Source organism: Castanea sativa, chromosome 1 (genome assembly GCF_040712315.1).
Source record: "Castanea sativa cultivar Marrone di Chiusa Pesio chromosome 1, ASM4071231v1".
Classification (NCBI taxonomy): Eukaryota; Viridiplantae; Streptophyta; class Magnoliopsida; order Fagales; family Fagaceae; genus Castanea; species Castanea sativa.
Window position 1 is genome coordinate 3,154,357 of NC_134013.1, and position 72,089 is coordinate 3,226,445.

At 34.8% G+C, this 72,089-nt stretch overlaps 3 protein-coding genes and 1 pseudogene across 4 annotated transcripts in view; all 4 read left to right on the plus strand.

Moving 5' to 3' along the window:
* Positions 1-8,465, plus strand: part of LOC142642007 (protein MRG2-like) — an 11,622-nt gene extending 3,157 nt beyond the window's left edge. The window contains exons 4-10 of one of the 2 annotated variants that reach the window (XM_075816364.1): positions 769-914; positions 2,895-2,935; positions 3,166-3,270; positions 4,136-4,215; positions 5,321-5,487; positions 7,556-7,640; positions 8,060-8,465. In XM_075816364.1, the coding sequence (XP_075672479.1) occupies positions 769-914; positions 2,895-2,935; positions 3,166-3,270; positions 4,136-4,215; positions 5,321-5,487; positions 7,556-7,640; positions 8,060-8,141 (706 nt within the window). In that variant the 3' untranslated portion in view covers positions 8,142-8,465. Of the gene's footprint in view, positions 1-751; positions 915-2,894; positions 2,936-3,165; positions 3,271-4,135; positions 4,216-5,320; positions 5,488-7,555; positions 7,641-8,059 lie in introns of both variants that reach the window. The other variant, XM_075816357.1, reaches the window with a different exon arrangement.
* Positions 8,336-10,557, plus strand: LOC142621809 (putative receptor protein kinase ZmPK1; annotated as a pseudogene).
* Positions 10,558-17,436: 6,879 nt separating this feature from the next.
* On the plus strand, positions 17,437-20,388 carry LOC142621819 (protein MRG2-like). The gene is made up of 4 exons (XM_075795183.1): positions 17,437-17,480; positions 17,571-17,740; positions 19,817-19,883; positions 20,307-20,388. Exons 1-4 carry the CDS (start codon positions 17,437-17,439, stop codon positions 20,386-20,388), a joined length of 363 nt encoding a protein of 120 aa, XP_075651298.1.
* A 21,361-nt stretch (positions 20,389-41,749) lies between these two features.
* LOC142608965 (putative receptor protein kinase ZmPK1) lies at positions 41,750-44,390 on the plus strand. The gene has a single exon (XM_075780616.1). The coding sequence runs from the start codon at positions 41,856-41,858 to the stop codon at positions 44,247-44,249; it is 2,394 nt and encodes a 797-aa protein (XP_075636731.1). The 5' UTR covers positions 41,750-41,855; the 3' UTR covers positions 44,250-44,390.
* Positions 44,391-72,089: the final 27,699 nt, after the last annotated feature.

Genomic DNA, 72,089 nt, shown 5'->3' on the forward strand with positions numbered 1-72,089 from the left:
TGTCAACCACCCCCCCCCCCCCTTTTTTTCCTGGTTTTTTATTTTTAATATTTTTCTAACATAACATTGCACATTTTTTACCTCCAAATAATTTTTCTAATAAGTATTATACCTCACAAATAATGGATCTAGCACTTCTGCATTTTTCATTTTGGGTGCAATGGTCTTTATCTCCAATCACAATATGCAACTATCCATATGTTTTTGTTGATTCTTTTAGAAATTTTCATTCTTTTTTATCTGTTCAATGTTTAAGTAGCCAGACAGAGGGTTGCAAAATTTCCATCCGCAATTTTTTTTTGTGTTAAATAAGACTATCTTGAAAGCCTTACCAGGAAACCAAGCATTTAAATGAGATGTGTATATTTGTGCATTCAAATGATGAAATTTTTTTGTATAATCCGAAAGTTTTGCATTTGTACGCTTTGTTGCAGCACATCGGTCATTCAAAGTTTGCTTCTAAGATTTGTGAGACCTCAAAATGTTTTTGTGACTTTCATTTGAATCACATTGAGGCCATGTTCTTGAATTTTTATGGTGATCTTGATTTCTTTTATTGTTTGGCATATGTATTAGACCATGGAATATATTATTACTAGAGCTTTTGAATATGTTTACTTTAGAAATATACTATATTTAGAGGGAGAGAGGACAGAGGTTTTATGAGAGATGGAAAATGTACTCAAGCTTCTCCAAATTTTTGTGGCTTACCTTGTGCTTATGAACTCCTGGGAAGTCTTAATTTTTTTAGGCTTTGTTTTTCAACAGCTGGGATGAATGGGTAGGCTTGGATCGTTTGTTGAAGTTCACTGAGGAAAATGTGCAGAAGCAGCAGGCCCTTAACCAGAAGCAGAGCATAGACAAGAATACAAAGCAAGTGCGAGCGTTACAGATTATACCAAAAAGCCCCAATGGTTAGATTTACTCTCTTGCTCATTGCTTACTATTTTAACTCGAATATCGATATTTTTTGTTCTTCCCTTTAGGTCTCCACATTGATTGTGGCCTCTGGCATGGAGCTCAAGTGGTAATGGAAAGAAAATTTTTATATATTGGATTATGTTGGGATTGGAAACTTATAATTATGGAAGTGCTATAAGAATTTCTGTGACTCTTTCATATTAAGACAACTTTAGTGGAGCGGGAAAGGCAAAGAGTTGTTAGAATTGCTAAGTATTAAATGTTTTTTGTTGGATGTGACGATTTTCCCCCAAGTGAAACATGATGAATTAATATACTGTGGCTTTAAGGGGATTAGCCAATATCAATTAAAAGCAATGAGCTGTACTTCAAATGGCACCTTCTCGCTCCATAAGAAAGAGTGGAGGGTAAGGTTGAGGGTTTGAAGCCCATTGGGTGCTTGGACTGAGAAGCGGGTTCCATGTTAAGGGGATTGTAACATGAGAAAAGCAAGGAGATTTTCTTAGGGTCATCCTTTTGGCGATGGATGCTCTATTACACTCATAGTTTGTGTGTAAACTTGTAAAAAAAATTCATACAAATCAATGGATCAGGCAGGGGTGGGCTCCCATCTTGTCTCCTTTAATCTTGGATAATGTGCTTTCCATTTGTCACCTTCCAGTTTTTTGTATATCTGATAGTACACATAAGCAAGTTTATTATCTTAGGCATGCATGTAGGCATGAATATACATGTGCCTAGGTACTTTTTTTGTAGGAAGAAACCTGATGATTGGGGGAAGAATGAGTATTTCAAAATAACAACCTCGTAATATAATCATTTTCTGAAGAAAAGAACATGAACAGAATCCACTGCCTTTTGACAATAATTTGCAGCTTGCCAGGCTTGGCCGCTGGTGTTTAACATAGGATACTGTCATTCTGATCATCTGATATATGGCATTGACTATTGATTTTTCTTAAGAGCCTTCATTGATATTCAGAACATATATAGAAGCCCGTCTGTACACAAATTATTATTATTTTGCAATTTTTAATTTGTGAATGACACTGAAGGCATATCAGTCAACAGGTACATCTGGTCTTATCTTTGACAGAAAGGAAAAAAATGAAAAATAAAAAAACCCCTTTTTGACTGCAATTTCCAAATATCTGTCTTTTTTTTTTGATAGGTAAGAAAAAGTACATTCAAAAAATTGCTAGATGCAAATTAGCACCAGCATAACAAAAGTACAAGAAAGAAAAAAAAGTGAAAACATAGAAAAACATTAATTACAAAGAAGAAGAGAGCTAAGGAATAGAGGAAGAGAGTCACTAGATGTGAGTCCCCAAGCCCTAGCCCAATCAAAAAGGGAATCAGAAAAGAGAGCAATCAGTTGGTCCTCAGATTTATCCAAATCCTCAAACGTCCGCCGATTGTGTTCCCTCCAAATACACCACATCAAACACAACGGAACTAGGTTCCAAATGTAAGATGAATGCTTCCCTAACCAGTTCCACCAACTAAATAGAAAATCTGACACCGTACATGAGGGAACCCATAAAATCCCAAAAATCCTAAAGACAAAACACCACAGTTGATAAGCTTTTCCACAATGTAACAACAAATGATCCACTGTTTCACTACAGCACCGACACATAATGCACCAGTCAACGAAGTCAAAGCCCCTAAGCCTGAAGTTGTCTCCAGTGAGGATCCTATCTCATGTAGCTGTCCAAACAAAGAAAGAGACACGCCGAGATGCCTTAACCTTCAAATACCTTTCTAGGGAAACACAACGGAAGAAAAGCCATGTAACTTATGATAATATGAACGGATAGTAAAATCCCTGGTTTTTGTTAACTTCTATCTCAACTGATCACCATCATTCACTGAATAGGTTTTTTTATTTTTATTTATATTTATTTATTTATTTTTAAAAGAGATATTGTTCTTTGCTTTTTTTCTAAGCTACTCTGGGAAATTGTATGCAGCAGCTAGAGTTAAGAAGCGAAAGAATGACTCTGCTAGTAAGGTATAGCCTAAAACACTTCCATTTTGCCCATGCATGATTATGTGCTTTTTGCATAAATCCTGATTAATTAAGATGCATCAGTTTGATAGTTCATTATCAGCCAGATGATTTTCTTTACTTCATTCAAGATCTTGTTAGCTTTTCCATTGTTAGTTTGGTTTCTTTTTCCCTTGATAATTAATTGTTAGTTTGCTATCTTTTTATTGAGTCAATTGTTTATGAACTGTTAGGAGAAAGGCATGATACCACTGGACAAGCTTGCGAATATCCAAATTCCACCACCACTAAAGAAGCAATTAGTTGATGATTGTGACTTTATTACTCATTTAGGCAAGGTACCATATCCTCTATGTTTTACTGTACATTTGAGATTTCTAGTCTTCAGATGATGCCTAATTTGGTGTTGGAACGTGGTTGCTGTAAAATGCTTCAGTAGACTTGCTTGAGTTAGTGAATTGATTCTTTTTTTTTTCTTTTTTCTTCCCTTTTCCCATGGTTTAATCAACCTCTATATCTTAGCCACTGACCTAATTTTGTGGGATTTTTATTTACAGCTAGGAACATGCCTCAGCATGCATTCAGTGCATTTGTTAATTCTTACTTTGAATATTAAAGAAACTCATGTACATAGTTGTTCCCTTTTTTATCATTGATAACCAACTACCTGGTACCTAATGTAACTACCTGTTAGACACAACTATTGGAATTCTAACTAGGATATAAATGAGTCACAGGACTGATTTTCATTGTCATTGTTCTAGCCATACTCTGCTTTATCAACCAAAGTTTTTTCTTAATAATCTTTCTTGGTTCTTACATGGTTACATCACTGCTATAGGGGATTTATGGAAGAAAACTTTGTTACATGGTTTGAGCATATTTTGCATTATCAAGCGCATTTCATTCTTAATTGTGTTACATGTTTGTTGTGTGGTTTCATGACTAAGGACTTATGGATGAACATTCTATTTTTTTTATAAGTATGGAAGAACATTTTATAATATGAAATACCATATGTATGCAATGAGTTTCTAATATCAATCATTAATTAAGCAACTAAATATGTTGCAAATGACTAACTAAGCATTACCAGTTAATCATTATTTTAATTTCTAGTTTATTTTTGTATATTTTGGTTTTTTATTTTTTTTAATGTATTTATCACTTGTAAAAGATTTTGGTTTATGTTCTCTCTTGCAGCTTGTTAAACTTCCACGTGCCCCAAATGTTGATGAAATATTGAAGAAGTATCTTGGTTACAGGTTAAAGAAGGATAACTCGTAAGTTCATTCCCTGTTTTTTTGGCCACTTCTCAGTCTTTTACTTTTTGGCTTGCTAAATTTCAAGTCTTTATTGTATAGTGGACCATAATTTACAGAATTTATTTTGTTGTAATGTTTACCTGGCACCTATTTCTTTACCTGTAATATACTACACTAGTTTTTTTTGTGCTGGATTTTCACAAAATGCATCATCAACTGACTTATTCTTTAAAATAAGTGGTTTTTGATTTTTGTATGGCTTCTTTTTATAGAACTAGCTTTTGAAGACTCAACCCAACTAAGCCTTAATTTAAATCAAATTGGGGTTGGCTATGAACCTCTTCAACTAATCGGGGTGTTGACCCCATGTATTGTTTTCTGCCATACTGTAGATTCTTTGTCACCTCCCGGTTTAATAGTATTTCTTCACTATTTATACCCATTTTATCCTCCCTCTACTTAATTTTCACTCCATCAAAATGAATTAAACATTCTCTTTAACATGTGCGTTAATCAGTCTCATGCACATGGCCAAACCATTGTTATCTACTATTTTGCATATTAATCATTTTTACATTTGAATGGATGGCATCATTCTTTATCTTATATTTCCTAGTATTTCTGCCTATCCATCTTAGCATTCTAATTTCAACTACACTCATGTATGAATATATTGCTTTTTAAGTGTCCAACAATTTGTAGCATAGACCATAGTGAGTTTTATAGCAATCTTCTAACCAATTTAATCTTATAAGAAAATTTTAAAATAAAACACAATAATGGTTCATTTAGCAATCATTTAGATTAGAGTGTTTAAAAAGAGGTTGTGCATTGATATAGTCTGCATTACTGTATCTAGTCCTGAAGGCCAGAGAAATGTGAAAAAGAGCACCTTGGTGTAAATGCCCTCAAGTGTTAAACTTACTGTTGATGCATCTTGCAACTTCTGTATTTAGACATTACTTTCCTATGCAATTTTTTGTTGTGTGTGAAGTTCTTTTAAATCATGATTTTGGAATTGATGCATTCGTGTCTTGGTTATTACCTATTGTTAGTGTTCTGGTGTTCACGTTTTTGTGTGTTGTCATTGTTCTTTCTCTGTAACTTAATTAAATGGATATAGGATAGCTGATTCAGTGGGAGAAATTCTGAAAGGATTACGATGTTACTTTGACAAAGCATTGCCAGCAATGCTTCTATATAAAAGTGAGCGTAGGCAATATAATGAAGCAATTTCAGTTGGTCCTCCTTCAACTGTATATGGTGCTGAACATCTATTGCGCCTCTTTGGTATGTTTATCCTTTTATGCTAGAAGTCAATTATTTGCTTAGGAAAATTTGTTGCTTTTTCTGTGTTTTAAATAGCAATAAGCATGATTTATTATATTTTAACTAAATTAATCAACAGATGTTGCGTCTCTTTTGTGAAGTTTGATTTGTGGGATGATTCTAGTTTTTTTACCTTAAATATATTAATGCTTATTGTTTTCATAACCAGCTGTATCATAATTATGTAGAATGTGGAAGTTTCGACATTTATTAAACATGTTGAGGGCAATAGGGCTGGCTAAATGAGTAATTCTTCCTGCCATGTTCCTATCAAAATTGACTGGCTGGCAGAGTTCTACTTCTACCAGGATAAGTTTTTAGACAACTGTCTGGTCTGTATATCTTCTACTAAAGCTAAACTTTATATATATCAGGGGTTCTGTATAAATAAAATGATGCAGCACAAAATTCTTATAGGGAACTGAGAATAAACAAATGAATAGAAAAATAAAAATAAGGATAAATTACACACACCATCCCTGTGGTATACCCTTAAAACAGGAAACTATATTATTTTTACCTATCAATTGTTTTTTAATTTTTAAAAAACATGAAACTATTCTATGGTTTATTTTGTAACACTTACCTCCCTTCTGGTTTGCTTTATGAGGTATTTCTGCTAATTTTAATGAAATTTGATGATATTGCTAGTGCCAACAACACCCATTGGAAAATGAACTTAGGAATCAGCACCATGCCATTGGAAAATTGCAATAGAAATTTTAATTCAACTTGTTTCCATTGGAGTACAATAGCTACTTATATAGACTACTGGGATTCAACCTTAATTCTTAACTGACTTGGGCCAAAGCCCAATTATTGAATTCATAAATAACCTTTACTCTAGGAAATTAAGTAAAATGCCAATAACTTAATGAACTAATATGACCTAAAATAAAATCCAATGGACCAATAGTAAAAATAAAATTGACTTCTAAAACTAAATAAGACTACATTAAATAAAATTGTTTTTGTGCTCCCTGCATCATAAAATATGCTAGGAGACCGTGAGTTATGGAAAATGGAAATGACTGTTTACATATGTTAATCTATGCTAGTACATTTTCTGGTAGTCGATGGTAGCACTTGTCCAATAATCATCAATTGCATTGAGCTGATCTTGAAACAGTCCCAAAAATTCTTCCTCTTGCCCTTTTGTGACCGATTTTTATCAAAATTTTTGAATTCATTTAGTTTTGAGTGGTTTATGTGCAGTTTGGTTTCTGTTCTCAGTTTAAAACTATTTTTGTATCTAATGCTAAAACAAGGAAGATGCGTGAATGTTTGGTAGATTTACCCTTATTAGCTTAATTATGAGTTTGTGTAGTGAATTGCATCATTTGATATCTTAAAAGATCTTATATTACCGAAGTCCTAGCTGATCAATGTTTCTATGCAAGTTTTTGAATATTCTTAAATGTTACAATGGAAATTATTTTAAACTACATTTTTATTAATTAATATTTATCACTAGTTTAATTTGGTAATTTGACGAAGTAGCCTTTTTTAATAAATTTTTTCTTACTTACCAAAAAGAAGAAGATATGGTGCCAGCTATATCTAGGATATTCAGTTTTGGACTTGTCTATTACTACTTACAAAAACTTGTCTATTGCTGATTTTAAATGTGTAGCTTGAGATATAAAAGATGTCAACTCATATGATATCAAATTGATTTTTTCTTTCTCAAAAGTTAGTTAAAAATGGAAAAGGAATTATTGGCTGATGATTGATCTCCGAGATATATGTGTATGTTTTATACTGATTTTGGACAACTAAGACATTTTGAATATTTATCATATTGCCTAACAAATATTGTGGTGCTTGTTGGATTTGCAGAGTAATTGATGACTGTAAATGTGGATTGCTACTGTTGCTGGACATGTGCTGTTGTTTTTAATTGTGAATATTCCTAGACTAGAACTGCTTGATGTAGCATCTTTTGGCATATGTGTTTCCTTTTGGTGTTATAAAAAGTGCTAGTCATCTTTACTTCATTTTTATAATGTTTTTCTTTTGGGATTTGCAGTTAAGTTCCCTGAGTTATTGTACTATGCCAAAATCGAAGAGGAGACATTGATGGAGCTGCAGCAAGAATTAGTCGAGTTTCTTAAGTATAACTTCTTATTACCACGTTTCTAACATGTATCTGTGAGAAAAACACAATTCAGAGTATAAGCATACAATCTTTATAATTGCATATGATGATTTATACTACTTATAAAATAAAAAAAACATAAAAAACTGTGATGAATGGTGACATTTAAACAACTTGCACACTTAATGTTGCTTACATTTTTTCTTGGAAGTTTGTGATGATTTGGTTGTCTGGAGCACTAAAAAGGGTTTATTTACATGAATTTAAAGTGTCTTTAGAGTGAAGTGTGTTGCCTTATTTATACTTCCAAGTCTTTGTTTAGGGGAAAAAAGTTTAGATAACTTGCCTCAAACATGTCATTTTATTGAAATTTTCAAGAATGCCATTCCATCATCAATATACTCATCCTGAGAGATTATGCATCTTGTGATTCAGGTTCTTACAGAAGCATCGAAGTGCATTTTTCCTCTCAACTTACCATGCACCAGAAGATATTGAAACCAGCACCGACAAGTAAGATGTCTAGGTCAAAGATGTATTGGCAACAAATTGTGTACAGAATACCATAGAACTAGAGCTTTAGGTTGATGTATAATCACCTTTTAGATTTGATATTTTCCTGGATTCCAAAAAATTTGAGAAACCAGATGTCTGTGTTTCATGTCATTAGTTTTGAAATGTCTTTGTAAACGAGGGTACATACATTGCCGTATGCCAGACACATTGCCCTGTAAAGGTCTGTACCCCAGATATATGTCAGTATCTAACAGCCTTGGATAGCAACAGCACGAACAATTGTTCATGATGGAAATTTGGTGAATGGAAATGAGACTACCTGACAGGACTGTGTATTAGAAAGTTGCATGTGATATAAGTTTTGTTTACAAATTGACTGTTATTGTTCGAACTCTGTTTAACATTATTTCACCTTTGCAAGAAAAAACGATTTTTATTCTTGTAAAATTCTAGTTAATCAAATTATAATAAGTTTTTTTTAATAAAAAAAAATAAATTATAATAATTAATTACAGGAGTACAATTCAATTGATTACTTCTATTCAAAGGCCGCTTGACAAATAACAAAAAATTATTTATTATTATTATTTATTGGCCTGAGCCGTGGCTTTTAAGCTGGGAGGCTGGAAGGACCACGTATAACAATAGTACAATTGCAGTGCTGAATTCCTTAGGAAGCTTTAGTTCATCCGATGATTTTACTTTTTTGTCGAATGACTATGGAGCAGTGCTTCATAGAAGATTGACGCTTGATTATGATGGTAATATTCGATTGTATAGTTGGGAAAAAGAGAGGCAAACTTGGGTTCTTTCATGGCAAGCCATTCAGAAAACTTGCAGGATTAATGGTGTTTGTGGGGCCAGCAGTCTGTGCAAGTATGTTGTTGGTTTTGGGAGGAAATGCTCTTGCCTTCCAGGATACAAGATTAAAAATGGTTCTGACTGGTCCTATGGGTGTGAACCCAAATTTGATCTCCCTCACAACAAACACGAGTCTGTCTTTCTCCTGCTATTTAATGTTGAATTCTACGGGTATGATGTTGATTACTTCACCAATTACACCTTAGATCACTGTACAAATTCATGCTTGCAATTGCACAATTGCAAAGCAGTCCAATACGTATTTGAAAAAGGCGATTGTTTCCTTAAGTCACTATTGTTGAATGGATATCATTCCCCAGATTTCCAAAAAGATATCTATTTGAGACTCCCAAAAAACTATAGCTTTTCGTACAGCAGTTTTGTAGAAGAATGCAATTTAGATTGCTCGAGGGATGGTACAATACAATTGGAAAGAACGTATGTAAAAAGCCGTGAAAATGGGATTGTGAAATTCATGCTTTGGTTTGCCTATGGTGTGGGAGGACTTGAAGTCATATGTATTTTTGTGGTGTGGTGTCTTTTGATCAAAACCCGAAAAAGTTCAGGTGCAGGCAATCAAGGGTATGCTCTTGCTGCCATTGGATTTAGAAAATTTACCTATGCTGAGCTAAAAAAGGCCACAAAGGGTTTTATTGAAGAGATCGGAATAGATGCATGGGGATGGGGTGTTGTATATAAAGGGGTATTGTCTAACAATAGAGTCGCAGCAATCAAGCGTCTCAATGAAGCCAACCAAGGAGAGGACGTAGTCCTAGCAGAAGTAAGCATTATTGGGAGGCTTAACCACATGAACTTGATAGACATGTGGGGTTATTGTGTTGAAGGAAAGCACAGGCTTTTGGTGTATGAGTACTTGGAGCACGGTTCTTTGGCTAAAAACCTCTCTCCTAACGTACTCGATTGGAGGAAAATGTTTGAAATTGCTTTGGGTACTGCAAAAGGTCTAGCGTATCTACATGAAGAGTGCTTGGAGTGGGTTTTACATTGCGACGTGAAGCCTCAAAACATACTTCTTGACTCTAATTATCATCCAAAGGTAGCAGATTTTGGTTTATCCAAATTACAGAATAGAGGTGATCTCAACAATTCAAGTTTTTCAAGAATGAGAGGAACTCCAGGTTACATGGCTCTAGAATGGGTGTTCAATCTACCCATCACCTCCTAAGTAGATGTTTATAGCTACGAGATTGTTGTGTTAGAGATGGTGACTAGAAAGAGCACAATAATGGGTGTCCACACTATAGGTGTTGGAGTTGAAGCTGAACATACAAGATTGGTTAATTGGGTTAGGGAGGCAAAGAACAGAGAGGCAACTACAACAACTACTACTTCCTGGATTGAAGATATAATAGACCCCACAATGGAAGGCATATGGGATATGGGTAAGGTAAAAATCTTGGTTGAAGTGGCTCTGAAGTGTGTAGAAGAAGACAAAGATGCAAGACCTACCATGAGCCAAGTAGCCAAGATGCTTGTTCATTGTGAAAATGGATCTACTTAAAATAAAAAGGATCCTAATACCAGTATACCACCAACATGGCATGATGGCTCTTATATTTGGCTTTGTTTTGATTTTTCTCATTAGTTTGTTCTCATATTTTTTGCGTTTGAAATAAAATTCCAAATATATAATTGTTTGTTACTTTTTTATTAATTAATTGCATGTTTCCCCTAATAAATTCGCAAAAAAAAAAAAAATCCTCTTAGAAAATGGTGACTTCAATTCACTGTTTTCAGTTGCTTTATGTGTGTGTGTAAAACTCATGATGCTTTGTCCAATTAAACATCCATATTACCATTTTGGGTTGGACTTAGGCCACTATGGGCTCCCCATTTAGGCCAAGCCCAGCCCAATCCCTAATAGTTAAAATTTGAATCTAACATTTTCCCAAAATTTATAATTTACTCTTTTGACTTTAATAACCTCAAACAAGACTCGGAGATATTTTTTGATAATGCAAAGATAGCTTAGAAACTTCTTACACTTATCCAAACCTTATAAGTTATAACCTACTCTTTTGATTTATTCACCTCAAACAAGGCTTGGAGATACTTTAGTATCTTAGGTTTAGATAATTCAAAGATAGTTTGGAAAAGTCTTACATATAATGTAACAAAAGAAACACACTGACGGTTGTTGGTACGAGAAAATATGGAAATTATTAGAATAAAAGTTAAGTTATTCAAAGTTCAAATGCCTAAAACAATTTTACTTAAAACTTTTTTATTTCTTTTGATTGACTAGGAATGATCCAAAAAACCTTCGATAGATGAAAGACAAAAAATTTTAACTCAGAAAAGAGGAAACCTACATTTAAATTCTAGAATTTAGGGGTTAAACAAATTAAACCCCAAAGTTTCAAAATTGACAAATCAAACATATCACTATATTGAATTTAATTGTCCTTAAAAAAATAACAATGTTTATGCTACGTTGGTCTATACAACTAAATATTTGAATTTAATTAGAAAACATAAGCTCTAATATCTAAAGAAATATAGTTGATTTTTATCTTGTTCCATGATTAGCTACATATGAGTATGGCGTAAATGCACTTTTAGTCCATACATTTTGACGTTTTTCCATTTTAGTCCATACATTTTATTTTTACCAATTTTAGTCCCTGAACCAATTAACGTGTGTTATTTTCGTTCTTTCCATCAGTCAACTGACAGAAATAGCTGAGATGGCAGCTAGAGGAATTAAAATATTATTAAAAATGCCACATCAGCATCTATTTTTAAAAAAAAGTAATTTGTCAATTTTAACTAAAAAAAAAAATTAAAAACAATAAAATCAAATGCCTATGAACACAAATTAAAAATAATAAAATCAAATGCCTATGAACACAAGAACACAAACTCAGAAAATCAAACCTAAGAACACGAATCAAATGCTGAGGAAATTAAAAAAATCAAGAACATGCTAACATGGAACACGTAAAATCAATGGGCATAGATCTACAAAACACAAAAATCTTCAAAGATTCAAAACACAAAGAACACAAACCCAAACCCAACCCTCAATCTCTTGCAAACCCAGAACACCACATGAAAAATCAAACCCTCCATACAAACATTAAACCTAGAACCAAACCCATAAATTTCAAACCCAGAAAAATTCGAGAAACTAACCCACAAATTCAAGAAACCTAGAAACAAACCTATAAATTTCAAACCTAGAAAAATTCGAGAAACTAACCCACAAATTCGAGAAATCATCACAACCACCACAACCCACCATCCCAACCGCCACAACCAAACCCAACTCGGTCTTAACCCCAGCCACCCCGATCTTTACCCACCCCAGCCGACTCATAACCCACCCACCCCAACCTAACCTTGACCCCAACCACCCCGACTTAAGCCACCCCAGCCGGTCTCAACCCCCCCCCCCCAGCAGCCTGACCTAAACCCAAGCCGACCTCTACCCACCCCAGCTGGCTCATAACCTATCCACCTTAACCCAAGCTCAAACTCAGCCACCTCGAGCGCAACCCCAGCCACCCTAGTTGGTCTCAACCCACCCACCCCAGACCAACCTCAACCCACCCCACCCTAATCTCAACCTATCCATCCCACCCCGATCTCAACCCACCCCACCCCGATCTCAACCCCAGACCAACCTCAACCCACCCTACCCCAATCTTAACCCATCCACCCTGATCTCAACTCACCACAGCCACCATGAGCCACTGGACCACCAGTTATCATGAGAGAGAGAGAGAGAGAGAGAGAGAGAGAGAGAAGAAAAGCTAATTTTATTTCCCAAAGAAAATAATTTGAACCCAGTTTGTGATGTTTTCCCAGAGAGAGTCACAATACTTTTTAGATCTTAATTTTAGTGATTTTTGGTTTTATTTCTATTTTTTATTTAATTAAAATTAATAAATTAATTTTTTAAATTTATATACTGACGTGGCATTATATACCGTGCAATTATATTATTTTTTTTATTCCACCGGCTGCCACCTCAGCTATTTCTATTGGTTGATTGACGGAAATGATGAAAATAACACGCGTTAATTGGTTTAGGGACTAAAAGTGATAAAAATAAAATGTAGGTACTAAAATGAAAAACCGTCAAAATATAGAGACTAAAAGGACATTTACGTCTATGAGTATAGTGTAATGTAGGCTACTCTCCTCTCCCAAAGCAATGAATTATCAATAATGATGTTTGAGAAAGTATTTAGTATTATAATGATATATCAAATCTCTCTCACAAAATAATAGGCCCACAATATTTGCGGTTGACATAAATTAAAAATTGCACAATGTTCAGCGTAAGAATAAGACCATTCGGACTTCAGAGTGAACCACACCTAAACCATGGTCTGAAAGCCTACCATAGAAATAATCTGAAATTGGTGGAGAGATGTGTAGCGTGCAACGTGTGGATAATCCCATATCTTAAACGCCAGGTCAAACGGAACATTTTACCTTGTTGGGTTGGGCCCACTAAGGGCCCAGTTTGGGCTAAGCCCAGCCTTTTCCTCACTTGTAAAATTCGAATCAACGGGCCGAGCCTAACTAGCACGAAGTGTTTAACTTGGTTGAGTTGCACCTGAGGTCTCATATCTCATACGTCATTCTATATTATTTTACTATTGCTTCCTTTTTTTTTTTTTTAATGAAAATTTTACTATTATTTTTTAGATTTTTTTTGAGATAAAAGAAAATTTTACTAGTACTATTGCTTCCTCACTTTGTGTGGGGTGAGGTCCATTAATATTGTCAAAGCACTTGCTGCGTAATAGCTACTACTTAAATTATTTTTCTATTATGGTGTGCTTCTCTAACTGATAATTGCAAGTATTTCCTAGACAATAATTTGGATAAAAGAGGACTTGCATTAATTAAAAAGAAATAATTTGTATAAAATAACCACTGACCTAATTTTGTAGGATTTTTATTTACAGCTAGGAACATGCCTCAGCATGCATTCAGTGCATTTGTTAATTCTTACTTTGAATATTAAAGAAACTCAAGTACATAGTTGTTCCCTTTTTTATGTAACTACCTGTTAGAATGACACAACTATTGGAATTCTAACTAGGATATAAATGAGTTACAGGACTGATTTTCATTGTCATTGTTCTAGCCATACTCTGCTTTATCAACCAAAGTTTTTTCTTAATAATCTTTCTTGGTTCTTACATGGTTACATCACTGCTATAGGGGATTTAAGGAAGAAAACTTTATTACATGGTTTGAGCATATTTTGCATTATCAAGCGCATTTCATATATTCTTAATTGTGTTACATGTTTGTTGTTTGGTATCATGACTAAGGATTTATGGATGAACATTTTATTTTTTTGATAAGTATGGAAGAGCATTTTATTTTTTTGATAAATAACGTAAGAATATTATTAATAATAAAAAAGAAAATGCCAAGGCGAGTACATTGGGGATGTACTAAGGGAACAAAAATCAAGAAACAAAAGAACAACGGTCAAGAAAAATAGAAAATGAAGAACAAGAAAAATGAGAAAAAACCACACTCCATTCAAAGAGTGTGTGTAAGAAAAAAGACTTAATCTCCAGCAAAGATCGTTCACAGCCCTCAAAACTTCTAGCATTCCTTTCTCGCCAAATGCACCAAATCAAGCAGTGAGGTACTAATCTCCAAACATCAATGTGACGATGTCGCGCAAACTTTCCTTGCCAAGCCTCAAACACCTCAATAACAGTACGAGGCATAACCCACTGAATGCCAAACAAACAGAAAACCAAAGACCACAACTCCCAAGCTATGGTGCAATGAAGTAGAAGATGATCCACCGACTCCCCACACCTCTTACACATAGAGCACCAGTCAAGAACTATCACTCGTCTTTTACGAAGGTTGTCTGTTGTTAAGATCTTACCTAAGGAAGCAGACCAAGAAAAGAAGGCTACCCTTGGAGGCGCCTTCGATTGCCATATCATTTTCCAAGGAAAGGAAACAAGATTATGAGGGTAGAAGGAACTGTAATAACTTCTAACCTCAAATCTTGTATTCCTTGCAGACTTCCAACAAACCTTATCTGGACCAAACCCTCTCACTGACGAGGAATAGACTAGCCCCATAAACCGGTCAGAAGAGCATTTTATAAAATGAAATACCATATGTACGCAATGAGTTTCTAATATCAATCATTAATTAAGCAACTAAATATATTGCAAATGACTAACTAAGCATTACCAGTTAATCATTATTTTAATTTCTAGTTTGTTTTTGTATATTTTGATTTTTTGTTCTTTTAATGTATTTATCACTTGAAAAGATTTTGGTTTATGTTCTCTCTTGCTGCTTGTTAAACTTCCACGTGTCCCAAATGTTGATGAAATATTGAAGAAGTATCTTGGTTATAGGATGAAGAAGGATAACTCGTAAGTTCATTCCCTGTTTTTTTGGCCACTTCTCAGTCTTTTACTTTTTGTCTTGCTAAATTTCAAGTCTTTCTTGTATAGTGGACCATAATCTACAGAATTGATTTTGTTGTAATGTTTCCTGGCACCTATTTCTTTACCTGTAATATACTACACTAGTTTTTTTTTTTTTTTTTTGCTGGTTTTTCACAAAATGCATCATCAACTGACTTATTCTTTAAAATAAGTGGTTTTTGATTTTTGTATGGCTTCTTTTTATAGAACTAGCTTTTGAAGACTCAACCCAACTAAGCCTTAATTTAAATCAAATTGGGGTTGGCTATGAACCCCTTCAACTAATTGGGGTGTTGAGTATTGTTTTCTGCCATACTGTAGATTCAGTCACCTCCCGGTTTAATAGTATTTCTTCACTATTTATACCCATGCTGTTTTATTCTCCCTCTACTTAATTTTCACTCCATCAAAATGAATTAAACATTCTTTTTAACATGTGCATTAATCAGTCTTATGCACATGGCCAAACCATTGTTATATACTATTTTGCGTATTAGTCATCTTTAAATTTGAATGGATGGCATCATTCTTTATCTTATATTTCCTAGTATTTCTGCTTATCCATCTTAGCTATCTAATTTCAACTACACTCATGTATGAATATTGTAAAATTTAGACCTCTTAACACAATATATTTAACCTAATATTAAGCCAAGTTGATTAACAAGTTTGTTAATTAAACCTAGGTTAAACCAATATGTGTAAAATAAATATAATGCAGAAAAATAAAGAACACAAGGATTTGATGACCTAGGAAAACTAAACTGGTAAAAAACCTGGGGAGGATTTAACCTAGTTATCCTCAAGGTAAAACAAATCTACTATGAAAGAATTGAAGTTTGTATAATAGAACTTAGACCACTAACATTCTATCACTATCTCGAGTAGAAAACTTACTACCACGACCACGTGATAGTTCCGAGTCCACAGACTACTTCTTTCCTTTGATCCACTGCAACCACAAGTTTTCCTACTTGTGACTTTGAGACTCCATTCAAAGATTTCAGATCTTCGTTAAATTCTTTTTATAGCAACTGAAGCGATCACAAAGCTCTTGACATCAATCTTGATTTTGATAACCTTAAGTGTGTATGAAGGTAAACACCTCTAGATTTTGATAACCTTAAGTGTGTATGAAGGTAAACACCTCTAGATCTCATAAGAGATTCAAATACACAACATATCAAAAGCCTCTAAAACGTAGCTAGCGTTTTTCTTTTTATATGAGAAGTAAAACATAAAACCCTACACGTCAAACGGGCTTGGGTTGAGTTGGAAATTCTGCAGAAAATTAATTCTTCACGATTCTCGATCGATGGAATCTAATTTTCGATCGATCGAGCCTTGCAGAATTTGCCCACTAATTTCTGCAATCACTCAATTCCATCTTTACAATAAAAAAAATATTTTAAGCGAGGCTAAACCTAGACTGTATGTTTTGATCATGATTTGCCAACACATTACATATTGAAGTTCTAATATATTAGTCCCTAAGGTCTTAGAACCTAAAAAATATATTACTTTTTAATTGTCCAACAATTTGTAGCATAGACCATAGTGAGTTTTATAGCAATCTTATAGCCATTCAGCTGATACAGTATCCCGATATACCTCTCTCTCATTCATCCTGTTCTTATTCAATGACCCACATCCTCCTCAGTCATCCCATCCTTACAAATTATTGAACCGAGATATTGAAATAGTCAGTCTTCTAACCAATTTAATCTTATAAGAAAATTTTAAAATAAAATACAATAATGGTTCATTTAGTAATCATTTAGATTAGAGTGTTTAAAGAGAGGTTGTACATTGATATAGTCTGCATCACTGTATCTAGTTCTGAAGGCCAGAGAAATGTGAAAAAGAGCACCTTGGTGTAAATGCCCTCAAGTGTTAAACTTACTATTGATGCATCTTGCAACTTCTGTATTTATACATTACTTTCCTATGCAATTTTTTGTTGTGTGTGAAGTTCTTAGTATCATGTTTTTGGAATTGATGCATTCGTGTCTTGGTAATTACCTATTGTTAGCGTTCTGGTGTTCATTCTGTTCATGTTTTTGTGTGTTGTCAACTTGTCATTGTTCTTTCTCTGTAACGTAATTAAATGGATATAGGATAGCTGATTCAGTGGGAGAAATTCTGAAAGGATTACGTTGTTACTTTGACAAAGCATTGCCAGCAATACTTCTATATAAAAGTGAGCGTCGACAATATAAAGAAGCTATTTCAGATGATGTCTCTCCTTCAATTGTATATGGTGCTGAACATCTATTGCGCCTCTTGGGTATGTTTATCCTTTATGCTAGAAGTCAATATTTGCTTAGGAAAATTTGTTGCTTTTTTTTTTTAATAAGTAAGAAAGATTTATTATTAAAAAAACTGCTAAATGCAAAGAAGCACAAAGCATATCAAAAAGTACAAAAAAAAGATGGAAAAGCAAAAACATAAAAGAAGCACTAATTACAAAGAAGGAGAGAGCTAAGGAATAAAAGGGATAAAATCACTAAATGTGAGTGTTTTAAATAGCAATAAGCATGATTTATTATATTTTAGGATAAAATCTCTTTTGTGAAGTTTGATTTGTAGGATGATTCTAGTTTTTTTACCTTAAATATATTAATGCTTAATTTTTTCATAACCAGCCATATCATAATTATGTAGAATGTGGAAGTTTCGACATTTATTAAACATGTTGGGGGCAATAGGGCTGGCTAAATGAGTAATTCTTCCTGCCATGCCCCTATCAAAATTGACTGGCTGGCAGAGTACTACTTCTATCAGGATAAGTTTTTTAAACAACTTTCTGGACTGTATATCTTCTACTAAAGCTCAACTTTATATATATATCAGGGGTTCTGTATATTTAAAATGATGCAGCACAGAATTATTAAAGGGAACTGAGAATAAACAAACGAATAGAAAAATAAAAATAAAAATAAATTACACACACCACCCCTGTGGAATACCCTTAAAACATGAAACTATATTATTCTTACCTATCAAAAAAAAAAAAAAAAGAAGAAACTATTCTATGGTTTATTTTGTAACACTTACCTCCCTTGTGGTTTGCTTTATGAGGCATTTCTGCTAATTTTAATGAAATTTGATGATATTGCCAGTGCTAACAACACCCATTGGAAAATGAACTTAGGAGACTACTAAAAATCCAATGAACTTAGGAAATTAAGTAAAATGCCAATAACTTAATAAACTAATATGACCTAAAATAAAATCCAATGGACCAATAGTAAAAATAAAATTGACTTCTAAAAATACATAAAACTACATTGAAATAAATTGTTTTTGTGCACCCTGCATCATAAAATATGCTAGGAGACTACTTATCAAAAAAAAAAAAAAAAATGCTAGGAGACCATGAGTTATGGAAAATGGAAATGACTGTTTACATATGTTAATCTATGCTAGTATATTTTCTGGTAGTCTATGGTAGCACAGTCCTAAAAATCCTTCCTATTGCCTTATTGTGACTGATTTTTATCAAAATTTTCTAATTCATTTAGTTTTGAGTGGTTTATGTGTAGATTTGTTTCTGATCTCAGTTTAAAACTATTTTTGTATCTAATGCTAAAACAAATAGGACGCGTGAAATGTTCGGTAGATTTACGCTTATTAGCTTAATCATGTGTTTGTGTAGTGAATTGCATCATTTGTTATGTTACAAGATCTTATATGATCGAAGTTTTAGCTGATCAATGTTTCTATGCAAGTTTTTAAATATATATTCTTACATGTTACAATGGAAATGATTGTTAACTACATATTCTTAAATTGATATTTATAACTGGTTTAATTTTGTAATGTGAGGAAGTAGCCTTGTTTGATAAATTTTTTCTTACTTATCAAAAAGAAGATATGGTGCCAGCCTAATCTAGGATATTTACTTTTAGACTTGTCTATTACTAAGTACAAAAGCTTGTCTATTGCTGATTTTAAATGTGTAGCTCGAGACATAAAAGATGTCAACTCATATGATATCAAATTGATTTTTTCTTCCTCAAAAATTAGTTAAAATTGGAAAAAGAAATATTGGCTGATGACTGATCTTCAAGATATACCTGTGAATGTTATATATTGATTTTGGACAACTAAGACATTTTGAATATTTATTATATTGCCTAACAAATATTGTTGTGCTTGTTGGATTTGCAGAGCAATTGATGACTGTAAATGTGGATTGCCACTGTGGCTGGACATGTGCTATTGTTTTTAATTGTGAATATTCCTAGACTAGAACTGCTTGATGTAGCATCTTTTGGCTTATGCATTTCCTTTTGGTGTTATAAAACCTGCTAGCCATCTTTACTTCATGTTTGTAATGTCATTCTTTTGGTATTTGCAGTTAAGTTGCTTGAGTTATTGTACTATGCCAAAATCGAAGAGGAGACATTGATGGAGCTGCAGCAAGTGTTAGTCGAGTTTCTCAAGTATAAGTTCTTATCACCACTCTAACATGTGTCCGTGAGAAAAGCACAATTGAGAGTATAAGAAGAATACAATCTTTATAATTGCATATGATGATTTATTCTACTTATAAAAAAATAAAAAAAACTGTGATGAATGGTGACATTTATGAAACAACTTGCACGCTTAATGTTGCTTACATTTTTTCTTGGAAGTTTGTGATGATTTGGCTGTCTGGAGCACTAAAAAGTGTTCATTTATATGTATCTAAAGTGTCTTTAGAGTGAAGTGCGTTACATTATTTAAACTTCTAGGTCTTTGTTTAGGGGAGAAAATTTTAGATAACTTGCCTCAAACATGTCATTTTAAGGAAATTTTCAAGAATGACATTCAATCATCATCATCATTATATTCATCTTGTGATTTAGGTTCTTACAGAAGCATCGGAGTGCATTTTTCCTCTCAACTTACCATGTACCAGAAGATATTGAAACCAGCACCAACAAATAAGATGTATTGGCAACAAATTGTGTACAGAATACTACAGAACTGGAGCTTTAGGTTGATGTATAATCATCTTCTAGATTTGATATTTTCCTGGATTCCAAAATTTGAGAAACCAGATGTCTGTGTTTCATGTCATTAGTTTTGAAACGTCTTTGTAAACGAGGGTACATTGCGGGGCAATGTATATGGGAGAAACATGCCAGATAGACACAGCCCTATAAAGGTCTGTCGTGTACCCCACAGTGGCGGCGCCACATATAGGTCAAGGTGGTCCCAGGACCACCCTGACCTGAATTCTTTTTTTATTTTTTTTATTTATATATATATATATATATATATATATATATATATAATAAAAAAAATTTATTTATCTACCTTTATCAAAAAAAATTAGGAACATCCTCAAAAAAAATTAGGAACACTCTCAAAAAATTTTATGCCAATAAAATTAAATTTTGGTAGATTATTTGTTATATTTTGGCTGGTGCCAGTTTTTAGAAGAAAAAAAGAAAAACTTTTAAACTAACAAACTCGTCAGCACAGCATGTCATTACTTGCGTCGAATGCTTAAAAAACAAATCCAGCTATTGCAAAGGTCGTCCTTTCTTCTTTTTCTTCCTTTTCTTCTTCTTTGCTTTGTCTCAGACATTCTGCTAGTCTACCTCTTCTTTCTTTTTTTACTCTAGTTTTTGCTTTGTCAAGTTTTTTCTTTAGTTTGTTTTTAGACTTTTAGCTTACTAACCCCACCCACGTGACAAAACTCAAAAAGCTAACAAAATATTTTGATTTCAAACTTATTTATTGAGTCTTGCCTCTTCCTAATATGATATACATATATACACTCTTATTGTACTATTTTTTGTTGTTGTTTTTTATTATTTAATTACATATTTATGTTTTAATATTCTAAAACAGTAATTGTTATGTAATAACTAAATGATTTGAGTGTCAAAAAAGAAAAACTAAATGATTTGTTTTATTTGAGGTTTACTTATTTGGATCAATAATTTTATGTTGTATAAGAAAATATAAATATATATTATTTTTAATTTTTTTTAGAAACCCCGAAACACCTTGAAACGGTACGTCGAAATAGATCTATATTGAAATATTCCGTTCTACTAAACAAACCAAAACATGGTCCAAAACGGTATTTATAACATTGTTTTCAAGCAAAAAGAAAAAGCTAAAAAACATTCGAACTTAAATCTAAAAAAGAAAAACTTGTAACAGAGCAAGCCTACCGAGAAACACCCTAAAAAACAATCCTGGAGCTGCCAGTGGTACCCCAGATATATGTCATTATCTAACAGCCCTGGATAGCAACAGTATAACAATTGTACGAAGTGGAAATTTGGTGACTGGAAATGAGACTACCTGACTGCTGAAGTGTGTATTAGGAAGTTGCATGTGATTTAAGTTTTGCTTTACAGAATGCTTTTTATTGCTGGAACTATGTTAACACTTTTCACCTTTGCAAGAAAAAACGATTTTTGGTGCTTAAAAGAGCATTATTTCAAGTTAACTTAGGTATAGATCTTAACTAGTTTGGAGTTCGAAGGATTTCTCTCTAAACTACTTTTTCTCAAAAAGTACGAATATTTTACTGCTAAATTAAATCTGCATATCTTCCATACTACCATTTCATTTGTTACAACTTAACGAAGTGGTCGGATGAAGTATTCAACTGATCTTTCACATGGAATATAATGAGTAATCACTAAACCTCTCCTGGAATTTGTTCAGCAAAAGATGTTATGCTTAGAGAATTATTACGTGGTTGAGAATTAATGGTTAGAAACTAGATTTCTATTCGTTTTGATCTGTCAATGAATTTGTGATCCATCCTTGATCAAAAAAAAATCTAGAATCTGCTTGGCTTTACTTTGGAAAATATTATAACAAACAAAATTCCAATACCAATTTCGATCATTCTAGTCAACCATGACCAGACCAATTCGTTTTTAGACACCTTAACACATATTGTTTAACCTAGTTATTTAGTCAAGTGATTATTTAGATAAATTATTCAGATCTAGGTTGACACAGTAATATCATATCATGCAAGTAATGTGAAAAAATAAAAGAACACCACGATATGATGATCCAAAAAAACCTAATTGGTAAAAAACTTGAGAAGGATTTAACATAACTATCTTTAAGGTAAAAACAGATCTAATATGAAATAATTGAAATTTTTATAATAGAACTTAGACCACTAATACCTTATTGCTACCTCAAGTAGAAAACTTACTACCACGACTAGAAAACTTACTACTATGACCACGTGATAGCTTCGAGTCCATAGATTACTTCTTTCTTTGATCTGCAGTAACCACAAGTTCTCCTACTTATGACTTTGAGACTTTACTCAAAGGTTTCAAATCTTCTTTAAAGTTCTTTATGTAGCGATTGAAGCAACCATCAAGTTCTTGATGCAAACCTTGATCTTGATAGCTCTAAGTGTGTGTATGAAGGACCTCTAAATCTCAAGAAGTTTCAACGCACAACTCTTCAAAGACTTCTAAAACGTAACTAGGGTTTTTCCTTTTATACTTGAAGTAAAATACTTAACCCTACACGTCATATGAGCTTGGGCTGAATTGGAATTTCTGCAGAAAATTAAATATGCACGAGTTTCGATCGATTGAGTCTTATTTTCGATCAATCGAGCCTTGCAGATTTTGACCAATAAATCTTGCAATCACTCGATTCCAATTTTACATAAAACCACACTTTGAGCAAGCCTAAATCTAGACTCTATGTTTTGATCATGGTTTCCTAACATAATACATATTGAAGTTCTAATACATTAGTTCCTAAAGGCTTAGAACCTCACAATCTCTCCCTTTGGCAACCCGTAACAAAACACATTACAAAAATGGAAAATACTCAAAGTAAAAACAACCCAATTACAAATTGAAGCCTTAATTACAATTCAACCTAACCACTATCTATCAGTTGCAAAAGTAGACAGCAGCCACGACTTAGTTAACCTGTAAATTCCTGAAACACTAAACAAAAACATAAACACATGTGTGAAAAATACAAGTAAACCAAAATAAACTTCTCGATTTCACAAAACATAAAATAAAAAGACATATACCATGAATAACCTCATAATATAAATCTAAATCAATGTACCATATGTGAAACAAGAAACATAAATAAAACAAAAACACATAATGTCTCCCCCTAACACGTACAACCCATAAGAAAATAAATACGTCAAAACCAAAAGATACATATCATGTGAGTCCTAGATACAATCTACCCAAAAAAAATCTCTCCAATCTCTCCCCTATCTCTATGTACTCCCCCTTTTTGTGATGCATTGCCAAAGGGCAATCATGATAGGCCAAAAATGTATCGACCCCTTGTGATAAATTAACCAATTAATTAGCTAAGTAAATTAATTAGGTTTAATTTCATTCAATGAGCGTGGTAGCACAAACAAATCACCAAATAACTAAATATGCAGCAAAAATTAAATGACACGGTGATTTGTTTACAAATGGGGAAAACTTACACAGCTAAAACCCCACCGGGTGATTTTAAGGTTACCATTCTCGAGAATCCACTATTATCAAAATAAGCGGTTACAAGTAAAGGAATCTCAGTACCTTATACCGACCTACAGTTGAATCTTTACCCCAATACTCAATTGGACTTGTTTTGTAGTGACAATTTCTCTTTGTATTGCACGGTTCCCAGTACATGACTAACCAAAAGATGCACGGATCCCAATACGCGACTTTATCACCAACTTGAGAAGGATGTTGGCTGCAAAGTTCTTCAGTTCATCACACGATGAAGATCATGAAGTTGCTTGGTCACAAAATCCTATGGTGTACAAACACAACAACTTCTTCAAGAACTAGGGCAAAATAGGATTCCGGTCACACTTGTGGAAGTATACTCTTGTGCAATTATGTTCTTGATTGTGCAACTTGATACGGCCCTTAGAATAATCTTTATATATGTTTAGGGTTGTGAGAAAAGAAAATCCAAACACATACTCGCGAATTGGATGAAAAATAGTCTTGAAAAACTGAGTTTCATAATCTTAGATAGATAGCCATTTATCGAGCTAGCTGTTGAGCCACGGGCTTCAGCAGCTTTTAAACCTCGATATATACTAGCTGTCGAGATTTAAAATCCAACACTTCTTCACTTGATTCTTGGACAGACTTGTATGAGTTTAACACTTGAACTTGAAACCTTATTTTTTGAAGTATTAAACACATCCTAGATCTACCCAAATACAAGTAAAGTGCGTTTTGTCAAATAATTAGCCAATACATAAAATGTTGATATATGTTCCTAACATCAAATCACATATGTCCTAACAAATCATGACTCATCAGAGGGTGGAGTTGGTGGAGTAGAACCTCTAGCATTCGCCAAATCTGCCCGTAAGGCAAAAAACCTCATTGAGCAAATCTAACAAAAACTGTCCATGTGCCGCCTGAACGGTCACAACCGTATCCAACACGGTATGCATAGAGGATGTGCTCGATGTAGACGATGGAGGATCCATGGCAGTTGTGAGGTCCACATAAGCCTCAGCAGAAGGATCGCCTAAATGAGGATCTTGGAATGCATCACCTGTAGAAGACTCAACACGAGGGCACTTAGAGCTTGCTTTCAACTGAGCAACCCTTTGCCTAAGGAAGGTGGCACCTATAGAAGCTATGATATGTACGGGCTCAGACGCGGGGAGGTCATCTAAACCTAAGTCTAAAAGAATCTTATAAATAAAAACAGGAAAGCACAAACCATGGGATTTGGCACTACTCTTATGAACCTCAACAAGAGAGCTAATGAAAAGAGTGAGAAAACTCATAGGAGCATCAGTAATGAGAGCGAACAAGAACGCACATCTCTCAATAGGAATAGTATGGATATGAGAAATGGGCTAAATACTATGACAGGAAATCCTAAAAAACAAATAATTGAACTCAGTAAACTCATGAGAGGTGACTCGAGGATCAGTACCTCAACTAATGGAAGTACTGGTAATGAGTGAAATGATGTCAAAAAGAGGAGGAGACTTTGTGTAAGGGTACATAGGCTGCTGTACCAAAGGTACACCAAGAGCAGATTCCACTACCGTAAGAGTAATGACATACTCTTCACCCCTTATCTAGCTCTTCACAAACTGAACCTTGGAATCATCGGAGTGGATAGAGAGGTTCGAATAGAACTCTCTAATCAAAGCATCCGGAGGGGGATGCTCAACCTCTAAGAGTGGTAACCAACCTCTATGCTCAAAATTCCTACGAATCTCGGGATCTACCTTATCTAGGATAAACCTACGCTCAGCCCACACCGGTCTAAACACATTAAGCTTCTCATAAGCTTCTTGGTTTGTTGGAAACCTAAACCTATCACTTTGGAAATCATAAGAGGATGGGGTAGAGGTTTTCTTAGCTTTAGTCTTCCTAACCATGATTCTAAGAGTATAGAATAAAAGAAAAACAAAAACAAAGCAAAACCCAAGGGTAGACTGCATTAGAGAGGGTTAGAGCAAAAAATTTATCAACAAATAACAATCTATATGATGCATGCTCTAATGCATAAAAATTTGTTCAATTTCTCAACATTTACCAACAATTGACTTGACCAAAGAGTTTTAGCTCAAAAACCCCAAATTTTGAAAAACTCAATTTCAAAACCAATTCAAATTGATCAATTAATCATTACACTAGTTAAAAAACATCATATAATGATATAACTTATCAATTACACAAGCCAATTTCATCAAATTAAACTCAATTGAACATAATCCCTAAAACCAAACCCTAGAATTTCCAATTGTTCTCAAAACACTAAATTGATCAAATTAATGCATGGGAATCTTATTTATGACATCTAAGAACAAAATCCCAATGAACAAATATGGTTAAAAATAACTAAAAAAATCACAAAACTCAAATGTCCTATGTTTGAAATTTTCAAAGAAAAATGCATGAAAATATATGAAACATGTAAATAAATTGAAAAAGAAAAGGGTATAAAGGTCTTACCAAAGATTGGTAACAAAAACCCTTGAAAAATTTGAGGAAGAAAACGACAAACAATCTTGGATTGGATTGGTCGAGGAAAATAAGGAAAGAAAAAGATAGAAAAAGTCTTTGAAAAGTGAAGAACACGTGCTGAGAAAGAACCTTTTGTTCTTTTCTTTTGAAATTCGATCGGTCGAGTATTGATCAAGTACCGATCAAGCCAGGCAGAAGCTTTCCTTTAAAAATTTTAAAAATTTTGATCGGTTGAAAATTGGTTTTGATCAATCAAAAAACATATTTGATTGATCGAGCACCAATTGAGCATCAATTGAACCAGGTAGAATCGAGCTTAAAAAATTAAGGCATTTTTGATCAGTCAAAGAACACACTTGATCGATCGAAAATTTGGAAAAATTGAATTTTTGAAAACCAGTAGGAGTTTTATGTAGAAAACCAAACCAACTTATTTCATGAATGAAATGCATGAGTATGAGTTTAAAAGATTTTTCAAAAACACTTGATTTCAACCCAGATCTTCGAAAACAAGATTATGACACTTTTTGTCCCCAAAAATCAATCAATGAATATATTTTGTATCAAAATCAAGGAACATATAGTCTTGGATGGCCAAACCAAAATCACACACAATTTCATATACTAAGTTTAACAAAGAATAACTTGTGTAGTGTGTGCAACTAGTAACAACATGAGATACATGTGAAGTGATATGTAGATAGTAATTAATCACAATTTCTATGTTATTCATCACATAAGTTTGAAAGTGACTATCACCTAAAGAGTTACATCCTATAACTCCCACATCTCCTAGAAAACAAGCTTGCATTCATGTAATTTTTTTATTTTAGCCTTATAATGTACATGCCATTTTTATTTCAATGCCATTTTTTTTTATTCCAAGGCTACTCCTTTTTTTTTTGTGTGCATGTGCTACACTTTCTCGAGCACAAAATCTTATGATATGCACTAAGATGTTTATGATTGGCTAGTATACAGTGGTGAGATGGTTATTTATGCTTTTCTCTTAAGATTTTTTAGTGCTTACAATCAAAAGCATGTGACTTCAAAATCAAGATCATGTGATCAAAAACTATAAACAATTCCCACACAACATGCACTACATAGCTAAAACTAACAAAGTGCAGAAAAATAAGCTCATCCAAGCTAAACAAGGTACACATGCATGTTATGTAAAGAAAATATGGCCAACCTTAACTACCATCCAAGATAAGTAATACAAAACATACCCTTTCACATTCCTTTTTCCATTTTTTTAAAAATTTATTTAAAAGAAATAAGCAAAAGCAACCTAGTATGAAATGCATGAATGTAATGCAATGCAAATCCTAAAAGCAAAAAGAAACAAAACTTCAAGAGAAGTGATCACAAAGGATTTTGAGATGAAGCACAAGGACCATGTTAGAAAGACTCAATTAGATTGAGCCTTTTGCATTCAAAACTTCTTAGATACAACTCTGCTTTTGGAGTTATTATTCATATTAGAATGATGAGTAACTCTAGGATTGGTATATAGGTCTAAAACCTTTATCAATTCACCAATAAGTATCATAGGATCTTGTGCTTGAGGCACATGTACTTTTGGCTTATTTGCTTGCTTTACAGCTTGCAACTTGAAGCAGTTTGGGTGAGTATGCCCATCCTTTCCACAAAAATGACAAACTCACAAAAGTCTATCATGTTTCTTGTCCTTAGGGAGGTTAGGATTTGTAGGCTTAGACTCTTTAAGGTCAACCCTAATCTTCCTAGGAGCAGGAGTAACTTCTATTGGTTTGACAACCTCAATCTTGGGTGGCTTAGAAGAAGGAACAAAATTTGTGGAATGAGCTTTAGGCACAAAGATGCTATCAACAAAACCTAAACCCGTTTTTTCTAAAGGAGACTTCTGAATACTCAGCATGTGATCAATTTTAGAACTAGCAGACCTATTCGTTTATTCTCTAGCAATAGATAATTCTAGTTCTAGGTTCTTAATTTTATTAAGCAACATCATGTTTTTAGTCTTCACCTTATAACCAATTCATTAGCATCAAGCAAATTCAGCAACAAGTTTTTCTTTTCAAGTTTAAGATTAGCAATCTTCTTTAGATCTAAGTCTACACTCATTGTATCATTTGCAGCAATCTTGCGCAGCTTATTAAAAGCTTCTTGCAAATCAGCACACTCAAAGAGTTCCCCATCAGAAGGGTTCTCTTCAACCACAACACTTTCATCAACTTCAGCAGTAGCTGTGAAATCAAAGAGGTTTCCATCTTCATCACTAGCAGACTCGTGATCATAAACTTCATCATCACTAAGGGTTACAGCCATAACTTTACCCTTTAACCTCAAGAATGTAGGACATTCAGATTCATATGACCATACTCTTGACAACCAAAACATTGTTGACCTAGAGAATTACTAGAGGTTTGACCAACTTTTTCTTTTGATTTATCAGCATTATTAACTTTAGTTGGTTCATTTTTCTTAAAATTCCTAGGTTCAGAATTGTTTTAGCTCTTGCCCTTCTGTTGTTGTTCCTAAGAAATTTTTTAAAATTCTTGGCAAGATAAGCAAACTCTGTAGAAGAGAGTTCATCAGCAAATTCATTCACATTAACATCATCAACTGACTTAAGACTATTTATTTAGATTTGTTTATTTTGGGTAGGTCTAGCTCATAGGACTAGTGAGATTATACAAGCTCATCAACAGGAATGGAGTCCATATCCTTACTTTAAGTAATGATAGTCACTTTGGGTTTGAAGTTCTTAGTCAAAGATCTAAGAATCTTCCTAATAATCTTAGGTTGATCATAAATTTTACCCCAAATTATAAGCAGAATTAACAATATCATTAAGCTTAGCATAAAATTCATCGAAACCCTCATCATCAGACATTTTAATGCTTTCAAATCTAGTTGTTAACTGATGCAACTTATTAATCTTAACTGCCTTTGTGCTTTCATATACAGTTTGGAGAATATTTCATGCAGTATGAGCAACCTCAACATTTGAGATCCTCTTAAATTCCTCCATAGAGACAGCATTAAAAATAGCATTCATGACTTTGCTATTAAAAATGGCTGCCTCTTTTTGAGATATTGACCACTCACTAACAAGAGTAGTCTGTTTCTCCCATCTGTATTCGATGAAATTCCACACTCTCTCATTAATAGATTTTAGGAAGGCTTTCATCCTTACTTTCCAATAAGCATAGTTGTTTCCATCAAAGTGAGGAGGGCTTCCAAGAAAGTGACCGTGTTCCATGACAACAGGGGTCAAGGATCAACTCTTAGATAAAAAGATCTAAAATACTAGAGCTAACCCGCTTTGATACCACTTGTTCCTTTTTAAACCCCTTAACACAAGTTGTTTAACCTAGTTATTTGTCCAAGTGATTACTTAGATATATTATGCAGATCTAGGTTAACACAATAATATCATATTATGCAAGTAATGTAGAAAAATAAAAGAACACCACAATATGATGACTCAAGAAAACCTAACTGAAAAAAAACCTGTGAAGGATTTAACCTAACTATCCTCAAGGTAAAAATAGATCCAATATGAAAGAATTGAAGTTTTTACAATAGAACTTAGACTACTAACATCCTATTGTTACCTCGAGTAGAAAACTTACTACTATGATCATGTGAAAGCTCCGAGTCCACGGACTACTTCTTTTTTTGATCTGCAGCAACCACAAGTTCTCCTACTTGTGACTTTGAGACTCCACTCAAAGGTTTCAAATCTTCTTTAAAGTTCTTTATGCAGCAATTGAAGCAACCATCAAGTTCTTGATGCAAATCTTGATCTTGATAGCTCTAAGTGTGTGTATGAAGGTAAATATATCTAGATCTCACAGAAAATTCAATACACAACTCTTCAATGACTTCTAAAATGTAGCTAGAGTTTTTCCTTTTATACTTGAAGTAAAATACTTAATCCTACATGTCATATGGGCTTGGGCCGAATTGGAATTTTTGCAGAATTAAATTTGCACGAGTTTCGATCGATCAAGTCTAATTTTTGATCAATCGAGCCTATTTTGACCAATAAATTCTGCAATCACTCGATTCCAATTTTATATAAAACCACACTTTGAGCAAGTTTAAATCTAGACTCTATGTTTTGATCATGGTTTGCCAACATAATACATATTGAAGTTCTAATACGTTAGTTCCTAAAGGCTTAGAACCTAACATGACCATCTCTATATTAATTTATCAATCAAAGTTGTAAGAAGCCAATAACCAAAAAAAAAAAATCTCAAAATTTGATTGAGGCATAATATCAAAAGAAAAAAAGAAAAAGAAAAGAGAAAGTAAAAACAACTACAAATTTAATTATTAAAAGATTCTAAATTGGTGTGACAATAAATATAATTGGTATTATTTAATAAGATAATATATACATGTTTAAATGATTTATTGTAATTGAAGACACATTAATCTTAATCTGTATGATCTATTAGTAAAAGAAAATGTGATGTTACTCTAGAGAAACAGTGCTATTCATTCATGACCTTAAGAAATTGTAAAAGTACCTGTACATTGACTGAAGTCGGTGCCATTCAATCAAGGCTAGCAGTTCTCCCTCGATTATACGTCAAATAAAGCAAGGAAATTGGATATCAATTGCATTTTTTTTATGTGGTTGAATTAATAATAAATTATAAATATGGTGAGATATATGCATGCTAGGACAAATGACCTTAAGAAATTGTAAAAGAAGTACCTGTGCATTGACTGAAGTCGGTGCCATTCAATCAAGGCTAGCAGTTCTCCCTCGATTATACGTCAAATAAAGCAAGGAAATTGGATATCAATTACATTTTTCTATGTGGTTGAAGTAATAATAAATCATAAATATGGTGAGATATATGCATGCTAGGAAAAATGACCTTAAGAAATTGTAAAAGAAGTACCTGTGCATTGATTGAAGTCGGTGCCATTCAATCAAGGCTAGCAATTCTCCCTCGATTATACGTCAAATAAAGCAAGGAAATTGGATATCAATTACATTTTTCTATGTAGTTGAAGTAATAATAAATCATAAATGTGGTGAGATATATGCATGCTAGGACAAATGACTTTAAGAAATTGAAAAAGAAGTACCTGTGCATTGACCGAAGTCGGTGCCATTCAATCAAGGCTAGCAGTTCTCTCTCGATTATATGTCAAATAAAGCAAGGAAATTGGATATCAATTACATTTTTCTATGTGGTTGAAGTAATAATAAATCATAAATATGGTGAGATATATGCATGCTAGGACAAATGAATAAAGGGTTAAAAACCTTAAGGTTATACCATTGCTAATTGCTGGACCTGGTAAAATTGTTGTTTTATGTCGCCAATATCCTGCCTCCATAATCATCAAATAGTGTGTAGAGTAGTTTTCTCTCCACTCCAAACAGTGAAAGCTTACGTATGGTGTTTACATTGATAGGACCATTCGGATAGAAATACACCTAATCCTTAGAAATAATCTGTTAGCTAAGTGTTTAAAAAAAAAAAAAAAAACTGTTAGCTAGGCTATATGCAATGTGTCTTCAACATGCAAATCCCATACGTATTGGGCTACCCTGTTTAGGGCAAGCTCGGCCCAATCCCTGATTGTTAAAATTTAAATGTAACACTTACCCAAACTTATTATTATTATTATTATTATTATTGTTATTATTTATTTTTTGCTGAGAACCCAAAATTTGAATGTCCCCAATAATATTACCACCAATATTATCAATCCTAGATAGCAATCATACAAGAACATAAATATTTACAGGAAAAATATTTTCTCCTTGAAGGAAAAAATTAAGAGATAAACTCTGAATCAATTTCACTATTCTCAAATCAATTATAATATCATAATATCTTTTGTGTATGTCTCACAGGTAAAGAAAAAACCTCCTTGTTTTTATTTGCTCTCTCACACATTCTTTTTATGTCTTATGGCTAAAGAAAACCCTTATTGGTTTTCTTTGCTCTCACACACACTAATTATTTATCTAGATGACAATAATACTTTGCTCTCTCCTCCTTAGCTATCTTCTTGAAGGTGGCAACCCTTTGCTCTCTCCTCCTTGGTTATCTCCTCCAAAGCGAAAATCCATTTTTTCTCTCTTGGTTTCACACTCTATTTTTCCTCTCCTCATGGGGAGGACCCTTGCGCTAAAGCCATCAAATTCTTTGTAGCATCGTCTATGTATAAGACTTTTTTCTTATTTCCACGTGGACTAGGAATATATTACTTCTTTAAAAAGGAATAGACTTTCCTTTCACACCAAAGAATAGTCTTTCCTTCCATATCGATGAATAGACTTTCCTTATACATCAAGGAATAATCTTTTCTTCCATACAAAGGAAACATAAATTAATTTTTCTTTCTTCAACTAAGAAACCTGATTGAGTTTTCAAGTCACAATTGGAATTAGAGGTAATTTCCTAACAATCTCCACCTTGACTCAAATTTTATCAATTGTCTTCAAATATCTTCTTTCCTCTTGGGATAGCTTCACCATAATCAAGTAGTCTTCTTTTCCTCTTGGAATAGCTCCACCTTAATCAAAGCAATCCCTTCTCTTCCATCTTAATTCACACAGAAAGTCATCCACTAAATCAACCAAGCTCTGATACCACTTGTTAGGGAGATAAACACCTTGGGGAGCATCTTTGAATAATTAATATAACATATGTTGACACACTTTAACCTAAAATTCCCAAGCCCCAATGGGTATGTGCTCAATTATATAATATTAACTACTCATTTGTCTGATCATTACTCAATGTCGGATTTCACTCACATGTGTAACCTAACACAAACCTTATCATGTTGACTTCAATCACCTATATTTATTATCTTTTTTTTTTTTTTGCTAAGAAGCCAAACCTTTTTATCTACTCTTTTGACTTCAATTGCTTATATAGATGAGACTTATAAATTATAATTAAGTGTTATGGTTATATTTCAGCCACAAAAAAAGAAGAAGGTGTTAAGGTTATGTTTGTTTGTTTGTTTGAAAATTGGAGAAAGAATATCATTTTCTTTTGTTTCTTGACATTGGAAAAAGAAAAGTGGGTGCCATGTATTTTTCCACAGCCCACAAAAAATCTCTCCCCTAGATGGGAAGAAAAGTAGACTTACATTGTGTGGGTCCCGCTCACTTGTGGGACCCACACAATGTGAGAGTGATGCTTGCATTATGAAAGTTTACTGGAGATATACTAGTATCTTCATTTTTGATAATTCAAAGATAGATTAGAAAATTCTTACACTTATCCAAACCTTATAAGTCATAACCTACTCTTTTGATTTTGTTCACCTCAAACAAGGTTTAGAGATACATTAGTATCTTAGGCTTAGATAATTCAAAGATAGCTTGGAAAAGTCTTACATATATACACTACAAAAAAGTGGGCTATAGTTGCGTTTTTTTAGCTGTGTTTACAAAAAACGCGGCTATAGCTAATCTATAGCCACGTTTTTAAGAAATGTGGCTTAAACTATTGACCTTTAGTTGCAGTTTTTGAACGTGGCTATAGGTTAAGTCTCTAGTCACGTTTCAAAGTGTTTATAGCAGTGTTTTCTTGGAAAGGGCCTATTGCTGCATTCAAAAAGCATAACTATAGGTCCAACCGAATATATATATATATATATATATATTATTTTAAAGAGGACCTATACCTGCGTTTAATAAACATGGCTATAGCTAACCTATAGCTGCGTTTCTAAGCGTTTAGCAGCGCGGCTATAGGTTCATTTGGAAATTAAAAAAAAAAAAAGACTACCTTTAGCCACGTTATTGAAACGCGACTATAGGTCCATCTGGAAAGTTAAAAAAAATTATTGAGGACCAGTAGCGGCACCTTTCAATCGCCACTATAGGATCTTTACATGATTTGGGCCTATAGTGGTCGTGGTTAAAAAAACAAAACCTTGCTCAAAAATCAAATTGAGTCACCCTAGCTCAAACCCTCACTTTCAACCTTTCTCACTCTCAAGTCTTAAGCTCTCTCACTCACCACGGTGCCGATCGTCGCTGCCGCCGAGCATCGATCCATGCCACCGAGCAGCCCACTTTGAAGGCCCCGCCGTCATCCCTTCATCTTCCCACAGCAGCTTCCTTTCAAGTTCTCTTTGACTTTCAATGCCGCTAGTGGAGAGTTTGGTGACAAGTTTTTTTTTTTTTTTTTTTTTGTTGAATTTTGGATTTTTTCAGTTTTGGGTTTTGATTGGTTTTTTGAGTTGTTGGGTTTTTGTTTATTTGTAGAGTTCAATTCATTGGGTATATACTAAAAAACGTGGCTTTGTAACAATTACACAATGGGATTCCTTTGATCACAGCCGTTGCAGCAAACTTCACTTGAGGTGAGCTTGCCACTACTTTGTGTAAGGTATAAAGTAACAAAAGAACATAGTGACAGTTGTTGGTATGAGATAATGTGGAAAATATTAGAATAAAGTGAAGTGCTTCAAAGTTCAAATGCCTAAGACAATTTTGCTTATTTTTATTTTTATTTTTATTTCATTTGATTGGCTAGGAATGATCCAAAAACCTTCAACAGATGAAAGAGAAATTTAATAAAGGTTTCATTAACAAAAGTGCTTAATTTTATGTTTTGAATAATGATAAAGTTAACGGATATCCTAAGAGTATTGATTTAAGATATATTTAAGATTTTTTTTTAGAGATTTTTTTTTTTCATAAAAGTGATGTTAAAACTTTTTAAAAATGGTTTATCAACAATTTCTCGTTGACGCAACCCTTTGACTAAAGTAGAAAACTGAAAAGTCGGTGTGGAGTAGACAATTTTTATTGATTGGATTGAGCGGATTCTTGAACAACCCTAGTAACAGACCCATTTATTGTTTTCAATGTGCACTGCTCGTATTATTGACTAGAATATCTTGCATTTTTTCTTTGCCAAGATTGCATAGACTATAAAGTTGTAATTTACAACTATATTTTATGTTGGCTTTATTTCATGACAAAAACTGTTGTAATTACATTATTTTTACTCCTTGTATTTTGTGGGATTTTATTGTATTGAGTTTAGTATTAAGTTGGTGAAGAATCAAGCATGAAATGAAGATTAGTGCAATTTCGTGACTAACTCGCAAAAAGCTCGTGAGTAAAGGTTCCCACGAAAAGCCCACATGAGAAGCATATGCTGGAAGCTAAAGAGTCAAGTGCTAGACTACATTTCACAAGTACTTTGTGAGAAAGGCCATCTCGCGAGGTACTCGCGAAACTCTTTGCCCGAAGGATTTTATGTGCGACTTTCTTACCCTTCACCCATATTATATATACCCTCATTACCCACAAAAGTAAACGAGGCTATTCAGAGAGAAAACCTTAAATAGATTTCTGCAACACAACACACCCACCTTTGAGAGAGAGAGAGAGCTACTCATCCTTTAATGAGAAATCATCGTAATCTCTTCTCCTTCCCTCTCCCATTGTTATACCTTGAGAGGAGATTTGTACCCAAACACAACCCACACTTATTCAAAGTGGAGAGTGTTTTGGAGTTTGGGAAGTTTTGAGGATTTGCCAAATGAAGCTAGTGAGGCTTGGCGGATGCACAAGCGGTATTGCGGGATCCGAAAAGCTAGCGAAGACAAGACTTCGAGAAGTGTGATGGTAGCAGGAGCTTGGAGGGATCAAGTACATTGGGTAGATTAGACTTAGAGGGTCTTTTGTTATTTGTGTACTCCAACTTATTCACTAGTGGATTGATTTCGATTTGGAGGGTCACAAAGAGGTTTTTTGCAAAGTTCTTCAGTTTCTTCTTCGATAACACGTTTTGGTGTTATCTTGTGTTTGTATCTCTCTTCCCTTACTCTTTGTGCTTTACATTTATTGTTTATTGTTCATGTTCATGCATTATAGTAGTTCCGGTTTATTGCACTTCATTTACTCTTGTTTCGCACTTAAATAAGTTAGAGTAAAAACAATTAAGCCGTAATTTTAAAATTGGGGGTCTAAACAAGTATTAGTGTTTCACACTAATTGAAGCTTTTATTTGGTATCAGAGCGGGTACACTTGTATTGGTTTAATTATCTAAGTGTGATTCTTGACCCCTTGTGTTTATTACCATGGATAGTGCTTTGTATGCTTCTATGGATGTTTTGGATGATGTTGATTGTCACATGCAATGTGTTTGTGAAAATGTTTGTGATGACATGTTACATGACTCTTTGAGTGTTATTAAAATTCCAAATGTCAAACTCTTGAAGAAAAAGTTTAAGAAGTTTTATGAGAATTTGAGCAAGTTCACTAGTAAAAAGGATGATTTGATTGCTAAGCTCAGTGAATCCAATAAATTGGTTGAAAAGTATAAGAAACTTGCTGAAAATACTTTTGAAAAGATGAAAGAGTTTGAATGTTTGAATGTGGACTTGGATGCTAAACTTGTTGATGATCTTAAATATGAAAATGAATCTATTAAGATGCATGCCAAGTGTTTGATTGCTGAACCTATTGCTAAAAATGAAGAAAATCTTAGTTGCAATCATGCTGTGTTACCTGATTTGTGCCTATTGTGAGTTCTACCTCTAAAGACAAATTTGTGTACATTCCTCCACACAAAAGAAACCAAAAAGTGGAGAGAAAGACTCTTCATCTTAAGCCTTCATTTAGGTCTCATCCTAGATATTTTTGTGGATATTAGTTTGTTCTTACTTGCTACCATTGTGGTGTGATCGGTCACATAAGATCTTAATGTTTCATGTTGAAGAGAGAACAAAACCATGTTGCTAGTTCCCTCCCTAAAAAGTCTAGTGGACCTAAACCCATTGTTTGTCACCATTGTGGTGTCTTTGGTCATCTGAGATCTCATTGCTCTAAGTTTCAAGCTTTTACAATACTCAATAGAAAAGAAAAACTTGAGCTTCTTGGAAGTTGTTCTTTGCAAGCTAAACCAGATTTGATTAAAAGTGGTAAGTTGTTGAAGCATGTGGTTAATGCTCTTACCTTCTTGTCTATGCATATATCCAGTTCTCATTCTTCCAACCTTTGTCTCACTTCTCATGAGACCCAAACAATCGTTCGGTTTGGATGAGGAAGGGTTTCGATGGTTGAGCTTTTGCCCTTTTGGTCATTAATCTAATTCGATCGATCTTTGTAGGACCCTTCATACAGTAGATGCTTCATTATCGTGCTTTTGTGCATCATGCATCTCTTTATATGGATTCTGTCAATGAATTTGTGATCCATCCTTGGTTAAAAAAAAGAAAATAAAAAAGAAAAGTATCTAGAATCTGCTTGGCTTTACTTTGGAAAATATTATAACAAACAAAATTCCAATACCAATTTCGATCATTCTAGTCATCCATGACTTGACCATCTCTATATCAATTTATCAAAGTTGTAAGAAGCCAATAATCCAAAAAAAAAAAAAAAAAACTCAAAATTTGATCAAGGCATAGTATTAAAAGAAAAAGAAAAAGAAAGAGAAAGTAAAAATAAAAAAAAACTACAAATTTTATTATTAAAAGATTATAAATTGGTGTGACAATAAATATAATTATTATTATTTAATAAGATAATATATACATGTTTAAATTATTTATTGTGATTGAAGACACATTAATCTTAATCTATATGATCTATTTGTAAAAGAAAATGTGATGTTACTATAGAGAAACAGTGCTATTTGTGGGTTCTATTTAGCTCAACTAGTAAAATCTCTAATGGTTGAATAAGAAATCTGGGGTTCAATCCCTGCCTACACCAAAAACTAATTGGTGTCTTGATTTGATGATATAGAGCATCATCAGTAGCGAATGTCATAAGTTGAAACTTTCAAAAAAAAAAAAAAAAGTGCTATCCATTCATTACCTTAAGAAATTGTAAAGAAGTATTCGTGCATTGACTGAAGTTGGTGCCATTCAATCAAGGCTAGCAGCTCTTCCTTGATTTATACGTCAAATAAAGCAAGGAAATTGGATGTCAATTACATTTTTCTATGTGGTTGAAGTAATAATAAATCATAAATATGGTGAGATATATGCATGCTAGTAGAAATGAATAAAGGGTTAAAAACCTTAAGGTTATACACTTATACTATTGCTAATTGCTGGACCTGGTAAAATTGTTATTTTATGTCGCCAATATCCTGCCTCCATAATCAGCAATATATAGTGGGCCAAAATGGGGTTTTACCATTTTCTGCAAAACTTTTCAGCAAAACACCCCTTGTCTGAAATTATTTAGGGATATGCCCCTATTTTGAAACTCAATTTTTAGAAAATCGAGTTTCTTGAAAATTTTTGCATGGAATTTGAGTTCCATGCAGATTTTTTATTTTTATTTTTATTTTTTAATTTTTATAAGTTTGATTGCCTATAACTCAATTTTCGCCAAATCGAGTTTTCATTAAAATTCGATTTTTAGAAAATCGAGTTTAAAACAAGGTTATATTCCTAAATAGTTTTAGACAGAGACATTTTGCTGGAAAGTTTCAGTGAAAGAGGTATATCCCCATTTTGGCCATATATAGTGTGTAGAGTAGTTTTCTCCCCACTCCAAACAGTGAAAACCTACATATGGCATTTACATCGATAGAACCATTCGGATAGAAATACACCTAATCCTTAGAAATAAAAGAAGGGAAATGCTAACGAATACCTTTAGGACATTGGTTAATAATTTATTTAAAGAACGTTTTTATGGGAAAAGAAAAGAAAACAATTAATGTATTGACAACTTTTTTTATTTCCTATAGTAGTGATGTCAAAACTTTCTTAAAATGAATTGTTAACCAATACCCTAAAGGTATTCGTTAGCATGACCCATAAAAGAAAGATGAAAAAAAAACAAAACAAGATTGCCAGTGTTATAGAGTGATAATTGTAAATTAAGACAAACAAACTAAAAACTCACCTTCAATATAAAATTCAGAATTGAAGTGTCGGTATGAAACAATTATGTGGGACAATGAATGACCTAATGGATGAAAGTGCCATTTCATGTGTCCCTCCATTGATGCAATTCTAGAAACTCTAAATTTTAAACAGGTGGGAAATTTTTATAACTAGAATTTATGCTATATCGATATATATTTTTGTTGACAAAGTCAATAGGCATATTTATTGTCCTTTTATGCTATATCGATTTATATTTTTGCTGACAAAGTCAATAGGCATATTTATTGTCCTTTTATTCGAAAAGTCAAGTTTGGTTTTACGCTTTGTTATTTGTGAATGCATCTTTTTCTCTGATCATAATTACAAAATTTTATTAACATTATCTTCCTCTCTGATCATAATTACAAAATTTTGCATCTTTTTCTCCCCCTCCCATTAGATGTATTCATATAACTCTCTAACAAACATATTAGTATCAGTTATAATGGTCGGTTTGCATCCACCAACAATATTCATGTGCGTTTGCAATTCATTAATGTTGGCTAGAAGCGAATAAAAAGGAATGAAAGGAAACAATAAAATCTTCAAAGCTAGGAATGATTAAAAAAAAAAAAAAAAAATCACTGCGCATTTTTGGCACGATAGTCATTTATAAATATAAATACTTATGAGGGTGTGAGGGGCAAAGAACAGGGTTCAAAGTTTTCGGGAATGAACTTCACACACACACACATATATATATAGATTAAGGTAGAATAGAATTTCTATCTTGTATATGTATAAAAAAGGAATGATAAAAAAGGAACTTTGTATAGGCTAACAAATTAAGCACGAGTTATTCTAAAAAAAAAAAAAAAATCAAACACGAGTTTCAAAAGGTAAAAAATTAAACTTTATAATTTCAAAAGTAATAAGTTAAACCTTAAAACTTAAATAAAAGTTATCTATAAAATAAAATTATTGTCTCAAAATAACAAGTTAAACCCTAAGATTTCTAAAGTAACAAATTAAACTCTTAAGCTATACGAAATCTCAAACACCATGCATGGACTTTTCAACTTTATATATAATTGAAATTCTCTCTCTCCAATGACTTATTTATTGTCATTCCAACAATGCTATACACAGTATTTTTCATAACATCTAAAGTGATAAAGTATGATTAGGGTGCTACATCACTTTTATGTAGGACTATCATTGGTATATATTATTTTTATTATATATCAATTACAACTTATTACTTCAGCCATTGTTATAAAATTATAAAATTAGTTGTGCATTTTGACTTATTGTAATATATATATATATATATATATATATATATATTTTTTTTTTTTTTACTTATTGTATTAATAGGATGTGTTGAAAACAAGGGAGTCAATTTCGTATCGGTGGTCGTTTCGATTTGGCTAGTGGAACGAAATGTTTCCATACCGGTTGATACTAGTATACCGTTTCGAGATTACCACAATTTAAAATTTATATTTATATATTGATGAATTCAAAAAAAAAAAATCTATATATTATTTTCCTGTAATATATAATATTTAATTATTTGGTAAAAGTCCATCTAATTTGTTATGAATTTTTACTTTTAATAAATAAAAATAAGGAAAAAATTTAACGAGAACATTAAATTTTAGATGGGGGCGGGGGGTTTTTGGTGAAAGCATTAAATGGTTTGGTAAAAACTCTATTAAAGTATTTTAAAGCAACTTACCTTTCACTTTTTTTCATGTGTTCCAAGTTCCAACATGCTTTTCTAGCTTTTCCACTCTCACACGTTTAACTAATCTAAGTTATTTGGGTTTCACACTTTCTCCGTCCTTCCTATGGGTTTTAGGGGGTGTTTGGTAAAAAGATTTTATACCGCTTCTTTCAGTATTTAAATAATAATATATGTATATTCATACATCTTTTACCCATTCTTATTTTTAAAAAATATAAACATTGTTATTGGAACAACATTACCAAACACCCCTAGATCTTAAAAAACTCTCTCTCGTTTGTAAGCTTTCAGCCTCTTCTCACAGCCTCAACAAAGCTCTGGTGCCGTTGTTCACTGCATATCAGAAGTTAGAACATAGGATGATCATGATGAGTTTTCGTTCGCTCAGTCAATATACATCCATCCTGGACCAAAAAAGTCTAGAATCTTTGGCTTTACTTAGGGAAGTGAGAAGAAGAAAACAAAATTTTGGCAAAGAGAAAGAGAAATGTTTTTTTGGTAGATAATATAATTGACAAAAATTCTTCCAAAGAGAAAGACAAAGCTTTCGTTTAGAGTTTAGACAAATGTTGATTCAGTCAAGACTGGCATACTGTACGTAAAAAAAAAATCAAAGAAAAGAGTCCTTTTATTTATTTATTTTTGGGATAAACATAAGAGTCTTGCTTTTAAGTTCACTCATTTTGATCTTTAAAGCCAATCACAGTTATGTATAATGTCACTATTTTTATTTTTCACAATTTACACTCTCTCATGTCAAAGTTGTTTTTAAAGAAGTTGTGAAATAGAGAAGCACATCTTGGTTTCCCCAAACCCATCCCTTGTTTTCGCTTTCATAAAGTTCATGGCTACTACCATTTTGTTCCTCCTCTCTTTTGCATTATTTGCTTCGTTCTCATCTTTAACACCGGAAGCTATGAGTAAAGGAGCATCTCTTTCCGTTGAGAATCCAGAAGTTTTGATATCACCAAATGGTGTTTTCTCTGCTGGCTTTTACTCTGTCGGTGATAATGCCTTTTGCTTTGGCATATGGTTCAGCAAACTACCATCCCATATTAATTCACATACCAACACCATAGTTTGGATGGCAAACCGTGACCAGCCAGTTAATGGAAAGCGCTCAAAGCTCTCCCTCCTCAAAAATGGCAATCTAATCTTAACTGATGCTGGTAAGTTCACCGTTTGGGCCACAAACACTTTCTCATTCTCCTTTGTTCAATTATTTCTCTTCAACACTGGAAATCTTGTTCTACGTAATACGGAAGGTGTTATTTTGTGGGAAAGCTTTGATTTCCCCACAGATACTCTTCTTCCTCACCAACTACTCACTAGAAACACAAAACTTGTCTCCTCAAGAAGCCAGACCAACTATTCCTCTGGTTTTTATGAACTTTTCTTCGACCACGATAACCTTCTTCGCCTTCTTTTTAATGGTCCTGATGTTTCAAGTACTTACTGGCCTGATCCATGGCTTGTAAGCTGGGAGGCTGGAAGGACCTCCTATAACAATAGTAGAATTGCTGTCTTTAATTCCATGGGGAACTTTAGTTCATCCGATGATTTAACTTTCAAGTCAGCCGACTATGGAGCAGTGCTTCATAGAAGATTGACACTTGGTTACGATGGTAATATTCGGTTGTACAGTTGGGAAGAGGAGAAGCGGACTTGGGTTGTTTCATGGCAAGCCATTCAAAAGCCTTGCACGATTCATGGTGCTTGTGGGGCCAATAGTTTGTGCAATTATGTTAACGGTTCTAACAGGAAATGTTCTTGTCTTCCAGGGTACAAGATGAAAAATCGTACCGACTGGGGTTATGGGTGTGAACCTGAATTTGATTTCTCTTGCAACAAAAATGAGTCTGACTTTTTGCTGCTATCCCACGTTGAATTCTATGGGTATGATGTTGGGTTCTTTCCCAATCGCACCTTTGATCAATGTACGAATTTATGTTTGGAAGTGTGCAATTGCAGAGCATTCCAATACACCTATCACGAGGATACTGGTTCTTCGAATTGTTACCCTAAGACATTATTACTGAATGGATATCGTTCTTCAGATTTCAACGGAGACACCTATTTGAAACTGCCAAAAAGCAAATACAATTCATACGTCAATCATATAGAAGAATTCAGTTTAGTTTGCTCAAATGAAGATACGATAGAGTTGGCTAGAATATATGTAAAAGACCGTGTCAATGGGACAGTGCAATTCATGCTTTGGTTTGCCTGTGGAGTGGGAGGACTTGAAGTCTTATGTCTCTTTGTGGTGTGCTGTCTTTTGATCAGAACCCGGAAAATTTCAGGTGCAGACAAGCAAGGCTATATTAGTGCTGCCACAGGATTCAAAAAATTTACTTATGCTGAGCTTAAAAGGGCCACAAAGGGTTTTACTGAAGAGATTGGAAGAGGAGCATGCGGAGCTATATACAAAGGAGTATTGTCTGATAAGCGAGTTGCAGCAATCAAGCGTCTCAATGAAGCTAACCAAGGAGAAGGTGAATTTTTAGCTGAAGTAAGCATCATTGGAAGGATTAACCACATGAACTTAATAGAGATGTGGGGTTATTGTGCTGACGGAAAGCATAGGCTTCTGGTATACGAGTACATGGAGCATGGTTCTTTAGCAGAAAACCTTTCGGCCGGCACACTTAACTGGCAGAAAAGGTTTGAAATTGCTCAAGGCACTGCAAAAGGCTTAGCTTATTTGCATGATGATTGCTTGGAGTGGGTTTTACACTGTGATGTAAAACCTCAAAACATACTTCTAGATTCTAATTATCATCCAAAGGTGGCAGATTTTGGTTTGTCTAAGCTACAAAATAGAGGTGTTTTTCCTAATTCAACCTTCTCAAAGATAAGAGGAACTCGAGGTTACATGGCTCCAGAGTGGATTTTTAATCTTCCTATTACCTCCAAAGTGGATGTTTATAGTTATGGAATTGTTGTGTTGGAAATGGTGACGGGAAAGGGTCCAACTAGAAGTGTTCATGATATAAATGAAGGTGTGGAGATAGAACACGAAAGACTGGTTACATGGGTCAGGGAGAAAAAGAATGGAGAGGTTGCAAACTGGATTGAAGATATCATAGACCCCACAATGGTAGCCGGATGTGATATGGGTAAGATGGAAATTTTGGTTGAAATGGCTCTGCAGTGTGTAGAGGAAGACAAAGATGCAAGACCCACCATGAGCCAAGTGGTTGAGATGCTTCTTCGCCATGAAAATGATCATCACTAACATGGCATGACGGATGTGGTCTTTTCATATTATGCTTAGTTTGATTTTCTCCTACCTATTTAGTGCTGGACATCTCAGTTCATTGAACAATATCCTCTCCATTTCAAGTGTTTTAAATTTTATTTTATGGATTTAACAATATATAGAGACTACCACAACATTTAAACTTTTTAAATAACATGGTAGTTTGTATTTCTTTAATTTTGTAAAATTTAATCTTAACTATGAAATTGATCTATTTCAAATAAAAAGAATCTTTTTCTCTGTTTCATTTTCATGGAGTTAACTTCTGTATTGCATCATGTATCTTTTGTGAAAGCTTAAGTATTATGCAACTCCTCTGTCTTTTAATATATATTTTCTTGTGTTTTACTGCCATAACCCATAAGTCACGCTATGTAACGATTTTTTTTTCCACATATCTTTTATTAATTGCATATTCCCTCCTATATTGATAAGTGGTTTTTTTCTTAGTCTTCAAAGACCACAAACAAGAGCCATCAATATCTATTATTGGTGGGAGATTGAGAGTGATAGGGAGAAAAGATAGACAAAGACAAAGTAAGGAGTAATTGTGATTAAGCCTAGTGGTCGTCTACAGCAGAACCAGAAAGTCTTGAGCGACTGCATCTCTATGATTGTGTGTAATAAACTACCAAATATAGGAAATATATAGTAATTATCTCTAGGTTAATGCTAGACTAAACATACGTAGAATTGTAGCACTTCACTACAATTAAGCTCAGGATTATTTTTGGATTACATTACTTGTTACAAAGGCCTACAATAAATTTGTCCATTTTGAATCATAATTTCTCTAATATCAATAATATAGCAAACATAAGATATAGTATCTAAAAATAGAACTATAGTAGAGTTTTAGTGGAGGGATGCGTAGTGTGCAATGTGTCTTCATCTTGGATAATCCTACGATAAATGTAGCTTGGAAGTTGGTTGTCCAAATTTAAATGCCGGGTCAAATGGGGCATATTACCTTGTTGGGTTGGGCCCACTATGGGCTCTCGTTTGGGCCAAACCCAGCCATTGCCTGAAGGTTAAATTTCCGAAACAACAAATACTTATCAAACCTTGTAAAAGTATACAAGTGGGTTTTATAATTCGTGAGCCCTTTGTTGTAAACCGTTCAACGGGTTTGACTTGATTGACTAATAAAGTTGGCTATAAATTAATCTAATATTTGGTCAAATTTATTCTACTCTGCCTTTATCGAATTTGACCACTAGAGTTTGCTGCCCAATAAGAGTAACAAATATTGCTGCATGCAATTATGAGTGTGCTTCATACATGATTATCAATATAGTGATCACACTAAAATGGATTTTATTTTTATTCTTTATAGTTTATAATCTCCTGTTCAGTCAGAATTTAGCCTTGCATATACATAGCATAATTTCATTTCATGAATGCAACTAAGTTTAGTTTCTATATTTTAATTTTTGTTTAATTTACTTTTACATAAAGTTGTACCTTGTCTGAGTTTAGTTTAATTATGTTTAATCACGTTCAATCATCCGTACATCATTATGTCTTGGTTAAAGTTATCTTACTTTTAGCAAAAAAAAAGAAAGGAAAAAGTTGAGATAATATCAAACCCTTGAATCAAACTCACTATATCGACACAAAATAATAACTTTTTATTTGAAAAAGAAAAAAGAAAAGAAAAGAAAAAAAATAACAATCTGTTAGGATATATGTAGTTTACTTATTAGGAACATATGTCATTATTTTATGTAATTACATATCCTTTGACAAAATGCACTTGTATTTGGGTAGATTTAGGATGTTTTTAATAATTCAAGAAACAATGTTTCAAGATCAAGTATTAAAGCCATGCAAGTCTGTTCCAGAAACAAGCTGAAGAAGTGCCTGTCATTGAAGCTCGATAGTTAGCATCTATCAAGCTTAAGAAGCTGTTCCAGCCCCGTGACTCGACAGCTTCTCGACAAATGCTATCTGTCGAGGTTTAAGAAAAATAAAATTTCTGATATGTTTTCTTCCAATCCGTGAATATGTCTTTGAGCTTTCTTTTCTTATAACCATATACATATAAAAAGATTATTTTAAGGGCCGTATCTGGTTACACAGCTGAGAGCACAGTTGCACAAGAGCATAATTCCACAAGTGTGACCGGAAACCTAGTTTATCATAATTCTTGAAGAAGCTGCTGTGTTTGTACACTGTAGGGTTTTATGACCAAGTAACTTCACGATCTTCATCTGTTGAAGAGAAGAAGAACTTTGCAGTCAACATCTTCCTCAAGTTGGTGATTGAAGTCGCGTACTAGAATCCGCGCAATTGGTTAGTCACGTACTGGGAGCCATGCATCAAAGGAGAGATTGTCATTACAGAACAAGTTCAATTGGGTATTGAGATAAGGGTTCAACTATAGGTTAGTATAAAGTACTGTGATTCCTTTACTTGTAACCACTTGTTTTGATAATAGTGGATTCTCGGGAGTAGTGACCTTAAAATCACCCGATGAGGTTTTTGCCTTGGAGGTTTTCCCCATTCGTAAACAAATCACCGTGTCAAATTTATTTTCCACTGCATTTAGTTTATTGGTGATTTGTTTATGCTACCACGTGTTTGTATGTTAAATTGATTAATTAATTAAATTTGGCTAATTAATCAATTAATCCACCACAAATGGTCAATACGTTTTTGGCCTATCACAATCTTTTAAAGCCTAATAGAGTCTATAATGCCATAAGTTGTGTACCATATATTTTTTGGGATAAGACCAAAAAATATATAGTTTCACAGGAATAATTCTTAATATATAGCCAAGAGTTTTATAATTTAACTGATTATTTTTGGTGATTTCAATTAATATGTTTAAAATTCAAACCCGATCTCTCATTGTAATTATCAAAAACTAAAAAAAAAAAAAGTCTCATAACTCATTATATGTAACTATTTTATATAAATAAAAATGTTCCTTTGTTTTTCCTTTTCTTTTTAAAACTAAAAAACACAGTGACTTAGAGCATTTACATACAATTTTGTAAAAATTCTCTATTTTAAACTACCAAAAAGTTACCATATTTGCTTTATATAATCACTTTTACAATGCATCATACATGTAACACCCGCCTCACTTAAATTTAATTTAATTGTTTCTTGAGTGGAATTAACGAATTATTTAATTTATTTTGAAGTTGATATTATTTTATATTATAATATCTACAAAGAAAAAAAAAAAAAAGATGTAACGTGGAGAGTTATTTTGTGAATTATTCATATCAAACTTTTAGTCTCCTTATTAGTTAAAAAATGATAAGAGTTTAAAACTTATTTAGATTAGAAGGTTTTTTTTTTTTTTTGAGTAAAGACTTGAAAGCATATTTAAGTTTTATAGACTTCTTCGAGACTGGAGAGATAAGTTTTAGTAGGTTTTAAATTCTAGCCCAAGTAGAAAATGTATTTAACGTGTAAAACTGATTTTATTTAAGAGTACTATTTGGAGTGGGATTGATCTTCCTAGACTGAATTAGAGTGTTATTTTAGAGGGACAAATTAGACATTTGAGAAGCTTAGCTAAGGTTGTTTTAGTAATTGTAGTTAAACCGTAACATGTCCCTGCCGTTACATATATAAAAATATATTTATAATTACTAGGTCTTTTTAAATCAGCCACATGAAAGGAAATTTTCTTGTATTTATCTTGAGAGCGGCGACTTACTATTCCTTAATTGCTAATCTTCACGAGGATGAAACCGTAGAGGTAATCCTTTATTTGTTGAAGTTGATCATTCAGTCTATTATAGCATGTTAATAATAATAATATAGATAGATAATATACTTAATTGGCTAAGGTCCTTCTCAAAAAAAAAAGAAAAAAAAAAGGCTAAGGTGGATGATTGTTAGGGAATATCATAATGGGTCCACGTCCCATAGATTTAATTCAATTGAATAGTACATTGAACTTCTCTTGGGTTTCTATATGCATGTTTAGCATGTACTGAGGGTAGTATTGTATTGGTTACCCGTTGAATTTGAAGACCTTTGGTCTAACAATGGTTTAGATATATTAGATTAAATTTCTAATAACTAGTACATGATTTCCTTGTGTTGCCAACAGATTCTAATATATACATGGAGCACTTATAGACGTCCTAGGGTGGTGTTCAGGTGCTCCACATGAAAATAACACCATAAAACTATGGTCAGTAAATGAAATAGACCTTCTTGTACACTTTATCTATCAGAGGTTTAATTGAAATTTAAATTGCCTACTTATAGTTTGAAATCTCATGATACAAGTGTCAAATTTCAAATCACTAGTAAGTTACTTAAATTTCGACTAAACTACAGATGAGTAAGTTGTAATTTGCTCTAAATAATTTTATGTTTTGACTAATGATAAAGTTAATGTATGTCTTAAAGGTATTGATTTATGATATATTTTTAGAGATTTTTTATGATAAAAGTAAAAAGTCATTAAGTTTTCTTTGACATTAATAATTGCTTTGAGAACTTAACATGAATTTTTGAGTAAAATAGAAAACTGAAAAGTCGGTGTGGGATTCTTGAACAACACTAGTAACAGACCCATCTCTTTTTTTTTCCAATGTGCATCTCTCGAGTTATTGACTAGAATATCATGCCTCTTTTCTTTTCCAAAATTTTGGCCAATCTTACACGCGGAAGATCACTACAAACTCTTTCAATATAAAATTCAGAATTGAAGTATTGGAATGATACAATTATGTGGGACAACGAATGACCTAATGGATGAAAGTGACATTTCACATTGATGTAATTCTAGAAACTCTAAATTCTAAGCAGGTGGGAAATTTTTGTATGGTACCAACATTAAAAAAAGAAAAAAGAAAAAAGAAAAAAAGAAATTAATGTGAAGGTGCTTTATGATGAAGTGTGCGTTCAAGGTAATGGATAAATGCTTGTGGTACCTTGATAGTGGATTCTCACGACACATGACTGGAGATCGCTCTCTGTTTAAGGTCTTCAAGTCTAAGAAATGTGCTAATGTCACTTTTAGTGATGGGAGCAAATCACAGATTAAAGGAAAGGGAATCATCTCTTTACTTGGATTGCCAGGTATTGCAAATGTGCTATACATAGAAGGCCTGAGAGTGAACTGTTGAGTATAAGCTAGATATGTGATCAAGACTTCATGGTGCTGTTTTCCAAAGGAAAATGTCTTGTGTTGGACGAATTTGGAAAGAAACTCATAATTGGTGTTCTCACTTTAGATAATTGTTATGGTCTGGTACCTGATGCTGATATTGTGTGCAATAGTATTCATTTACTAAACGAATATCTATGGCACCAAAGGATGGGACATGCTAGTTACAAATATCTCTCAATTGTATCTAAGCATGAATTAGTGTTGGAGATGCCAAAGCTTAGTAGAGTGGACAATGTTGTGTGTGGACCGTGCCAACTTAGGAAACAGACAAAAGCTAAACATCTAGGCACTCAGACATCTGCTTCATCTAGACCATTGGAGCTACTACATGTGGATCTCATAGGTCCAACTCAAACCAAGTCTCTTGGGGGAAAGAGATATATCATGGTTGTAGTAGATGACTTCACTAGGTACTCTTGGATTATCCTTCTAAGATCCAAGTCAGATGCTCTTGAGCACATCGAAGCCTTGTGCACAAGATTGCAAAATGAGAAGAGCTTAAAGGTTGATCGAATTTGAAGTGATCATGGCAAAGAATTCAAAAATTCATACATGGAGTCCTTTTGCACTAGTTTGGGTATATCTCAAGAATTCTCGGCTTCTATTACTCCTCAGCAGAATGGTGTAGTAGAAAAGAAGAATAGGGTGATTCAGGAGATGGCTAAGGCTATGCTGCACAACAAGGGTATGGCCAGAAACTTGTGGGGAGAAGCCGTCTATCACATGGTTAACAGGGTATATTTTAGACTCGGTACTAAAAAGACTCCCTATGAGCTATGGAAGGGAAAGAAGCCGAATGTCAAGCATTTCAGAATCTTTGGAAGTACTTGCTTCATTCTCAATAATAGAGAGAATGTGGGAAAATTTGACTCTCAAAGCGATGAAAGAATATTTTTGGGACACTCTTCCACAAGCAAGGCTTACCGGGTATACAACAAGAGAACCAAGAAGTGATGGAAATTGTAAATGTTGTTATCAATGAAGCTTCGGAGTCCTATTCTGAGAATGTTAGTGAAGGAATCCCTAAAGAAATTCTTCCTCTCGAGCCCAAGGACATTCAAGAACCTGGTGATCAAGAGCTTGCCTCTCCAAGTACTCCCAGTACTTTAAGTGTTGTAGAAGGTTCAACAGACAGATTTACCTCACTTGACTCTAAGTCTCATAAAGAGAAAAGATCTTCCTCTAGAATTCAGTTGAATCATCATCCTGAAACTATAGTGGGAAATATGAATGAACTTACACTGAGGAAACACACAATTGATAAATGTGTTGCTAACTTTGTGTCTTACTCTTTTTATTTGTCGCAGGTTGAACCTACAAAGGTTGAGGAAGCACTTCAGGATGAAAGCTAGGTGGAGGCTATGCATGATGAATTGCTTTAATTTCAAAGGAATGATGTCTGGACACTAGTGCCTAGACTAGAGGGTGAGCACATCATCGGCACAAAGTGGATTTTTTGCAATAAGACTGATGAGGGGGGCAATGTGATTCGCAACAAGGCTTGACTTGTGGCTCAAGGATACTCACAAATGGAAGGAGTGGACTATGATAAGACATTTGCTCCAGTAGCCCACATGGAATCCATTAGATTCTTCTAGCCTTAGCATGCTATTTGAAGTTCAAGCTTTACCAAATTTCTCAAGGTAAGATTCAATTTTTAAAAAATCATGAAACCAAAAATAAATGCAAAAGAGTAACAGGACCATGAAAATCAATTAATTTGTGTTGTGTTCACATATTTAGTACTATGAAATATAAGTATGTCCAACTCTCCCACTGTCTTCCGCTCATCAATAGTGCGATATTAAATCATGGTGTGGGCAAGTGTGCATGCACGTGTCTTATAGATGATTTAAAACCATGGTAGAATATGACTTTACATTGTGTATCAAATATTCTCTCTACTTATATACCAAAAATAAAAACTATCCAATGAAATTACCTAAACATAAATCATATTTAATCCCCTAATTTAAAAAGAAAAAAAAAAACCCATAGGGGTTTCTGCATCTCGATGGTGGTGGGAGGCCAATATGATGGAGGCGGCAACCCCTTGGATTTATCTTTCTCTTTCTTTCAAATGTTTTGTCAGTCTTAGGTCTTTTATAATGAAACAATGCGTTTTTATTTTGTAGAGAAACAATGTGTTTTATTTAACAATCCACAACATTTTTGTGTCTCTCTATCTCTTTCCAATGCCTTATCTGGTTAGTTATTACTATTAGTCCTTAATTATTATTATTTTGCTTTTTTAAAAAAAATATTAAAGTGGTGGGTATGCTAAAAGACATGAAAAAGAGAGAAATATGTGATGTAAGCTTAGGCAATTAATGAGAGACTAATGAGATAACAATAAAATAAGTTAATGTAAACTTTTGGATAACAGTAAAAAAAACTAAACGAAAGAGGTAAAAAAATGCTAAATGTAAAATTAGAGAGTCTCTTGGCAAAACCTCATGCACTCCTGCATGAGATCTTTGCTTATATATATATATATATATTAATGATTATTCATTTATAACTCTTAATCACTAATCAGCATGAGTCTAAAAAAACTTTGTGATAGGACTTTATCAAACACACAAAATAAGCATAGATTTTTTTAAAATTTTATCTTTATTTTTTTAAAGGATATTGCTATTGTGTTTATCCTTATAAGAATTTAAGCATAGAATAAATTTTCATTATTTTTGTCAATTTTTCTTTGATTCCCTTATAATTTATATATTGTGCTAGTTTAAATGAATTTTTTGTCAAGCTTTCAGATGATTGATTTTAGATAAGATGTTCAACTTTTATACGCCAAGAGTTGACTGTAAGTCTTGTACATGGAACAAATAGAGATGAGAAATTAAGAATATGGTCCATTTTGGTCAGCCTTAGCTTGATCTGTCTAGACATCAATTTTCTCTCTTGCCAAAAGTCTAACTTATTTTAGGCGGAAATTTCCTTGATTATTACTTGTATACAAAATTTCAGGATCATTAAATTGGAATAGGTCCCTTATTGACCTAACCAATTGGAATAGGATGGAATTTCTTCCCATCCACACTAAACGTTGTATACACTCCAAATTTTTTCTACATCTCACTATGATACATTTTTGATAGGTGTCATCCAAGTCCAACATGATTGAGAGTTGTAGTTGAGACTATGACCCAGAAGCTTTACTATTCAATACTTTGCATAAACACTCATTTGATGTAACATGAGACTATGAAATTTGACACTGTATACACTGGGGTTTGTTCTTGATGTTGTGAAATTGCTGTAGGTACTAAAAACTCTTGTTTGATTAGTTGGCAAGTAATGTTCTTTAAGCGTGAAAAGTCTACAATGGATAACTTTTATGTTCCTACAATAAATTTTTTGGAGAGAAAATTGTTAGCCCCCTCATCCCATTGGGACCCCCTATTTATACAAAGGAAAAAGGGTCTAATATTCCTAAGTGTGACTTAGTTACATGGAATTTTTGTGCAATTGTGTCTAGATTTCTTTTAAAAATTTAATTATAATTTTAAACTCTAATTTGGTGATTTTTATATGATTTTTGTGGTTTGATTTTGATTTAGTAAAGACATATTAACCAAAAGAAACAAAGGTAGAGCTATTAAAGAAATCTATACTTTCAGATTAGTAATTACAGATGGCTAATGGTGCATTGTCATTTGTGGTTATGGTATGAATAAGCTGTATGTTGTTTGGGTGACTGATTAAGGCAAAGCAATTAACCATGTTAAATGGGATTAGCAACTTTTTCTTTCTCCTTTACCATTTGTGGTATGTATATGCCTTTTTCACATATTCTCAAGTGAAGTACCCATTAGGATTTCCCTTAATTATGATAAACATATTAGTTTTTTTTAAAGGAATTTTTATATTTCTTAAATGATATATATATATATATACACACACACACACACACACACACACATGTCGAGGGCCATGTAGCTAAACTGGCACCTCCCCATACATAAAGTGTCAGGGGTTCAAGGGAAAAAATGTTCAAATTGTGGGAGTTAGGGAAAAAATGTTTAAGTTGCAGGGTTAGTAGCATATTGTAATTATTTCTAAAACGAAAAAAGATATATATTTTTTTCCTTGAGCTAAAGCAGTTGCAATGGAAGTGTGGAGTGGATGGTTTTTTTTTAGTCCTAGAGTATTTTGGATTGTTTCAAATGAGTAATGGCTCCTATTAGGTCCTAAATTTTTTGGTTGATTGATTTTGTTATCTATAACTTGATTCTTCTTTACCTAATAAAGTTTGGAATTTTCTGTAAGTTCAATTTTTCTTCAAGAAAATGAATAGAAATCTCCCTTCATGTTCATGCTCATGTTAATGTTCATATTTGTATCTTTTGCAATACTCAATAAGTTGTTTACTCATTTTGTGAATTATCAATTGTAGTAAAAAAAAAAAAAGTATAAACACAATACTATTCACTTAAATTAACATGAAAATTAAATCTATTAGATTAAGAAAATGGACATGGAAATGAAAATTTCACAAAGCATTTCTTAAATAGAATTAAAATAATTGTTACTCAATATTGTTTATCAAGCAATCATGTACTAACTAACCACATTCCAATCATTACGTGCATAACAAGGTGATGAAATGGTTGTTCAGTTTATTTAAGAAATGTGATCTAGTTAATAAAAATTAAAAAAATACAATAACTTTCATGTGTAGTTGTGAATTATACCTTTATGTATATCTTATGCATTTTATGAGTTTTATTTAATATAAATGTGTTTCATAAAATTAACAAAATTTATCATAAAACCCTTCATTGTATTTTTTAGAATCACTACATAAAAATGAAAGAAGTTTTTTTCCCAAAAAAATGTTCTCCAGTCATAATATTTACCAAAATAGATCATACCCAAAAAAAAAAGCGTGCAACACACGGGCCAATAACCAGTCTATATATATATATATATATATATATATATATTCTAGATGTCAGCCAAGAATTGTGGAAAGATTACCACTTCTGTGAATGTATAGATAGAATTTCTGTTTTTGTAAATAAATCGTATGCTTCAGCTGTCCGCCATCTACAATGGACAAAACATGATGACCCAAGAATATTTCTCACAAGAGATCCTGTTTATGAACCATTGTTATATTGTGATTTCTGCAATCAATATTCAACTTATCATTAGCATGAATGTAATGATGATCCCCTATGGGATCCTTATGAAGGTTATCCATCAAATGCTACAGACATTGATTGACCTCCATCGTTAAAATATTCACTATCGCCTTATCTGATGCTATCTCCACTGATGCTATTGATGATTCCTTTGTTTACTACTTTGCCATGATAAACCAAACTACTTTTGGCACCAATATTGATGACTATTGCATTACCAGAAGCTACTATTACTTTTCTCGATAATGATGTTTGTTCCATTGACTATTTCAGCCCCTCTGACACTCCATTGAAGTTCCTACTTATTCGGCTTGCACAAAGACCATTTTTGATGATTTATGATATATTCATGTCATGCGAAACTTTACAATATTCACCAAAGGTGAAAATGTTCACTATTGCCTTACCTGTTGCCTTTACTGATGCTACTAAAGACTCCTTTGTTGACTGCTTTTGGTTTTTGCGCCCCTGCTGCCCCTCACGGGTCCGGATATGAATAGTGAAAAATGCCACTATTCACTGCTTTATTTACCTATATAAGGGGGGTTGTCCCTTATTGCAATCCAGAATTCTTTCTTAGGATTTCCTTTAGAACTCTCTAGGACTTCCTTTAGATCACAATATCTCACTATTTCCACAAAGCTTATAACTAGAATCAGGGTTAGCCTTCAAGCCTTGTACTACTATCCTTGTTGATCATTGTAATCTTGTAACTACTGCTACTGCTACTGCTGTAAGTGTTTTGAATTACTTTCAATAAACACTTCTGTTTTCAATACTTTGAATTATTTTGATATAACTGCTTGGCTGGTTTTATCACCTTATTTCCAATTACATTTACTTTGAATTATTTTGATATAACTGCTTGGCTGGTTCTACCGCCTTACTTTCAATTATAATTACTTTGAATTACTATATCTGTTGTGCTTCCGCCTTCTGCGCTGTCATCCTTCCCCCTTTATGGTATCAGAGCCATTCTTTCCTTGGCTGATAGTGTTGTTGTGTTTTCATATTCTGTCTATGTCTATTTGACCTTGTGATACTTCGTTGTTGTGTTTATTCTTACCGTTGTTGGTGCTATCATAGTTGTAAATTGTAGTCCCAGATCCGAATAGTAAGGCTAGTGAATCCAGGAGAGTGTGAGGGCATGAGAGGAATACGGTTGGTTGCGGTATGTGTTATGAAATGCAACGGTTGTGAGAAAAACATAATAATTGAGTGTTATAACTAAGATAGCTATGAATAGGATGTGGAGATCCAACTCCTCTGTTAGCTCTAGGATTGGTTGTCCTCCTGATATTGTGAATGAAGAAGATCACACTGTAGAAAAAAGTGAGTACCCTGATTTCAAAAAATGGAACATTCCAAAAGTTTCTACTAAATCTGTTTACAAACTTAGTTGGAAAGAAAATAAAGCTTTCTCTGAATATAGAGTTAGAACTGTTGAACAAACTTTTTCTATTTCCAGATCTCATGAAAAATGCTGTTTATTTTCCAGAAAAAATATTAATGATTTCATGACTAAGAAACTCAAATATTTACATATTGGACTTGTTCAAGTTGTTGTTAAACCTTTAACTAGAAAAGGTATTAATGCTTCTGTTCTTATGTATTTACGTGATGCTAGATTTAAAAGATTTAATGATAGCATTCTTGGTATGATTACTGCTTCTTTGTATGATGATCTTGTTTTCTTTGATTGTTATCCTGATCTTACTCTTGCTTTGGATGATCCTAATATTGTTAAAGTTTTGACTTTGAATATATTGACATCTGGTTATGATATGGATAAATGTAGTAACCTTTTACTCTTATTTATTGCATTTATTACCGATTGCTTGATTCTCAACTGACTCCTCGTGCTAGAGGAAGAGATCCTGCAGGTAAGACTATGTTAATTCAATGTTCCACCCCTGATGCTAAGATCCAAGTCCCCAAAATGATTCAATGGCAAGATATAATTCTTCCCAAAGAATGGACTTTGGAACGTGAGACTCCACCTGTTAAACCTGTATTTGATGAACTTGATCTTACCAATGTTCTTCAATATGCTGATGGTACTGTTAAGATTTGTTTTGGTGAAAATAAACCTTTGAGAATCAACGAAGGAAGACATTCCTTTGCTGGATCTAAAAGCCTTGTTAAAAGAGATCATGATATTGATGAATTTTTGAAAAAGAATTTTGAAAAACTTGATTTAAGGCTAAAATGAGTTGCTAGCAATAATTCCCAAGTTAGCACTGCTTTTTATTCAACAAAAGCTGAATCTCCCTCTGATATTAGCAAAAATGCTAATGAAGAAGAAGATGATGCAAAATTTGATGCTCCTTCTGGATATGACTTTCCACCTATTGAAACCCCTATTTACTACAATCAATTAAGATTTTTAACTCGTGCCAATAATGATTTTGAAATTGATATGGTTGCTTTGTGTAATGAGTTTATGCTTGCAAAAAACAGAAGTAAAAGGAAATATTACCAAAGTACTTTTGCTTAGTTTGAAAAAGACAGAGTTAAGAGGAAATGAAAAGAAAAAATGAATTTGATGGGAAAACATATTTTGTTTTTTGATTATCTTGAAAATTATTATGTTTCAAAAAATGAATTTCATACTAATCATTTGAACGTAATAAGAAAATCAAGTTTTGTTAAGGAAGACAAAACCGTTGTTCGGTCTAGTCATCCTCCCCTTGAAACTGTTTTGATAACTCACCAAAAGGCTGAGATGAAGGCCTCCCCTTTTAAAATTGCTGATGATAAAACTCCTATTGTTAGTATTATTGAACAAAACAATTTTACCAATGAATCTTTGCATATGATTGGTCAACAACTGGACCGTATTGAAGAAAAAATTGTTGAAAAAACTGTTGTCTCAAAACCTGAGAAAACTTTGATTGATCTACCCAATCAAAGAGAAAAAATTACATTCAAAACTTCTCAGAGTAAGACTCTTGAAAAGGTTGAAAAAATTATTGATGATTTGAACGCTAAAACTGATTCAAAAATAAAAACTGAAGAGACTTCTACTTCAAAAAATGTTGCTTGTGCTGTTTCAAGAAATGAGAAAGAAATTGTTTATGAAGAAGACACAAATTCTGACTCATTATCTTCTGTTTCTTACAAAAATTTTTTTGATGATGGTTTACCAGAAGTTAAAAGATTTGTTGGAAAACCCAATCCCATGTCTTTTACAAAAAACTGGTATTCAAAACCTACTCCTCCTGATATGCAATTTGAAGAAAGATAATTTCAAACTCAATTTTCTATTTCTGTTGAAAAACTTTATGAATGGAATATTGATGGTTTGTTTGAACAAGAAATTATTAACAAAATGGCTCACATGTCTATGGTTGGTATTGCATACTTGAATAACCATAATGATCTTGATCACCCTGATATTGTTGATTTGCTTGCTATTGGTTTTTCTGGTACTCTTCGAGGATGGTGGGACTCACATCTCATTGAAGAATCCAGAGAGTCTATTAAGCATGCTGTTAAAAGAGATAATGATGGTATGCCCATTTTTGATGAAAATATTAATTGAGGTATTCTTGATGGTGTCAATACCTTGGTTTATACTATTCTTAAACATTTTGTTGGTACTCCATTTAATATTTCATCTTGAATTTTTGATTATTTGAATAATTTGAGATGCCCTACTATGTCTAATTACAGATGGTACCAAAATGTGTTTATTTCCAGAGTTATGCTCCAAAAAGATTCCACGAAGCCTTATTGGAAAGAGAGGTTTATTGATGGTCTGCCTCCTATCTTTGCTCATAAGGTAAAAAATGAATTAATTGGTAAAAATGATTCTATTGATTATGATAATTTAACTTATGGTGATATTTTTAGTACTATTAAAAAAACTTGGAATCAACATGTGTAATGATGAAAAATTGTTAAAACAACATTTGAAAAATAAAAAGAAAGCTAAGTTATAATAATCAGTAGGAAAAAGGAAAAAGTAAACATGATAAAGTTTACAAAAGTTATTCCCATAAAAAACGTAAAAGATACAGAAGCAACTTTGTTAAAGCTAATGATTTTTATGCTAAAAAGAAATCTGCTTTCAAAAAGCATGATAAACAAAGATCAGGTAAATGTAAATGCTTTAACTGTGGTAAATTTGGTCATTTCAGTAAAGATTGCAACCAAAAGCCTGGTAAATTGAAAAATAAATTTAATTTATTAAACATTAATGATGATGATCAAAATGAACTGTTTTAAATACTTGAAAATACTGCTCTATCTGATTCATTTGAAGAGGATTTCTCCTCCTCATTTGACTCTAATTACCACTCTTGTAGTGATACTTCTAATACTCCAAATTTTAAGCTTGGATGTACAGGCTTATATTGTAATGTTATCAAATCTGTTAACACGTTAACTAAAAGTGAAGAACAAGATAATTTGTTGTTAACCATAATCAGTAGAATTGATAATCCTCAATTACAAAAAGAATATCTTGACAAGTTTAAGCAAAACTTATTAAAAGATGAAAAGGTTAAGAAACCCAAGTCTAATATAATTTTTGAAGAAACTTTGGAAAGATTTAATAAAAACAAACCAAAGAAATAACTGTTAATGATCTTCAACATGAAATTGCTACTGTTAAACAAGAAATAATCCAATTAAAAAATGATGTAAAAGCTATAAAAAATGATAATGTTGATCTTAAGCAGGAATTGTTAATTCTTAAAATTGATAGAAACATGGATACACATCAATCTGATAATAATGAGTAAGAAGATGTAGATGAATCTACTCAACAAGCTCCTCCTTCTGGTAACGTTTCTGACAATGTTTTGATTAATTTAATTGATAATCAACTTTCTCTTGTTAAACATATTATGCTTCCAAAATGGTTTACCAAAGTCAAGATTGTTGTTTCACATGATTATGCTTTTAATACTGTTGCTATGATTGATTCTGGTGCGGATCTAAATTGTATCCGGGAAAACTTGATTCCTTCCAAATATTTTGAAAAATCTACTGAAAGATTGGTTTCTGCTAATGGAACTCAAATGAACATTAAATATGAATTAAGTAATGCTCATATTTTCCATGAAGATGTTTGTTTTAAGATTCCTTCTGTGCTTGTTAAAAATATAACTGATAAAGTTATTCTTGGTCTGCCTTTTATTGCTACTCTGTATCCTTTCTTTGTGGAAGATGATGGAATTACTACTGATCCTTTCGAATAGAAAGTAAAATTTAAATTCTGTTCAAAATTTGAAACTCATAATGATGATGCTTTTAATCTTATTCATACAAAAGTTAAACATCTTAACTTCCTTTAGCAAGAGGTTAGATACAAGAAAATTGTTGAACAACTTTCTGACAAATTATTGCAATCCAAAATTGATAATTTTCAGAAAATCTTGATAGGAAGAAGCACATTGTTGACTTACCTTATGTGAAAAACTTTAGTGAAAAGAATATCTCCACTAAAGATGGTCCTATCCAAATGAATGTTGTATTTCAACAAAGAATTCTTAATATTAATCATAAACTTTTGACCAAGTCCTTAGAATGGACCAGGTACCCTATCACCAAAGTCCAGGTTAAGTCTTTTCTCTACCCCAATACTTCCAAAATTGATTATTACCATTCTAGAGTCTGTCACCTAGCATAACTAATACATTTACTTTGGTTTTTAAAAAAGAATTTTCAAAATACTTTCATCACAAGATATTTTAATATCTTTTTCCGTGCTTGGAAGGCAAAAGAAAATATTAATACCACTAATAAGTGGAAAATAATGCCTTCTTCGGCAGAGGAGAAGAACAAGGGGAAAGCACTAGCAGAGGGCTATCCTCAAGACAAAAGGCGCCCAGCGGGTAAACCTTTTGTGATGCATGAAGGCGCATCTTTTGGAACAAAATCCAGCGGTGCAACATCCCTTTAGGAATTTGTCCCGGTAGAGGAGACATATTCCAGTGGTGATATAATAATTGCTTTACAGGAAGTTTTTTTCCAGAGAATTACAATTCCATAATGGAACTTTTAGTGAACTGCCAAACTCCATTAAATTCATTCTTGACAACCTTCAAGTTGCCTTTCTATTAAACCGTCATAAACTTTTCAAAAGAACCATGAGAGCACTTGAAATTCACCTTGTTAACCTTACTGCTCACAATGAGGCTTATACCGACTACCTTGTTGACTACTTTGTTAACTCCAAGGCTCATAGGAGCCATTCTAATAAACCAAATATTGCAACCCTCACTAGTCAACTCTTTGGCAAAGAGGAAATCCATTCAATGGATAAAAAGACTATAATGGGTACTGATTATGCCAGATTGAGTCTTAAGACCCAATATTTGCTGAGAAGTGCTATTGCCAACTTGCCTACAGAAGTACAATCTTGTATTTTTGAAAGCAGGGCTATGACCAAAGATCCAGACCTTTGGTTTAGATGTTTCAAAACTCTGGTTACAATCGCCCCTGATCTTGTTCACTTCAATGATCCTGATAATGCTCAATACAGGGCAGAATGGGGAAAATACTTTGGGAGTAGTCTTAGAGTTCATGAAATTGGCCATCCTTTCCCTGGCCTTTTGATCAACTATGAAGATGGTTCAGATGATGATCCCTCCTGGCTATCTTAAGTGTTTGAATTTGGCTTTATTAGATTCATAAGATTAATGAGTCATTCCCAGATTAGCCAATTTCCTGATATTATTCAAAAAGCTGTTACAAATGTTGAAAGTCCTTATGTTTCCATCCGATGCTAGAGTAGTTTACCTAAATGGGAAAAGAATAATTGGATGAATGGTCAACCCTCTAAGCATCTTGTTCTCATTAATGGTTATACCCACCAAGGACAATGGTATGAAGGTAACTCTTATGTTTCCTATAAATGTCCTTATGCACTTGCTGGATGCTGGAGAAGATATATATATATATATATATATATATATATATATATATATATATATATATATATATATATATATATATATATATATATATATAATTAAAGCCAAAACTGAGAAAAAATTCAATTAGATTCTAAATTGGATTCCAATTGTTGTTTAATTTTGCGCTACGTATCCAATTTAAGATTTAAAAAAAAAAACATTGATTCCAAATATCGTTGGACTCATCATTCCAAATACATTGCAATATACTATTTTGTTTTTTTTTGAATGAGATAGTGGCTCCTAAAAGAGGGCCATATATGGGACTATGATTTCATGAATAACATGTAATTTTAAATAGAGTGATGGTAGGTTGCTAAACATACACACACACACACACACACACACACACACACACACACACACATATAGCCAAAATTGAGAGAAAATTTAATTAAATTCTAAATTGGAGTCTAATTTTGCACCATGTGTCTCATCTAATTTTTTAATTTGTTTGTCAAGTGAATTATTGGGTACAAAAATAAAAAAGTCTAAATTCAATTAGATTCTAAACTGAATTTTAATTGGAGTTCAATTTTGCGCCATGTATCCCATCTATTTTATTTATTTATTTTAAATTTTGTAGCAAGTGAATTATTGGTACAAAAACTGAAAAGTCTAGATCCAATTAAATTCTAAATCATATATATATATATATATATATATATATATATATATAATTGTGATTGTTTTTAAATGTACATGTGCATATACACGGAACCACACACTACTTTTATTAAATGAATGTATCAATTTTTAAACACAAAATAGAAAAATAATTAGGAAATTGATTTATTACCTTGTTGACATGACACTAATTATATTCATTACCATGTTAGTTTACGAGATTTTTATAATATAGTTGCTAATAACTATAACTTCATAAAAAATTGATAATGTAAAAAATTGACGTTTGGCTTTTGTTTTTTTAAAATTTTCATTTTAAAATTAGGTAAATAGTATGTTTTTTAGATGATGTTCATGAGCACTTTAACTAAAAAGTCAAAACTTAAAACCCCATTTGGTTGCTAAGAAAGTTGTATAGGGTTGGATCTCATGCCCCATAAGCCTCGAGCCTGAGCCTTGGGCCTAAATCTTGCGGCGCGTTGTTTGGTCCTACCCTCATTTTCAGTCCATCGACCTCGATCCGGACACCCTGAGGCCCAACCTATACACCAAAACTAAAATAGGATCTTGCTAACTTAAATACCATAGGCAAATTCCCCTTGATTGTCTTTAACATGGTCAGGGATATCGTAGCTCGGACAACCCTTATACCCGGTTGCCCGGTAGTGCCTTCGGGAATATCGCTTCCGGGCGGGTTCATGATGGAGGGAATCATTTCCAATGCCACTATCACTTTCCTACCAGAAACCCACCTAAAGATGATAGAATTGGGTCTTCATTTACACTAGGAAGGAGAGTAATCATGGCACCTCCACTTATCTAAGGCTATAAATAGAAGAATGGTAGGGAGAAATGGGGTTGGCAATTGGAGAGCGAAACATAGAGAGAGAAGAGAGAGTCTACCATAAGAAAAGGAAGAGGGACTTAGAGAAATAAAGGTCCTCGTAGAGTCCTGAGTGACTATATGGTCTCAAAGTAAAGGATCACCCATAGTAGGAAACTCAAAGCCCACGAAAACAAATAGATTATGAGCCCAAAAATGCAACCTGCATATTTTTGGCTCACACAATTGGCGCCGTCTGTGGGAAACTCCTATAAATCTGTGGTTCTGTTGAGATCAGAGTGAGAAAATGTCCGGAGGCCAGTCAGGGAGCTACGCTAAAAGTGATTCTAGGAGATCTTCCCAGGGATTTACCTGGTGAGAAAGAAGGCAAAAGAGACATGAAGATAGGGAGCATGAGTGGGAAGAAGAGTAGTTCGGCCTCGGGGATAGGTTGTATCAGACTTATAAGACAATGTCGGGCACTTCGGAGTGTTGGTGTGCAGATAAGCAGGGTGAAGAACTAGAGTGGTTACGAAGGTTGGTGAGAGATTTGGAGTTGGAAGCAAGAAGGAGGCATCAGAGGAGAGGTCGTGGGGAATGTGAGGAAGGGTCGACAAGTGTGAGAGGTCGATACAGAATCAGGTCTCATTAGTCCAATCCCCATCGTCACTGAAATCGCTCGCGGTCATGGGAATATGCAGATATGGGTTCAACTTCCCCCGAAGAGCGAGGGCCTAGGAATGTCGCCATGGATGCTATAAGCTAAGCCCTACGCCGAGCTGCTCGATCACCATTCTCCGGGGACATTGACCGAGCCCCTATGCATTGATGTGCAAGGTGTTTCCTTCAAGTCTTGGGCCCACTGCATTGAGGTGGTTCAATGGATTAAGGAAGGGCAAGCATTTTTCGGTTGGGATTGCCCGAGGATTCTGAGCTTTGAGAGTCACTAACAAGGAGACCTCTCGAGGATATGAGGCAACTGATGAGGCGTATCGAGGAATACAAAAGGTTAGAAGATGACTAGCTCCAAAATAAAGGTAAGGCCCTGGTTGTAAGCAATCCACGATAGGGCGATTTTCAGCCGAGGCCTAGGAAGGATTTGAGGATTCAAGAACCGGAAGCCCGGGTAGGAGAAGTGAATGTGGCGTTCAGGGAGCTAGTGCACAAGATCGTGGATCGAATCAAGCATGAGCCATACTTCCAGTGGCCGAACAAGATGGAGGGCGACCTGTCAAGAAGAAATTAGAATCTGCATTGTACATACCACAAAGATAAGGGGCACACCATAGAGCAATGCAGGGTGTTAAAGGATTATTTGGGGCAGTTAGTAAAGGCAGGATATTTGAAAGAGTTCATGGTGGGCCCAGGAACCAGGAGACTGGGCAGGATGCTCGGCCACGAGGGAATCATCTTCTCCCTCCTCTAGGAGCGATAAAAGTCATTCATGCAGCCTCGAGGGGCATGTTGGCACCTAGTACGAGGTGTGTGTTGGCGGTAGCACCAGTGGAAAGCTACACGGATGAGCGACCCCCCGAAAAGAGGCCGAGATACACTCAGGAGGTTTTAGCCTTCGACGATGATGATTTGGAGGGCACGATTCAACCACATGATGATGCTTTGGTGGTTACGGCTCAAATAAGTGGTTTCACGGTAAAAAGAGTGATGATAGACGAGGGGAGTGGTGCCGCCATGATGTATCCGGACTTGTTCAGGGGGCTTGGACTAAAGAAGGAAGATCTTTCCAAGTATGATACACCCCTAGTGGGGTTCGACGGTCAGATGGTGATCCCAGAAGGGCAGATTTCCCTTCCTATAAATATGAAAGGTAAGGAAGTGGTGGTGGTCTTTATAGTGGTGACATCATATTCTCCGTACATGGCGATCCTCGGCAGGCCATAGATTCACGCAATGGGAGCAGTACTGTCCACCCTGCATGTGAAGGTTAAATTCCATACCGAGCAAGGTATCTTTATAATGCAGGGTGATCAGCAAATGGCCAGACAATGCTTGGTAGTCGCAGTTGGCTGGGAAATCAAGCAGAAAGAATCAACCATGGAGGCTCCCTTATAGCAATCACAAGAACCTCGAGAGGAAATGGGGGCTAGTTGTGCTGAAGACTTAGTGAAAGTGAAGATACTACTGGATTGTGAAAGGAGTTTTCTGAAAGGAGCGAGTTTGAGGGACGAAGAGAGGGTAGAGTTTCCTGTACAAGGTGCCCGGGGTTGACCTTGAGTTTATAGTTCACAAACTCAACTTGGATCCTTTGTACCCTCCTAAGTAACAAAGACCCAGGAGATCAGCCAAGGAGTATATTGAAGCCGTTAAATAAGAGGTTAGGAGGTTAAAGGAAGCCAGGGCAATAAAGGAGACGTTCTTCCTAAAATGGCTTGCGAACACCATGGTAGTAAAGAGGAAGAGTGGCAAGTGGAGAGTTTGTGTTGACTTTACTGACTTAAATTGAGCGTGTCCGAAAGATCCATTTCCCATGCCAAAGATTAATTAATTGGTAGATGCCACTTACGGACACCCGAGGATGAGCTTTCTAGACGCTTTTCAGGGGTATCACCAAATTGCCCTCGCTACCAAGGATCAAGAGAAGATGACATTCATTTCCCCTTATGCCAACTACCATTATACCGTGATGCCATTCAGACTTAAGAATGCTGGAGCCACATAACAACGAATGATGACGAGGATGTTTAGGGATAAGATTGGGCGTACGGTTAAGGTGTATATTGATGACATGGTGATAAAAAGCAAGCGAGAGATGCAACATATTGACGACCTTAAAGAAGTATTTGAAGTACTCCGATGACACCAGTTACGTCTCAATGTTGTTAAGTGCGCTTTCGGAGTGGGAGCCAACAAGTTCCTAGGTTATTTGATCACTAAACGGGGAATAGAAGTTAACCCCGATCAAAATGAAGCCTTGAAGCGCCTCAAACCTCTGAACAGTCCAAAGGAAGTTCAGAAACTGACCAGCATGTTAGCTGCCCTTAACCAATTTATTTCCAAATTCGTTGATCGGTGATGACCATTTTATCAGCTTTTAAGGAAATGGAAGGGATTCTAGTTGGATAAGAAATGTGAAAAGGCTTTTCAAGACCTAAAGGAGTACCTAGGGCAAGCACCAATGTTGACAACCCCGGAGCCCGGATAAGATTTATACATGTACCTCTCAGTGTCCAAGCATGCTGCGAGCATCGTGCTGTTGAGAGATCAAGGTGTGCAATTGCCTATATACTATATCAGCCCGGATAAGATTTATACATGTACCTCTCAGTGTCCAAGCATGCTGCGAGCATCGTGCTGTTGAGAGATCAAGGTGTGCAATTGCCTATATACTATATCAGCAAAACCTTGGTCGATGTTGAGATGAGGTATTTGCCACTAGAGAAGTTGGTATTAGCACTCGTGCACTCTACACGGAAACTGCCCCATTATCTCCAAGCTCACACTGTCTATGTACAGACCAAGTATCCTTTGCAGTCATTGTTGAGGAGATCTGATTTTACAGGGAGAATAGCCAAGTGGGGAACTCAGCTGGGCTCCTTTGACGTTAGATATAGACCTAGAAGCTCGGTAAAGGGTCAGGTTCTCGCTGATTTCATCGTGGAATTTTCCTCGAGGGGGGGATTAGAGATGGTCTACCACATAGAAATACTCTCGTGGAAGGTATTTGTGGACGGCGCGTCTAACACGTCAGAGGTTAGGGCTGGAATTGTAGTTATCACCTCGGAAGGAATAAAGCTAGAGCACTCTTTTAGGCTGAGTTTTAGAGCTTCTAATAACGAAGCCAAGTATGAAGCCTTGCTGGCCAGATTAAGAGTTGTCTTGGATTTGGGTGCTAAGGAGGTGGAGGTATACTTAGATTCCCGATTGGTGGTTAATCAGGTACGGGGGAGCTTCGAGGCCAAAGATCCCCGAATGATTGAATATTTGTGGTTGGTAAAGCAGACTATGGGCCACTTTTCGAGTGTGACAGTGGACCAAGTGGCCAGAGGGCAGAATCGGCACACCGACTCATTGGCCACATTAGCATCATCAGTAGCCGATAGGGTGCCCAGATTAATCAGGGTGGAATTGGTGGCCAAACCAAGTATTAAGATAGGAACAGGAGTTTCACAGATTACCATCGCTGGGAAATGCTGGATGGATCTTATGGTTGACTTTTTAGCTGAAGACTGAATATCGAGTGACAAAAAGGAAGCGACTAGAGTGTTCTGGGCCGCTTCTTAGTACTGGTTATCTGCCAATTGAAAGCTATACCGAAGGTCATTTGAGGGGCCATACCAATAACGTTTGCACCCCAGCAAGATTGAAGAGCTCCTAGCCGTGCAACATAAGGGGGTGTGTGGAAGTCACGACGGGGGATGTTCATTGGCCCACCGAGCGATGACTCGGGGATTTTGGTGGTCGCAAACACGAAAAGATGCCATCGAGTATGCATGGAAGTATGAGCAATGCCAAAAGCATGCCCTGATGATTCACCAACTGGATGGGAACTTGAACCTTGTTAGTAGCCCGTGGCCCTTTGCCCTTTGCCTAGTGGGGGCTAGACATAGTTGGTCCTTTCCCTCGAGCAACAGGCAGCCAAAGATTCATGTTGGTGGCTGTGGATTACTTTACAAAGTGGGCAGAAGTGGAGGAACTGGCAAACATCTGGGATGTGGATGTCAAGAAATTCGTGTGGAAGAACATTGTAACGAGATTTGAGGTATTAGAGTCCCTTGTATCAGAAAATGGATTGCAAATTGATAGCAAAGTTTTCTCAAATTTTGTGGCGATCTCGGCATCAAAAATCAGTATTCCACCCCCTCATACCCACAGAGTAACGGTCAAGCTGAGGCCACCAACAAAGCCATTGTGGACGGATTGAAGAGAATGTTAGAGGGAGTTAAGGGAAAGTGGGCCAAGAAATTGCCCAATGTTCTATGGGCATACCGGACGACCCCGAGGAGATCCACGGGAAAGACTTCATTTTCTCTGACATTTGGAGTGATTGCAATCATACCAGCTGAGATAAACCTATGCAACGCCCAGGTTTCAGTATTCGCTCTAGCTGAGAATGTAGAACTGATGTTGAGACAACTAAACCTGTTGGAAGAGCACCGTGAGGCAGCGACCATACGGCTGGCGAAATATCAGCAGAAGCTTGCCCGAAGGTATAATAGGAGCGTGAGGAAAAGGGAGTTTACCGCCGGAGGCCTAGTGCTTCGAAGGGTGGCGGGGAACAGCTAGGTAGTTAACGCATAGAAGTTAGCCCAACTTGGGAAGGGCCATACAGAGTTACTGCCATCGTTGGCGCGAGAGCATACTATTTGGAAGATTTGGATGAAAGACCACTTCCCGAGCCATGGAATGCTCACAATCTAAAGAAATTTTATCATTGATCACTAGTACACAAGGGCACAACTTGGACATAATGTTGTATGTGCCTATTATTAATATGAATGCGATGTTTATCCATGCTGGTGTGTTCTTACCTACAACCCTATCGTCAGTTAGTTCATTTTCTTGTATAGCGAAGCGCAGAAAGCTAACACTAAATATTCTAAGGACAGAAGCCTGTACCCGGCCCAGTCCCCATCACCGAGCAGGCGGGCGGAAACTAAGTCTCTATATCTAAGGACTGAAACCTGCTCTCGATTCGATCTTCACCACCGAGTAGGTGGAAACCTAATCTTAAAACTGTATCTTAGGACTGAAACCTGCTCTCAGTTCGATCTTCATCACGGAGTAGGTAGAAACCTAATCTTAAAACTGTATCTAAGGACTGAAACCTGCTCTTGGTTCGATCTTCATCACCGAGCAGGTGGAAACCTAATCTTGAAATTATATCCAAGGACTAAAACCTACTCTCGGTTCGAATTTCATCACCGAGCAGGTGGAAACCTAATCTTAAAACCATATCTAAGTGAAACCTACCCCCAGATCGATCTTTATTATCGAGCATGTGGTAACTATGAATCAAAGTATTCATGAGCGGAAACACACTCCCAGTTGGACACTAACCATCGGGTAGGAGATTGCTTTTAGCATGAATGAAATCAAGTGCCCAGGAGGGGCAAACCTAATGACCCTACCTAAACATAGAGGCCCACATCGAACCTAGCTTCGATCACTAACGTGGTCTGTGCCTCTTTAATGAAAGGGTGAGTTTTTATCGTTAAAACCGTGTAAACCCCAATGGGGGTACCCGGCCATCATGAGTGAGAAAGTAAGGTATGATGAGTAGATTAAACACAATCATGTATAAACTCGGCAATTACCTACAAGCATGGATATGTTTAAAAGAAAAAGGGGGGGGGGGGGAAGGAGAAAAACATCCAGTTTCCATCTTAAGAGGGATAATTAAAATAATTCAAAGGTCAAACAAATTGTCTCATCGCCACAACCCGGCGACCTAGGCAAACCAAGAACATAACAAGTAAAATATATATATATATATATATATATATATATATATATATATATATAACGACAAAAGAGGGTCCAACACAAACGACACATTAATATTCATGCTGCAGGGTCGGTAGGCAGAAGCTGGGTAGTAGGAACGAATGTTGGAGTGTCTGAGCTTGGACATCTTTGGTGATGGTACGAATGTTGCTGGTGACTTCTAGATCGACCAACTCCACATGGGAGTCAATCGGCCATACTAGCTCCCTCATGCTAGGGGTATCTTCCTCGTCCGTAACACCAGCTTGACTCTGAACGAGGGGAGGAGGGGCTAGATAGGGAATTTGCTCGGGATTCCTAAGTGGAGAATCCTCAGCCACTCCTATTGCTTGAAGGGCGGCCAACCACTCCTCAAAACCATGATGCCGGGCTTGGTGGATGATGGGCTCCACAGAGTTTTCAGCTTCCGTGAAGCCTAGTAGCCTATGTTATACCACTTGTCCTTGTAGGCTTCAAGGGTTGTTTTTAGGTCAGCAATCTGGTTGGCTTGGGCCAAATTTAGGCTATCTGCCTTTGCTAGTTTGAGCTCGGTTTCCTCCAGCTTAGCCCCCATGTCTGTCAAATTGCTCTCTGCCGCTAATCGGGATTTCTCAGTAGCTTGCGCCTTCCTTTTAGAAACCTCAGGAGCTTTGTCCCTCTCCTTCGCCATAGCAACAATAACGTCTTTCAATGCTTTTTCCTATTTGGTATCTTTGGCAGCTTTTTTTAGTCTCTCGTCAATGACGCAGGGCAGTTGCGTGGCCTGATGACATAACAACAATGAAACGATAAATGAAGACAAGAAAAATACACATGCATGGCTAACACATGAAAGAAGATGAGATAGTAAATTACCGCAATAGTGTGCCACTGTAGCTGCCTAGCTAGTGATTCGTTGTCCCCCTTCAAGAGGAAATGAGCATCCTCAAGCAGGAGACCCCGCGCTAAGCTCTGGGCGACTCGGCCCCCTTCGCCCTGTGCCCACGTCCACACAATGGCAATTACCGGCAAAGGCCTATCGCCCAACCTGAAGACTGTCTACCAACCCACCTTGGACTGAGAAAAGGACGCCACATTGGTCCCGACCTGGGCTGCTGGTTGAGAAGCACCAATTGGCTCTTGGATCATGGGCTCGCCAGTTACAGGGGGTGGGGTTGTCGAGGGAGTGTCGCCCGAAACTCGAGGGGTTTTCTCGGCAGCGTGCTTCCTTTTCTTAGCCTCACCAACAGGTGGAACCTAGTCCTTTCCTTGGGGTAATTGAGGTTGAGTCGTGGGGAAAGTGCCGGGCAGAAACTAATCAATGGTCATCACTCTCTTCTTTACCATCTCTTCTCCTTGACCGGCCTCTGCACCCAAGGGATTAATCTGCTCAGCTGCTTCTGGCTCGGCTACTTGGGTGGGGCTTCTAGCTCTCCAACGGGCACGTGTTTTTTACGATTCTGAGATACAATCTCAGCAGAGGCATCCCTTATCGGCGCAAGATCGTCCGCAGTAGTATAACTAGGGCCAAGATCCTTAGCTTCACCAATGGTGAGCGTAGGCGGGAGGAAGTTTGTGTGACGAACGTCTATGTACGAGAGAAGTGGACTATCTACCAACAATGCCTGGCTGAATGATTGTCAAGTAGTATACACTAGGTTGATGCCGAGTATCAAATGGGATGCTCGGAGTTGTCCATCCTCGTGTACAAAAATTTCTGACCTAAGCAAGAAATTAAGATCTTTCACATGCACGACTCTGAGATCTGGTTCAAATCTTCCCCCCTCTATAACAAATTGACAAACAAACCGATTAGCATATGCTTAAATAGCTAAGTAAAAGATTCGAATTTAAAGAAAATAGAAGTTCTCTGTACCAACCAACACTACGCGGCAAAAACAGGTAAGGGAGCTCATCGGCAAGCCAATTGTCACTCACCCGGACAAAACCCTGCCGAGTTTCCATTGAAATCGGGAAGGCATGATATCAGCCGTACCCACATATCCCAGGTTTTTAGGTAGTAATCGGTCTTAATGTTTCCATATAGACGATACATGAAGTTAATATCGTGGTGTTTTAATTGCAGACTAAATATTTTGTTTAACCTACTAACACAACTCACCACTCGGTAAAAATTGGGGGGGAGCTGGTCAGGACACAAGCCATAAAATCTAAGGGTGCTTATAATAAGAGGGTCCATGGGAAACCTAACCCCACCCTCGAGAATGGACATCAAAGGGGAAAATATTGTATTTGAGCCGAAATGCCTATGGAGGTCGATATCGCCCTCGTGACAGTAGGCGATATCAACATCTCCAGGGACATTATAGGCCGCTCTAAAACTAGCCAAGGATGCTTTAGAAGAAATGAGGTAAGAATATCCCATTCTTAAACTCAAAGATTAAAGGGAGACCAAAAGAAAGAAGATAAATTAAAAAGGAAAGATAAACTTACTTTGGGCTCTAGGGAGTGATGAATTGGAGTGTAGTGTTTATGCACAGGAGGAGGATGCTCGGCAGGGAAGAGATTGAGAGAGAAAAGATGTAAAAAGTGAAATGGGAAGTCAGGCGAAGCTATATATAGAGGTTAAGGCATTTAATGAAGCAGGAGGCGAGAAAAACCCCTCCTTACCCTTTTTGCTAACCTCTCCACATGTGCGGTCGCAGTTCATAAACCGTCAGACGGTTCACGAACAGTCAGGTTATAATTACT

Coding starts and splice junctions, on each gene's coding strand:
- LOC142621819 (XM_075795183.1), top strand. CDS start 17,437: ATGTTTTTGGAATTGATGCATTCGTGTCTTGGTAATTACCTATT. Junction 17,741..19,816: donor ACATCTATTGCGCCTCTTGG/GTATGTTTATCC, acceptor TGGTATTTGCAG/TTAAGTTGCTTGAGTTATTG. Junction 19,884..20,306: donor TTGATGGAGCTGCAGCAAGT/GTTAGTCGAGTT, acceptor CTTGTGATTTAG/GTTCTTACAGAAGCATCGGA.
- LOC142608965 (XM_075780616.1), top strand. CDS start 41,856: ATGGCTACTACCATTTTGTTCCTCCTCTCTTTTGCATTATTTGCTTCG.